Raw genomic sequence first — 70,440 nt, 5'->3', positions numbered from 1 at the left:
CCGGTGGCGGATCTACTTGGAGACCCATGACACCCAAGTTACTTATAATTCTGATATACTTTTAATATTTTATAAAAAAAAAAAAAGTTTCTTGTTGAGATTCGAACCAACATCCCCACATTGCATTCAAGCAAAATAAACTACCAGACCAATTAACATTTTGACAATTTTTTTGAAACAACTTAAAATATATTTCATAAAATTTTGGCATCCTTAACTAATTTACTCAAGATCTGCCACCATACGAAACTCCTCTCAAAGAAAAATTAAACATTAGTTTATCACGTTGTGGGAGTCGGAATCCTTCCTCTAAACCTAATATTTTTACTCAGTGATGCGTACTCTAATAGAATTTATTTTGAAGGGGCGTACTCTAATAGATGTAAATATATAAATGGAAATAGTAACGAGCGTCGTCTGTACACTTTTTCAGACGTTTAAATGATAATTTTTTTATGAAAATATGTGTAATCAATGCGGTGGAAATCATAATATTTAATTTTTTTTTATAAAATAATTCTTCTCTTAAAATCCTTAAAGAGTATTCCGATAGCACTAGTTAAAACCCATATATAAAATAGAGCCAATGATATACCATAAACCGGTTTCTCTTGTATTTGGTAAAAAACTAACTCTTCATGACTTCATGACCGACATACCAAATATACGATAAAAACACACCACAACAGCTATAATAAATTGGTCACACATTCATGCTCTTGTAATGAAAAAAAAAAATGTGTCGTAGACTTACTCCATCATAGGAGGCAAAGTGACTATGACTGGCCAAGTAACCAGGACAACAGTTGACTTCATGATAAATGTGTTGCGTACAATTGATGAAGTGGGAAGAAGAAAAGCATTTTCCGATCAACTAGAATAAATCCTATCGACTTGTGTAATTTTTGAGTCCATTTCAAATTGGCTTTGAACTCTAGAGTTTGAATCATTTTAATACGACTATTATTTTTCCCACTTTTTCATGGACTCTGTTTGGATTCTAAAATCTGAAATGTTTAACATGTTTTGGATGGTTTCATGGTTCTTTTTTTTTATCATTCAAATTATAGAATCCGAATTATATAGGACGCAGGAGAAATTAAAGAGGGTGGGAAAAGAAGGTGCCATTTAATACCAATACAAAGGGGCCACATCTCAGCCCAAATAACATTGCCCTTGATCTAATCATGGGTGATTGCTTTATAGACCCCTCAAGTTGTTCAACTTTTAAAAATAAGTTGATTTATGATTCGATCTAAAAAAATAACGATCGGGTTGTACCTCCCGATAAATTTATGTGATTAGAAGTTATAACCAAATAAATTTAAAAGGTTTTTGAACAAGTTGAGGGCCCTATAAAACAACTTCCCTAATTATAAATCAAAAGTTTTTGATGATTCGTTCCCATTTATATGAGTGTCTATTATAAACATTAAAGAATAATATGTATGATTTATTTTTTTACATACAAATATTAGTAGATTAATGGGACAAAAATATGTATTAAACTTATATGCTAAATTATACTTTTGCTCCTTTAACTCATTTTTAAGTTTAACGTTGGTCCTTTAAAAAAAATGGTTCCATTTTGTTTCCTTAATTTACAAATATTAACGTCCCTTAAATTTTTTTTAAGTTCCATCTTAATCCTTTAAGTTTTTTGTGATTCATATTTTAGTCTTTAAGCTATAACCATAAAACAATATAATCAATTAATAATAAACATTAGACACTTTAGTCTTCACTTTCAATGTCTAATATGTGTAACTTAATGAAGCAAAATTAAACGAAAAAAACAGTTCAGGGATCAATGTGTAACTTAATTAAGCAAAATTAAACGAGAAAAACAGTTCAGGGATCAAAGTGAAATCTAAAAATAACTCGAGGCATGGAAAATGTAATTTAGCTAAATTTATACAACCATTATACTACGTTATTGGGATGGCATCTCAACAATATATATGAAATTATTCTGCATACTCAATTCACCAAGTAAGCTTGCTGCTTGTAACAGCTATAATATGTATAAAATTATACAAACATTATACCACATGAGAATTACTTATTGTAATTAACATGAAAAATTCACCAAGTTGCTTCAGCCTAAAAGATCGGAACTCAGATCAGTAAAACAAGAATATTGACCTGACATTATGAGCTACTTGCTCTAAAAGGACAAATTGGAACATATCATAAAATAAATAAATAAATTATATGAATGTGTAGAAGCTTAAGCTAGCTGCATGCTCATCAGTATTCAATCATTTGTTGCAATTCATATATATATCTCATTAAGTGCAGGTGGACTTACAATTTTTCAAATATATATAAGAAATATTATCTACAACTATATAGTTACATAATACACACCATACTGCTATAACTATAAGGTTATAAAAGTAATGAATTTCATGAGTTCCAATGTAATGAAGCATGACTATGACTATGCAACAACGATTATAGCTGAGTTTGTGATTGATATTGCTTGGTTGGCATATAGCTGGACTTTAAACTATTTTAGAAGGAGGAAGAAGAATTAATAGTAGTATATATCATGAAAACATACCAATTGGATGGAAATAATAATAAACAAACTAAAAGGTTATGAATATTATGAAAAAAAAATACATGGAATTCTCGGCAATATATTTTGTCACACGTGTTTATGATATTATTGTGGATAAATTAAAGCAATTAATTGGTTATGTCCATCATATAATCATAGCCTTTGTGGAGCTTCCATGGTCACATAACATAGGGAATGCAAGAACCCTAATTTTTATTTTGAAAAATACAAATGGGCATTGGGTGACATAATCAATAGTACGGCTAAATAAAGTTTCACAATTTTTTTCTTGAAAAAAAAAAAGTTTCACTATTTTTATATATACATTACACTTAATTGATGAGATAGTGGACTAATTAAAGAAGTGGCACACTTGCATATCATAATTGCATGAATGGAATATATAAAATTAATTCCCACACAAAAAGGCAATTTTTGGAGCAGATGTATAGTACATTAGAAGTTAACATAGACCAGCACATAGGAAGCATCCAAAAACCAGGTCGTGCTTTAGGGCTTGGATTTTTTCTTTAGGTCATCGAAATTTGTTTTTTGAGTTTAACAAAAATAATAATTAAAAAGTACATATAATTTCCCTCAAAAAAAAAAGTACATATAATTAGAAAATATACATGTAGTTATATAATATGCATGCATACAAAAAAGTATATCAGCCATAATAATACACATATAAAAATTGTAACAAACAAAAAAGGAGCATAGTACTATTTTTTCAATGGAGTTCAATTTTGATAAAATATCATTGAATGTTTTTTTTACACCGTCAACTAATAACAATCAATCATGTGAACCCACTTGGATTCTTCTCCTGATGTTAGCTTGAGGATTAAAGTTTATTCATCTCAAAGTCTCAAATTTGATTATCACTGGTGTCAATTTTGGTAGATTAGTTTGACTTATAAAAAAAATGAAACAATCAAGCATGTGTTTTTAAGACGTTATGATTAAAGTCTAATGTTTTTAGTTATACAATCTATTGATAGTATAAAATGTTTACACGGAATGTAAACGAATTAAATCTTTTTTAAAGTAAAATATTCCATATTGTTAATTAGTTTTAAAAAGACTTAGCTCAAATTTTGTTTAAATTAAAAACACATTGGGTCAATCCTAATCAACAAACACAAATTGAAGGGAAAAAAAAAAGGTCATGGAGTATTTTAGTACGTATTTGTTTTTTGATTTAAGCTACAAATATTAACTTCAACGCTCTTCATATGCAGGACAAACCTAAGGGAGAGGTCAGTAAAGCTCTTGCTTTAGACCTCGCCCAAAGGGTCTATATAGAGTAGTTATTTAACTTATAATAACGTCTCACTAAACAATCACATAAAAATTTGTAGCTTAGCTGCTCGTTCATCATTCTAAATGAATTTTTATTTGTTGCAACATGTATGAGTAATTCTTTCAACAACAAAAAAAATCATGTATAAGTGTATTTAACTTTTTGTAGAGAGTATAGTTAATATAATTAATACTATTGACATACTATGTACTCCATTTATAAGATTGCACGATAATTAATTTGCCTATTTAGTTAGAGGACTATCATTAGATTCATCCTATCCTATGATTAGAAGATCATTTTCAGATTTTTCTCATTCATTATTAGATGGTTGGATGAATATAATGGCCGTCCCCTTATTTCATAAGCATTAAGGTAAATTAATTAACATGTGGACACGAATAGGCCACATTTTTTGCCTTTACAACAAATCATGGCAAAGAAATCAAGACATTAACAACAATATTTGTCCCTTTGTGTGTGAGTATATAGCTAAGCATTGTTGTATAATAAACCTAGAGGAAATTAATTTGTAGCATGCATAATAGTCAAGAGACAATTGGCTGTCATGTCTGAGTAGATTAAAGGAGCCTTGTTGGACTTTCTCTAAAGGTATTCAGATTTATATTCTTCCATGAAAACGTGTGTACTAACACGGTATAGTGATGCATGCAAATTAATTATAAGCATATGAATATACAAAATGCAACTCAACACATTCAAAGTATACTATATATATACACGTAGATCACTGCAAATTAAGTAAATAAAAATTGAAGAAAATGAAAAAGTAGGATGATAAGGGAGAAAATAGAATCTTGAAATATTAACATGCCTACTATAATCCGACCTACTAAATATTCTATATTTATCTCTCTTAAACATAATCCTAGCATGACTAGGGCAAATACTTCACCATATATTGGTTATATATCTTTTGAGAATATTCATATGCCCTCTAATTGAGATACAATTAATCCATTGTAAAATCTTTTGCCAATGTTTTGATATTATAAAATTAAAAAAAGTAATCCTATTATTAAAAAAAAATTATTTGCCAATAATTAGAGCCACGGTCTTTAACCTTTATTCACACGCTTGGATTAGAAGGATATAGCACATGTAAGAAAAACAAATTAGGATGATTAACACTAATAATTCAGTTAAAGACAGTATTCAACGGGACACATAATCAAGGTCAACACATGCTTAGATGGTTAAGTACACTTAAGTACATAAATGAAGAGTTTCATTTTCAAATATGCTTTTGTACTTTAGTATATAAATAATATATTTGGTCATGGTTTCAACTTTAAAAAGAAACAAATAAACAATAACTTAGTAGGATATGAACACTTTCTTTCTAATACTCTATTTAATACTCACTCTCATATTAGGTGAAAACCTATGAAGGTCTGATCAGATCCATTTCAAAAGCATGGTTTCCGTATAAATTTCACTCAATAAAAGAGTGTACGTTAAAAATATTGTTAAAAAGAAAGTGTTCATAATACTCCTAATAAAATTCATATAAGTATATGCAAATTTTTAAATCCAAGTTTTTACTTTCAATTTGTCATGAAATGAGGCAAGGAATCAAACTATATAATTGTAATTTTTGAAAAACTTAAAATCGCTAAATAACGTTTTAATGAATATAAATTTTATAAATTTATAGTTGGATTGAAAACTTATATCATATGATTATTTATCTAAAAAATTTTGTCCTCGTGAGTTTAACTCAGTTGGTAGGAACAATGCATAATATATGCAAAGTCTGAGGTTCAAACTCTGGCTACCATAAAAAAAAAATCATCTAAAATCTTATACAAAACTAAAACTATTTGATATGTTATTTAAACTCGTTAAGATTAAGTTCTTTTGCGCTTTCATCAAACATCCTTAACTTTGATAAGTTTTGATAATACATCATATAATGGTTTTAGATTTGTTTGAACCTTTATATTAATGATCAATATAATATAAACTTTCGATCTAACGATAAATTTCACAAAAAAATTATTGACTAAAACGTTATTGAGCCGTGTAAACATTAACCGATTGTAACACTAGTGTAATTTGATTCCTCACTCACATGTATATATCATTGAAAAAAAAACATGACAAGTGATGTTGGCTCTTCACCTTAACTTTGATTTGTCACAGCTGTTAACAATTAAGTTCATCAACACATCCCCTATCTCACGTAATTGTAGATTAATTACTAGATTCTACTTTCATATTTTTTGTTTTATTAAAATTTCATGTCGGAGAAGATCTTAATCAATTGTTCAAGCACTGTCCTTGTAAACTTCCTTGGAGACAATAAACCAATTAGTCATTTTCATAATCTGCCTCTCATGAATTTCATGGCTACTTCCATTACTTGCTGTGTCTCAATTGGAATCCAATATATAGGAAGAGAGTACTTTCTTGACATTGAGCTTCATTAGCAACATTATACTATAATATATCATCTATGGTTTTTGTTCCACCTAACACACAATTAATTAACATCAAATAACCCTAATATAATTCTTGACATAATTTTTTTAATGGCTTTATTAGTTATTGCTTTTCAAAGCAATTAATATATTAAAGTGAAGGACAAAACCAAGCTAGCTTTGCAACTTCTTATTCTTAGTGCTTTAGATAATGCCATTTTTTCTTTACACAGACAATAATCAAAATGAACTAACGACACATGTTTATGAAAACATATGAAGCAGGGACACTCCTTGGATTAAGCGTGTTTCAGTGTCAAACACGTGTCGTGTCCGATGCCGACACTTGTAATTATACTGAATTATGTGTTTTTTCTTCAAATTATTAAATATGTTGCGTGTCAGTATCCGTGTCGTATTCGGTGTCCGTATCCGTGCTTCATAGATGAAAATCAATTATCTAACAAATGTGTCACACCATATTAATCTCATAATGATAATTTATGATATGAGTCATGCATGAAGCTTATGAGGAATATTATTTTTTGTTGAACAAATAGATCAATTTGGATACATTCCAGCCAATAATGTTGGATACATATGTTAATTTTATCTAGGTAGAAAAGGGTCTAGACTCTAGCTAGTAAGAATAAGTCCACAACTAGGACTCAAAAACTCAATTATACTACTCAAAAAATATAAATAAAAATGTGGTACCATATATGGTGAGACCATTGTTTGATACTTGTCTCAACATTAGAGGTTGAAATAGCCGCACAGTCGTCATATGATCCCTTCAATCACGTTCTCTTTTATGCATTAAGATTCACCATATTAACTACAGATCTAAACTTGATCTTCTCTTGCACATGGATATAATTCAACAAAACCATATTCTTCTCATCATTGCCATTCATATATATAATTATAATTCTCCTATTATTTATTATGGATTGATATCTATGCTTAACTACTCTAGCTAGTTAGTAATTAGTAGTTGAAATCCATATAAACAACACAATCCCGACAAATATCTTAAATTCCTAACTTGTAAACTTTTTTACATATGCTTGCATACACATGTTTTTATTTTGTTGATGAACATGTCTAAATTACTTCTCTAAATAATAAAATATTTGTCTTGAAGATACTCGTTAACATTTTTCAATATTATATTATCATATAAAAATACAAAGGCTGTGTTTGGTTATAGCTTCTTGGATTAGCTTATAAGCTTGTTAGATGAAAACGTGATGTGTTTGGTAACAAGCTTTTCTCATGAGCTTATAGCGTTTTTTTAGAAGCTATTTCAAGTAGCTTTTTAGCTTATAGCTGATAGCTTTTTATATTTTCTTCCAATTTTAACCTTTTATTAATATAGTTTAATTTAATTTTAATTAAAAAAACTACCCACATTCTTATTCAATTGCCCACGTTTAAAAAAAAAACTACCCACAATCTTTTTCAAATTTTCTTGTTCACTTTCTTTTTTACATACTCTTAATTCAATAATAAATAATTTTATATAAAATTTACAATAAAAGTTTAGAGTAAAATTCATTAAAAGAAAGTTTTGTTAAATAAAAAATTTCAATTGAATTCATAAATACATTTATCATTTGGGAGATGAAAATATTTTGAAATAAATTTAAACATTTAAAAAGAAATACATTAATTAACAAAAATTGTATATATGATTTATAAAAAAAAGATTGTCCTTTTACGTCATTTTATATTTATCAGCCACTTGAACAGCTAATTTTACCAAACACTTTTTATTTTAATAAGCTAACTTTTCAGCTATAAGCTATCAGCTATCAGCCATCAGCTATCAGTTAGCTTTTCAGCTATCAGCTAGCTTATCAGCTATCAGCTAGCTTATAGCTTCTTTTTACCAAACACACCCAAATTATATACATAAGCATGTCCAAGCGTGTTATGGTAAACTCGTTAAAAAAAATTACCATAGGATAGCTCGTGTAAAATACCCAATTTAAAAAAAAAATTAAACTGAAACAATTTCCAAGCCTATATTATTTTACACTACGGATAGCTCGTTTCGAAATCCTTAGTAATTTATTTTATATTTTTGATGTTGACTTTTGCATGGAATACAATTTCTCAAATTGAAAGTTTGTGTGAAATGTGAATAATGTGCAAAGAATTATACTACTTGATTTTGCTTTAAAATAAAAGCTTTCATTTTACCAATTGCGGTTGAAAGCTACACAGATGATTAAGCATTTCACTCACATTACTCTTAATTTGGGTTTTAGTTTGGAGTTCCACAATTAATAAGTATACGTAAATTCTCAATATGGTTGTGGTTCTCTTAACTTTTTAATATTAGAAGAAAAATAGCTTTCATTTTCTTAATGATTTTTTCTTAATGATGTTATTTTGCTATTAATAGAAAGCTCTCATTGAGCCACGATATATACTCCCAATAAGAAAACGTCCCATTTTATCAATATGTATGCACCTCATAAAAAGAACTGCATTGAGGACAATGTACCAAAAATAGCAAAAATTAAACCATCCCTTTAAAGAAAGTCTTAATACTAGTGGTAATAGTCATGCAGACAGCTATTATTAATGCATATGTATAGCTGTTTGTACCAAAAATATTATGATTGTTGGTTTTGAATTCTGTATCAAACTCTTTCCTAAATCAATTTTGGGACAAATTATACTTTTTATACTTAATATAATTATAAGTCGTATTGACAGTTTAACACATCAAAAAATGTAGTTAATTTTGTATTGTAAAGAGAAATTATGAGTGATTTTACAAAATTATCTTTTATTAATGACATGAGAAAAAATATTAAAACAAAGAAGAAATGATAGTAAATAGTAAATGGCGTGATGGAAAAAAAATCATTAATGATAATGCATTGATATTATAAAACGACTTAATAAAATAATTTTTTTTAAAGTTACTTGTAATAAAATACCATTGCTTTGGACAGTTTACTCATAACTAGAGAGTTCTTGAATTTCTCTTGGTCCTTAATTAAGTTACCCCAAATAACCTTTTGTTTTCTATAATCCACTCATGATTGTTGTGTGTAAAATATTTTTAGAGTGATAATGTATATGTCAATGAATGTCGGTTCAGTTGTTAATGAGTTGATTCATGCGCAAGTTTGCAATGCTAGAACCTCTTCGGTAGATGATATATAGATACCTCGATAAACGCTTTGAGTTTTGAGGTATATGCCCTAACCCAGTGAACACCGGAGCCCAATGAAATTTTTGCGATATATATGAAAATTTCCCGATATTTTCCACTTAACAAGATGATCATTATTTAAGACCAATGATAAAAACATATAACTTTGAAATGATGAATTATGTGATATTTTCCATAGATAACTAATATATTATTGAAATAATTGTAAATTATGATTATTGTCTGTGAGATGCCTATCATTTAGTTTGATTGATCGTCCATAATTTTTTTCCGATGATAGTTAAGTCTAGTAGAATGAGTTAGTCTCCTGCAATTTCGCAAACCACAATTTGATTACTCATTATATATAGTGGCACCCATATTTAGTGTCCTATTACTACTCAAATAAGATTGCCTCTAGATTGCCTTTCATTTCATCACCAAGAAAAAAATGGTGCTCCAAATATTTAGGAAGTGCACAAGTAAATGACTAATTAGAACAAGGTGCACCACAATTAGATTAGATACAACTACAAACTTTAAAGGTCGAATTGAAGAGATTTGATGCATTAACCCTAAGAAAATATTTGATTACACCCAAAAAATATTCATATAGAAATTGATTGTATTGGATTGGAGTACTCCTTGTGCTCCTTTGTGATATAATCTTAATTTGTTCTTCAAATTAAGGAAGATGTTTTCATTAAATATCACAAAACTCATTGATCAATTTTGTTGTTTGGTATTGATGCAAAAGTGGGGTCACAAGATATCCCAAGATGTTCTCTTTTGTCATAGCTCTTCTTGCAAAATCAGAATCTTAATCTATCTTTTGGGTTACATGGTATCTTTGTCTGGTCATGAAAACTTAACTATTCCTTGCTAGAATTTTCTCCATTTTTTTCTTATATGCTAAACACCCAATTCAGATCTTAAATCATGATTTGGTTTCCACAATGGAATTTTTGGTGTTTATTTGGCATTGGATTTGATTAGTCGTAGGTTGAGAATAATTGTTTTTTGAAGAACTCAACCACTTGTAAATTTAATAAACAAGTATGAAACCATAAATTAATTAAGCCACACACAAAGTTAATAATGATAATCCTTTAAACAATCTGCTCCATTAAACCAAATTTTTTATTTTTTTTATAAAATGTTCAAGTGAGTTGGATCCGTGGAGTCGTTACGGTAAAAAAAAAAAAAAAATCAAGACTCAGGGAACACGAGAAGAGGTACTTATATATTATCTACTAATGATGTTCTCACATCAGCAGCGAACATCAAACCCAGGTCTTTGAAGAATCTGAGCGGAATCCTTATCAACTTGACCAAACTAAGTTGGTAATTTGTAAGCAAAATTAGGGAACTATAATAGCAACTTAATCAAAACATCCATCTCCAAACAACCACCATATAATTTCCGTGTGGATCTGTCACAGTTGTCACAAGTAGCAACAGATAAACTATGTGAAATTAAATTAAATTAAAGCTTAAAAGGTAAAGCTTTGATTTGCTTACACTACAAAATCAATAATTTATATTATATACATTTTATGCATTATTTATGCTGAATAAGCCAGCCAAGTTGAAAAGGGACCTTTTTTCCTTGTCTTTAAGCCTCAAAGCCTATATATAGAGAAATTCCACACAAACTTTTCATTCAACTCTCTCTCACCCATTTTCTCTCTCTACCTATCTAACTACCTTCTCTCTCTTTCTCCCTCCTTCTAAAAATAGTTAGTATGGGTATTGAGATTGAACAAGAACACCCTTGTGTTGAACTTTCAAATATTGCAACTTCTGAAACTCATGGAGAAAATTCTCCATACTTTGCTGGATGGAAAGCCTATGATGAAAACCCTTATCATGAAATAACTAACCCTTCTGGAGTTATACAAATGGGCTTGGCAGAAAATCAAGTAAGTGTATAAATATATCGAAGACGTTTTCAGTGTCTGACCTGTGTCAACGATATAAGCAAAAAAAAAGTACATGTATCTGATATAAATTTTGATCAGATATATGTACTTTAAAGAAAGGAAAAAAAATGTGACACTTAATTATTTTCATTAATTTCTAAGCTTATATTTAACTAGTTGACTAATATATTTTGTTTGAAATTCTTTAGGTATCATTTGATTTACTTGAAAAATACTTGGAAGAACACTCAGAGGCATCAACATGGGGAAAAGGTGGTTCAAGTTTTAGAGATAATGCATTATTTCAAGACTATCATGGACTTAAATCATTCAGAAAAGCAATGGCAAGTTTCATGGAAAAAATTAGAGGAAATAAAGCAAAATTTGATTATGAAAGAATTGTCCTCACTGCTGGTGCTACTGCTGCCAATGAACTCTTGACTTTCATCCTTGCAAATCCAGGAGATGCTTTACTTGTTCCAACACCATACTATCCTGGGTAAGAAATTATCTCTTTTCACACTTCAATACATTTTTATATTTTTCTCTTACCATAATTAATAATGGAACCTTCCTATACCAAAATTTTTATAATATAGTTTCAAAATGTCAAACTTTTTTTTTTCCCTTGGAACTTGCAAGCATTTAACTATTTGCTTTATGAGTATAATAAAAATATATTCTATATAATATATTTGCTTAAATGCATTTTTGGTCGTCTATTTTTACTAATTCATGATTTTAGCTCGTGTATTTCTAAATTCGAAAATATGGTCTTCATGTTTTCAAATTTAATGAGCACTAAAATCGTGAATCTATTAAAAAAATGATCAAACGAGTAATCATCTAAGCATAAAATTCGCGCGACAATATAAGTACAATAATTGGAAAATTAAACTAATGTATATATTTTTTGATTTTGCAGATTTGATAGAGATTTAAGATGGAGAACTGGTGTAAACATAGTTCCAATCCATTGTGATAGCTCAAACAATTTTCAAATCACACTTGAAGCATTAGAAACTGCATACAAAAATGCAGAATCCATGAACATGAAAGTAAAAGCAGTACTTATCACCAACCCATCAAATCCATTAGGCATATCGATTCAACGTTCAGTTCTCGAGGACATTCTCAATTTTGTGACTCGCAAGAACATACACCTTGTCTCAGACGAAATCTACTCGGGCTCAGTTTTCTCTTCACATGAATTCATAAGCATAGCCGAGATTCTTGAATCTCGTCAATACAAAGACGCGGAAAGATGTCACATTGTTTACAGTCTTTCTAAAGATCTTGGTCTACCAGGTTTCAGAGTCGGAACAATTTATTCCTACAACGATAAAGTTGTTACAACAGCCCGAAGAATGTCGAGTTTTACCTTAATATCTTCACAAACACAACATCTCTTAGCATCAATGTTGTCAGATGAAAGTTTCACTGATAATTACATCAAGGTCAATAGAGAAAGATTAAGGAAAAGATATGAAATGATCATTGAAGGTTTGAAAAGTGCTGGAATTGAATGCTTGAAAGGTAATGCAGGGTTGTTTTGTTGGATGAATATGAGTCCAATGTTGGAAAGTAATACAAGAGAAGGTGAATTGAAGCTTTGGAATGAGATTTTGAATGAAGTTAAGCTTAATATTTCACCAGGGTGTTCTTGTCATTGTTCCGAACCCGGTTGGTTTAGGGTTTGTTTTGCAAATATGAGTGAAGAAACCCTTGAACTTGCACTCAAAAGAATACGTGATTTCATGAATAACAAGGACAGAAAGGATATAGGAATATAAATTTTACCATCACTCTACCATGATTAAATAGTAATTTTTTTTAAGGTCAAATCGATCAGAAGAGCCAGAGTTCGAATCCTGACAAAAACAATCATCTGTCAAGTTTTACTTACCTCCCGAACGAATTCCGATTACCAGTTTCTTTTTCCTTGAAATGGGAGGGATAAGACCAAAACATTAGAGCCTTTGTTTATTTTATTTTTTTTCAAATGGTTGTGGCCATTTTGGTATATTCTTTTAAAAGCACATAATGTAAAGGTGAATATTCAATTGAAGTGTATCAATCCCTTGTTTGCTTGCTTAATTTACTTAAGCAAGTTTTTATTACAAATTAATCTTTTGTATTATTTTGTTTTATAATGAATGAAATTTGTTACTGTTAAATTATGAATATTATTACTACATTATTTGTATGATGAGTTAGTATAGTGTCTATGTCACCTTGAACATTTTAATTAGTTGCGTAGTAAAAAAATTAACGGGGAATTAGTCACTTTAGTCCCTGAATCGGAAGGGATTCGTCACTTTAGTCCCTGAATGCAGATAAATTGCAAAATAGTCCCTGAAGGTAGACTTTGTTAGTCAATTTAGTCCCTGAATGCAAACTTCGTTAGTCAATTTAGTCCCTGAATGTAGACTCCGTTAGTCACTTTAGTCCCTGAAATTGACCATGCAGGGACTGTTTTGCAATTTCTCTTCATCCAGGGACTAAAGTGACGAATCCTCTCCCATTCAGGGACTAAAGTGACTAATTCCCCAAAAATTAACCCTTATTGAATGAGTATTGGTCTTGAATTTATTAACATCATTTGACTTAGTAATTACTGATTTAATTTCAATTGGTATCATAGTTGACTTAAAGTTTGGAGTTTGAAATACGTAACAGCTTGCAAAACACACCAACCAGTTATAGCTTTCAGCTTCATGAAAGGGTTGGAAACTTCGTATGAATGAATAAAATATTAACATGCCTCAATCCCTACAGTACATGATGTACATATTTTTAATTCAAGTCTAATTGCCATGTTTATTGGATAATTAGTAGTATATAATATAAGTATGATTTGATTATAACATGTAATTAATTATAAGTATAATATAAGTATATACTTTGTATTAATTCCTATAGCTAGTGTCGGGAGATATTCTAGAACAAATTAAAAATGGTCCACCCCACGTGATGTACTCTGCTTGAATTTATATTTGTATATATAGCTGCTGCTCTTTGTTGTTGTTACTTGTTAGTGTTGTTGTTGTGTTGTGTGTGTGTGGAAAATGATGCTGATATTGATTGATATTGAAATTTCATAATTATACTAATTTCTTTTTTTACAAGAATAATGATACTAATCTTCTCACTTAAGAAATCTTATGTATGTTGATTTTTTTTACAAGGCTAAATTAAAAGAGAAAAGACATCGAGATATATGCAATAGATCGAGTTATCGAGTTGAGATGAAAAATGGGCATGATTTTTATTTGAAGTTAAATTAGCCAACCTAAATTAACATCGAGAAGAATCGAACATAAGATAAACTTTGAGAGGGACATGCTTCAAGGTCGCAAGTCAACTACACAAAATCAACCCAAGTGGATAATGAACATGACTTCTTGATTCGAAGTAATCGTGATTTCTTGATTAAAAGGATTATACTATTTTATTTGTTTGATAAGCAAGGATCTCTGCTATAAATTTTTATTTCATAAAAAAAATATTATTAAACGGAATCGATTACAACAATTGGTAAGCAGGCTCATCACTAAACTTAATTAAAACCAATATAGTTTCTTTTAGTTAATTCACAACAATTCATTATACTACTTGATACTTTCATTAATCAGATTTTACTTATCTCTCGATCAAGTTACCAAACATCCTTCTGCTAAGAGTTAGACGATTAAGACAAAAAGGAAAAAAAAGAATCCAACCCTCTTTGCGTATAATAATGAAGTGAAAACGAGTTGTTTACATATCGTAACACAATTTACAATGTTGATTAGACCAGACATCTTTACCTGGAGTCAAATTTGAAATCTCGCAGTTATGTGCGTGAATTTCAAATGGCAGTTACCACTTAAAAAAATGAAAAAGAGCTTTCAAAGAGCATATATAGTTGCTTAAATAAAATACTACTATATAGTTAAGCATAAGCCATAAGACACTGAATTATTAAGTATACATATTACATATGATCATGACCACCGCATATGGTGTGATTGAAAAGAAAGTATAATCGTTTCAACCTTAATTTGTAGATTGTCACTGTTACTACATGTAGAAGCTTGCTTATAAAGGTATTAATGGCCTGCTAATAATAATATTATTAATTGGAGAATGATTTGACTTTTATTAATTAATAATATATAACTTGTATATAGTTTTCAATTAGTACATTTTGGAGAATATTTATAAAAAAAAGGTTTTATTAACTAGTAATGCAGACCCGATTTACGTAGACTTTCAATCCTATGATAATAAATTAATCAATCTAAATCTCAATAAACAATTTTTATTATCCAATCAAATAGTCAACCATTTTCTTCAACTATCAAAGACTTGAGCAATTTGATAGTTTTATATATGTCAAAAAATTTGGATTATATGACCGGCAAAGTTAGTTTTTATAGTAAATGGAGGGATTGGTTAGAGGTTTTATTTCCTATGACTTGACACCCATCCTCTTAAATAAATAGAAGTCATTTGTTGGATTAGATTGGATCGAATGTGCCAAACAAAAAATAGTGGTGGGAGGTGAAGATGGAGGTTTTTGTTTGATAAGGAGACAATATGGTACAAATTGTTGAATTACTCATAATATGGTTCTTTAGAAATGCAATATTAAACATTAGTGTGTTGGAGTATAAGTTACCACATGGTCGTTCCTACGAGTTTGAATGCTCATGCGAGTTATGAATTTGATGTCCTATTTTAAATGAGTGTGTGTGTGAGAGCGTGCGAGTATCTTGATTATTTTAACACAACTTCAAATGAAATAAAATATTATGGAAGTAAGTTAGCAAATGAGAGTATATACTTGCTAACTTACTCTTCATATTTATGTGGGTGTAAGTTTGCATAAATAAACAAATATCATCATACTTCTGAAAATGCGCCAAATTGTATAGTAAAATGTTGTGACCTACATGTGAGTGTTGAGCAATGGTTCGAATCCACGATACTCTTCTCTTCACATGGTATGTGTAAGTTTCACTCACATCTCATCTGTTAAAAAAAAATTTAAAAAAAAAAATGTACTACTACTACTATACTCAAATAACTTGGAAACCATTAGAAATTAATAAGAAATGCCCTACCTAACTAGCATGCGTGGAATCAACACATTAGGTTGACTCTAAGACTTGCTAAAATTTTCTATCCGCATTGATCATTCGAATTGCTTGTAATTTAGTGTTCATGTTGACTATATGTCTTGACATTTTATAACTTCCAATAAACAAAACCGTCCCACAAGGTGTAGCAGAGGTTGTACCCCAATGGTAAAGGGTTGGTTTAAGCAAATTGAATGAGATATGGTCTAAACATGTGTTTGTAATTTGGACAATTTTTATTTGACATGTTGTTTTTGTAATGTTTAGTTAAGTTCAATCTAATTTATATAAGGCTAAAATACGGTATTGGTCCCTGCAAAATAGGCCAGTTTTGGTTTTAGTCCCTGCAATTTTTTTTATAGTTTTTGGTCCCTGCAAAAATAGGTCAGTTTTGGTTTTAGTCCCTGCAATTTTTTTTTTATAGTTTTTGGTCCCTGCAAAAATTTTGTTTTTGGAAATAGTCCCTGACCCCAGTTATGTGATGATTTGTCACTTTTATAAATTAAAAAATAATTATTGTATCTGTTTTATTATTATTTTTTAATTAAAAAATAATTATTGTTATATAAATTATAAAAAATAATATTCTTTTTATTAAGTAAGCACATATACCACATATGCACAAAAGTGACAAATCATCACATAATTGGGGTCAGGGACTATTTCCAAAAACAAAATTTTTTGCAGGGACCAAAAACTATAAAAAAAAAATTGCAGCGACTAAAACCAAAACTGGCCTATTTTTGCAGGGACCAAAAACTATAAAAAAATTTTGCAAGGACTAAAACCAAAACTGGCCTATTTTTGCAGGGACCAAAAACTATAAAAAAAATTGCAGGGACTAAAACCAAAACTGGCTTATTTTGCAGAGACCAATACCATATTTTATCCTTTATATAATAATATCAGAGTCCATCCACATATGAGTCATAAATGTGAAGAGTGTGTTAATGGTCTAATGTTAGATAAGATAAGATCAAACACATGTTTACAAGTGAAGATGGTCATCACCTTACGAACCATAAATCTAAAATAATACAAGAGTCTATCTAAATTATGTCACACTCCCGCTTTCCTGATGCTAACAAATCATTTTTCTCTAGACCCTCCGACTCATTTAACCATTAACTCAAATCAGTTGAGCAAATCGACCTCTAAGTCATTTCTCCCCTTACAACAATGAAGTAAGTATATATAATCAAAGCAGAGCCATGTGTGTGTGGGTCATGAAGATAAGAGGGTTTGACCCCAAGGGTGTAAAGTTAAGTGATTCTCTCATAGTCAACACACCCCAACTACTTGTTTGGAATTCAGCACACACATGCAGGAGCAGGACTACCAAGTTATAAGAAAAACAAACGTGCCATGAAAGCATTGATATTTCATATATGAAACATATATAGTACAAAATGTTTCCGTGATGAACGCTGCCAAAACGCCACATTGTGATCAATAATGTTTAATTATAACATTGACTTTTTTTTCAAGAAAATATATATTAATGTTTGCATTGACCAACACAACTAAAGTCTAAATAGATAAAATCATCCGAAAACACAGAAATATATGTGTAATTGATGCCTTGAAGGTTAAACCAACATTGAAATATATTTTTATCCATTTTTGAAGTGTCATCCAAGCTGCTAATAATAATAATAATAATGTATAGAAGTTGTGAACTGAAGCCACATTTTTTAGGTATTATCCACCTTGGTGTCTTGTGCAAAGTGCAAAGTTTTGTGGCGCGGTAGAGGAGTGTGAATCTTGTTTATAAACTACTACTACTTTCGATTTTAAAGTAGAGTGATGGTAAGAGGTTAAAAGGTATGTCGGTCCTCATGTGTGGTTTAGACCATTGATGATTTACATATATGACATCAATATTCCAACTTCAAGTTTGTCCAACCATTTTTCTAAGGTAGCGACTGCTTTGAATTGTGCGTAAATTGCCATCAAAATTTGTCCTTAATTTTAAGACATCTAGGAGCAACTATTTTGGAGTGGACTTTTGGGTTGGAAAATTAGGATTCCCGTCTTTGAGGCCATATTTGTCTCACATTATGACCTATTAAAATATGTCTTATTGTAGACCTTTCAAAGACTTCAACTACTCCATCCGTTTCAAAATGAGTGTCGCTTTAGCTAATTGCACACAGATTAAGGAATGCAATAATGTTGTCCAAAGGTATGATACTTTTACTAAAATAGCCTCGCTAGTTATTGGTGCATTTGTCATCATTATAAATGAAAGTATAAAATGATACTTTGGAAGTTGTGTGGATAGTAATAATTAAGGGTACCATTGGAAAAAAGTAATTAATAGTACATTGAAAAGTGAGAGTGACATTCATTTTAAAACAAATTATTTTTGCTAAAGCGACATTCATTTTAAAACGGAGGGAGTATTATACTGATTTGATCGTCAGGATATTTGTAGATACAACTTCATCATTTTACATCTCCACGATGACAATGCCACCATTTACCAAATATTTTTTCAAACCATTCAACATCATGGTGGGATCCATGATCTTTCTTGACAATATGAGTTCTGTTTTGTTTTGTATAACAGGCTTGCTATATGTCCCGAAACAAACCTTCCCGAATTTGTCCCGAAACACTAGCACCGTTGGATGTAAAAAAAGTTGCCTTCACACAATACATGGGGTAGGTGAGTAAAAAAAGCTGCCTTCACACAATACATGTCGGGCTGTATCGGGACACCGCTTTTCGAGATAAATCGCTTTTTCCTTTGTATAATATATGTTAGCAATACCTTTTTTTTAGGCATATATTAGCAATACTTTTATTTCGACGTGAAAGAGAGGGCGAATAATTCATTGGTATTTTGAAAACTTTAATAACTTTCCAAAGGTATATTGTGGAGTGAAGGTATTTTTAATTTTTTAACACCTATGACTTATTACTAGGTGCCCTAATATTTGTTTATTACCTAACTAGCCGGCCATTTATAAAGAAGACTTGATTAATTATGGATGACCAAGACTTAGGATAAATAGACCAACAAGATATCGATGCATAATAATAAATACCCTCAAAATTCTACAAGGACAAAAACTGTTATTATAATAGATCAAATTAATTCTATTGTGTTTACAAATATCTGTACGTTTTGCTCAAATAAAAACAATATTTTTATGTATGTGCTACTTGAGAGAGATCATATAACACCCGTAATAATAAAAAAAATGTTGAAAACTAGGCTTAAATAGTTTGTGTATGTAGAGAGAAAACATGTAGATCAGATGAAGGATAATTTTATCACTAAATCTAGAGGAAGACAGAAAAAATATAAAATAACTATTATAAAAGATTTAGAGATTAACAAGTTGGATCTAAATATGATTTATGATATAACATTATAACTTAATTTGATCCATTTAATTGACTCTACATGATGGGATAAGACTTGTGGTAGTGTGGTGGTGTTACAAAAAAGGAATCTCTCATGCAAATTATATTCCATTGCAATGCTTTGTATGTCATCTTTTGTTTTAATAGAAGATTGTGAATCCATTAAACCATAAAAAAATTGCAGTATTTGATCTTGTTTTCTGATGTTGAGTGTGATCTAGCGATTTTGATAGTGTTCTTTAAAGTGGATGGGAGAGGGGATAGAAGATATTTTTGAAATGAAATATTTTAAAAAGAGTGAAAAGGGTCTAAAAGTAATGAAGAGGTGCAAATAACAATTGTTGCAAATTTCGTACATTCCATGTTCTTTTTCCTTTTTATATGAAGCCGTTGCAAGCCTGCAATGTCTGGGAAAGTATAAAGAGTTGACCAAGAAGCAAAGTACTATTTATACTACATAAAACAATTAATGTGGTAGATCAATATGGTCAACATCATAAATTCTTCAACAAGCACATTGTTTTGCTGTGGTTCAAGTATTTTTCCTAGCCATTGTTTTGAAGTTTCTAAGCACTTTCCTCAAAAGCACAAAATAAAATTAAGTATCTTTTTATTGGTTTATCTGAAGATTTTCACCGTGAGAGATAATCCTATTTGAGAGACGATTGGGCATTTCTTCTTTTTCTTGTTGTGGAAGACTATAATTAATTTTAGTAAACTTAACTCTTGTTGGTAATAAAACTAAATATTCAATTGATATTCATTTTTTGTATGAAAAATGATATTTGTATAACCATTTTGTAATAACTTTTGTGATAACCTTCTTTTTCTCTTTTTTATTGATAAAAAACATTAAAAAAAGAAAAAGTTGTTAAAAGTTATCACAAGATGGTTGTATAAATGTTCATGTAAATGCATTTAGTTATATCTAACAAGTATCTCACATTATTAGATTGCTTAAAAAATGTCTCTACAATTATCTATATAAAATATGATAGGAAGCGTGTTTTTTTAACTATAGTTGAAATCGAAGTCGATATCTCAAAAATTATATTTCTTCCACACCATACATATCAACCATTTGTGTTAGACCAGATGGAACATGATTGAGCACATAACAATTAAACTCAAAAAACTTATCTATGAATTAGAGAAAAAATTCCTTTTATTGTTCTCTGAACGATATGGAACTGATAGCATAATCTTTTAAGAAGTTTGTAATTAAAAAAAATTAAAATATAATTATCAATTTTGTTTTGTTTTGTAGGTGAAGATCAAACCTTTCTCTTTAATTTATTTTTGGGTCTCTAGACCAAAATATCAAACATCACATAAAACTCATACATCCAGTTTTGAGATCCTAAGTTCGAATTCGGATGAAGGTATCAAAGACTAGCAATATCAGTATCCTTAGTTGAGTTAAGTCTTACAAACACCTTCAACAACAAATGCAAATTTTAACACCGGCTCCAAGGGTGCTACATTATCTAAATCCAACTGATGTTCCGGGTGTTGACAATCCTTACTCTAATGTTGGTTCATCTTGTTGGGATGAGCATCCTCCTTTCCGAGATGTTTTTTTTTGTGGGGGCCATTGTATTTTCTCCTTATATATAGTATGATATTATGATGATACATAGTTGGGGTGTCTTACAACCAATTGATGCATGTACATATTCTTGACTTACAAAAAAGGCTAACCATGGTGAAAACTGAAAGTGATAAGAAGTCAGAAGATAGGGCATAATTGCAGACCGAAGTTTCAAATTTAATCTGCATAATGAGACAATTCTACATACTTTAAGGTACTACATTTATATTTTACAGGTGTGGGACAATTTCAAAATTAATGTTGTAGGTACTTTTTTACTAAGAATGAAAATGAGTGAAAAACTATTTTTGGAACTGCACTTGACCATATTTGGAGTACTATAAATGAATTTATTTTTAATAAATAAGGATATCTCACACTCTCACCAATTGTTGCTCAAACCAAGTACTTGACTTAAGATATCTGCATGGAAATGGTCATTGATGTGTGCTAGGTGCATGGAAGGCCAGTGCTATAAATCAGAATTGTGGTCCATATTTTGGGGCTTGAAGATTGCAATAGATCATGGATTATTCCACTTAACATTGGAAACCGATTCAAAGTTAAGTTACTATATGGCAACTAGCTACTCATCCTTGTTTTGTCTTGATTTCGAGGATTACAAAATTTTAAAACTCTTTTGTTTTGTTAACTTTTTCTTTTTTGCCTATATAAAACAAAATTGCTGAAAAATTAGCAAAATTTGGTTTGTCTTTAGATTTGGAGCGCTTAGTTTTAATGATTTAGCTACATATCATTGTAACCCCTCTTATGTAGGACGCTAATGCTGGTTTGATAATTTTAAATATAATGAACATCATGAGAAAATCCAAATCCGAGCACATGTATAGGCATTGGCTCAATGGTCAACCCTTTTGAACACAAAATGATCTCCAAAAGATGAAAACAACAAAAGATAAATAAAATTAGCCAAACTTTTCTTTAACTCATTCTTTTACCAATACTCAAATATAAAGATGAGTTGATTCTTGATTATGGGCATCAAGTGTTTGCGTGCTAATGATATTACATATTTCCTCTGTTCTAAATTATAAGTCGTTTTAGAAAGAAGAAAAAAATAGTCCTATAATATATGTTGGTTTACAATACTAATTAAAAAGTACTTTTTCTATTATACCTTAACTGTTTATTAGTATCTATTCTTTCAATTCTTTAATTTACATTTCACATACCATTGGTGAAGAATAATTTTGTAAAATAACCCACAATTTTCCTTTCTCATACAAAATTAATTATCTTTCTTATGTTAAATAACTCAAAATGACTTATAGTTTAGGATGGAGGAAGTACATGCTAACATTAAAGTTTTGTTTGCAAGTTTGGAAGGGAAGGGATGAAGGGGTTTTGAAAAAAAGGAATAAACAAATGGAGGAAATAGATGACATTGAAAGAGGAAGACTTTGAAGGTAAATTTTTCTTCATAATACAAAATCCTTCACAATTGGAGGAACATAAAAATTGTATTGAATGAGAGTTGTTGAAGGTTTACATGAATTCTTCAAATATTTTAATACTCATTCAAAAAATGTGAATTTTTTTACCATTTCCCCTTATATTTCCAACCCTCCAAAGTCTTTCCTTTCTCTCATCTCCATACTCCCAAATAAAGCCTAAATGAAGGGCTCAACTAATAGAAAATTATCACGTAAACACAAAAACAAAAAATGCAGCGGAAACAAAATTCTTCAAAATATGATTTTGCAGTCGTAGTTTTATGATGACAAATTTGAGAAAAACAATAATAATTTTTTTTAACGCTTCTTATGATAGAGATCGGAGGAAGCTAAATAGGAGTTTTTTAATTTTCAAACAAAACAACCATTTAATGAAAGAAATAATGTTTGTACAACAATTTATGACAACTTTTAAGACAGTTTTTTCTCTCACATTTACATTGTGTTTTTACTCAATCTCTCGATTACTTTGCTTTTTGTGTCAATGCGTACATTTTTTTATTTTGATTGTCCTACACCCTGGCTCCGGAAATTGTTATTCAAATAAAACATCTCATTTATTTAAGATAATTAGGAAGTGAAAATAAAGCAATAAAACAACAGTTTTCGTGAGTACCATGAATGGACACGGAGTACCAAGAATAGCAGTTTTGGTCTCTCCTAAAAAAGAGGAAAGTATTGTATCATTCTATTCTATGAATGTAACTCCATTTTTAACATAAAAACAAATCCTAAATATAACCAAGTGACTGTGGCCCATTCAATCATAATCACGTTGCAACGATCTTTCAAGACACAAACGTTAGAAACAAACTCACCAACGATATAAGAAGAGAAGACATAATCACGTCTGTTTTGTCCCACAAAAATGGCTTCCAGCATCAATATCTCACGCGTCACCGCCACATTTGCCCTCTTCTCTCTCCTCCTCTCCACCGTAGTTGATTCCTCAGTGGCCAATTCACCGGTCGCCAATGCCCCTGTCCCCGATTCCTCATCGGTATGTATGTCTCCTCCGATCTTAAATATAAAAGATAGTCGAATATGTATTTAATTTATGAGATCCAGTCAGATATATCAATTTTTGTTTACTCAATGTCTCTTAATATACATGTGACCTGAGGATGTAGTAATTATTTTGTGGTTAATTATTATGTAAATTGGATTTAGAACAATTGAATTGAAAACATTGACAAAATAATATTGTTTTGGATTATAGGAGAATTGCAGCAGGACATGCAAGGCAGAGCTGTGTGACAGTAAGATTCATTGATTCCTATTTCATTATTATTATTATATCAACTATGAACTACGGACATTGAACACCAATGTGGACACATTGCAACATCGATAATAATTTTTAAAAAATGATATAATTCAATATAATTACATGCGTTAGTTTTGCGTGTTTAATATTGGAAACATCTTTGATGAGAAGTGTATGTACTGCATAGATTATAAGTTTTAATATATATACACATACGACTAATTGTTAATGTTAATGTCTTGATAAAAAAACGATAGCGTTGGGAATCAGATACGGGAAGTATTGCGGAGCGGGTTATTATAAGTTTCAATATATATACACATACGACTAATTGTTAATGTTAATGTCTTAATAAAAAAACGACAGCGTTGGGAATCAGATACGGGAAGTATTGCGGAGCGGGTTATTGGGGTTGTCCAGGCGAGAAACCATGTGATGATATTGATGCTTGTTGCATGGCTCATGACGATTGCGTTGACCGATTCGGTACGTTCTTTCTCTTAATTTTATTAATTTGTTTGTTTGTTTAATAGACAAATATTAGTAGCTAATGATTTTGTGTTTTCTTCAGGAATGACTCATGTGAAATGTCATGAGAGATTAAAGAACTGCCTAATTAGGGAACAAAAAGCCAATAAGGTTGGATTTTCGAAAGAGTGTCCGGCCAGTGTCGCTGTGCCTACCATGATAAGAGGCATGGACTTGGGCATCTTGTTGAGCGAATTGGGTGGCACCATTCCTAGAGTTGATTTGGGCATCTTGTAAAAATATTCTAATCCCATTTGTAAACTTTTCTTGATTTGGGAATGTTGATCTTATTGATTGAGCTTGGTAATTAATTAATTAAGCCACTGATTTAATTTGTGATGTCACAAAAATATTTAGTTATTACTAATTATTTTTAAGTTTTTTTTCAAAATTCTTGTAATTTTTTTTATTGATAGCCTACTATACTTAACAAGGAAGTACTAGTACTACGAACTGACACGAACCAAAACTATATACTCTCATACGTATCACACTCCTCAAATGTCGCGCGTACGGCATATCAAAGTGAATTGCAAATTATGTGATAGTGATTAATAAACATTTAATTCTTTTTTTAATAAATAAATATTTATTCCATTCAAAATATCATATTCCATTCTAAATAACTAAAACTCGATCATTTTAAACATTTATTCCATTCAAAATATTAGATTCCATGGGAGTCATAGAATGGTTGAGGTGTTGGGGAGGAACACAACGAGGTTAAACTCTTTCCTCCAACAAAAACAACAATTCAATGAGTTTTCCTAAAACTCAACGTGGATTCTCGCCTAACATATATGATGACTATTTAAAGGGTTGATCTTGCAAACGGGGGCTTGCCTTTAAAATGGTTTAAATGATGCGACTACAACGGAAGCAATGTGCTTTGCTCTAAGCTATTAATTTGTCCATTTCAAAATTAACAAATCAAAATTGATATTCTCTATTTTTAGCAAACACATATGACCTTTTTTTTTATGTTAACCCTCTGATATATAGGGAATGAGACCCTAATAATCCGACATTTGGCCGAATGATAAGTAGAGTTTGCTCTTAAAAAAAAGATAAGTAGAGTTCGATAAATAAAATTGCTTCAACCAATAATGAATTAACATAGTGATGCAAGCAAAAAAAAATTGTGCTTTTAAGGAAGAACAAAGGAAGAACAATTTTTTTTTTGAAAGGAAGGAAGAACAATTCTTCCCTAGCAAATCAGTTTAGAGTAGCCAAAAAACTCTTAAAGGTAGAGATATTGAGAAAATACAAATACGGCTTATGTTCGTTATTCCCAAGGTTGGGAATATTTATATTTTATAGTGCAACATATTTGAGATATATATATCCTACTTATTATGGGAATCCTAACTGATTTTGAAAATAAAATAAAATAAAAGATAAAACTGAAATAAATCCCTAAACTTACTCCTAACAGAATTTAAATTAAAAGATATTTGCAAAGTGGAAATCTAATTTAAATAAATCCTAATTATGATGTGAGGAATAAAAAACGATATGGGGAAGAAAATAAATCCTAAACTTGGTAGCTAAGAAAACTAAAATAAAAAAGATACAGGGAAAAAATAAAAGATATGGTGCTAATATAAAAATAAAAACCTAATTGAAAGCTCTATAAATACCTTTGTATTATCTTTCGAAAAAAAATACCTTGTATTAGAGTAAAAAAAAAAAAAACAGAACTTTCAGAAGAAAATTGTAGCAAAGGAAGGTACGTAATTTGTTTCTTCTTCACAAGTTCTTCCCATATGCTCCTTTATGTACATTTTTTTCTTTGTTTCTTAAGGTAGCATACCACTCATTCTTGTTTACAAATCATATATAATTGTCCCTTATGTTTATTTTCTTTCATAAGAAATCAGTTTACTTTTATTGATTGTACTATTATTTTTGTATTTTTTCCCCCCTCGTATTGCTACTAGTCATTATTTGAACCATAAACTTCAAACTACTCATATTTCTTCTCTCCATATTACTCTCCACATTATGACTGTATGAACATTTTATGCAGGTGTGTTTTTGTAATACTAGTAAAGAATAGTAGAAGACCTAGTTGCGACTCTTTCCCACAAACCCTAAATAATGACTTCTCACACAAGCAATATCCCACGCACTAGCGTCTTTGGCCTCCTCTTTCTCCTCCTCTCCGCTGTATTCCCTTCCTCCCATGCCGATTCATCCTCAGTATGTATGTCTTTCCCGGTCTTAAATATAAGAGACGAATGGTCAACAAAAATTATTCTACATGTTTATCTGGTCAACCAGATACATATGAACTTTTGTTGACCTAACTGTCTTTTATATGCGAGATGTGAGGACGTAGTAATTTATGGTTAATTATTATGTATATTTGGATTTGGAGCAATTGAATTGAAACGTTGACCAAATTATGGATCATAGGCTAATTGCAGCAGGAAATGCATTGCAGAGATGTGTGACTGTAAGATTCCTTCAATCCCATTTCATTATTATTATATCATAAGCATGGACACGGACACCATAAACGACACACATGTCGACGCCAATAATAATTTTAATAAATGACATAATTCACTATAATCACTTGAGTCGATCGGTGTCAGATACCTGCCATAAGTGTCCATGATACATAGATTATATGTTTCAATCTTAATATTCTTCTTAAAAAAAATCTTAATATATTTATTGATATATGTACAAATACATTATTAATTTGTTAATGCTACTGTGTTGATGAAAAACTACAGCGTTGTTAATCAACTACGGGAAGTATTGCGGGATAGGTTATACGGGTTGTCCAGGCGAGAAACCGTGTGATCATATTGATGCTTGTTGCATGGCTCATGACGACTGCGTTGGCAAATTTGGTACTTTTTTTTCCTTAATTTTCCTGATGTTGTTTTACATTTTCTATTACCTTTTGAGACCTATCTTGTGCTGCTTTAAACTGACTAAACATGGTTTTACAGGAATGACTAATGTGAAATGTCATAAGAAGTTCAAGTACTGCTTAGTTAGGAAGCAAAAAGCCGGGAAGGTTGGATTTTCAAAAGAGTGTCCGGTCAGTGTCGCTGTGCCTACCATGATAAGAGGCATGGACTTGGCCATCTTGTTAAAGGAATTGGGTGACACCATTAAAGATCTGTAAAAACATTCTAACCTCCTTGATACATGACATATTCCCATTATTAAACTTCTATTGTTTTGGGAATGTTGATCTTAATGATCTTATTGAGTTTGGTAATTAATAAATTATGGCATTATTTTTGTTCTAGTTACCATGTTGTGATTTAATTTTTGATGTCACAAAATAATTCCATAGTGTTGAGTTACAATGTTGTGATTTACTTTCTGATGTCATATTATATGAAGAGATTATTGACAAAACTGTTTCTCACAGAATAATGAAATCAATACACATAATATTATCATATGCATATTCATGGTTTGATCACTGAGGAAGAATGAGAGGAGAATGTATGTAGCTCTTATTGGATGCAATTACATTTCTCAACAATTTAAGGAGCCATCAGTGAAATATGTGCATGACATTCATACTACTATGCAACATATGTCATTTTGGTCATTATAACATGGATTAATGTCTAAACATGATCATACTTTTAATTTCTCTAGTTTGACCCATATGCAATCTTGGTCCACACATAATTGTTTTCTCAAACTTAATAACTAAAACTTTTGATTTCTTTTTTTAACGTTTAAAATATTTTTTTATTTCTTTTAAGAAATGTTCAAATTGAACTAATACGGTCATTTTAAACAATTATTCCATTTAAAATATCATACTCCATGGGAGTTATGAGTAGTTTGAGGGAGGAGTGATAAGGAAGTTATAAGTTTAATTCTTTGCTCAAACAAATATAACGATTCAATGGGTTACCTAAACTGAATGTGGATGTGCACCTTACCGGTAATGATCGTTAAATGAGTTGATATGCAAAATGAGTACGATGGCTTCATAGAACGGAGGGTCACCTCAAAAAGGATATATATGACGCAACCACAACTAAAGCAATAGGCGGGCTCGAATCTATTAATTAGTCTAAATCTCTGACAACGACAATATTGATGTTATTTTTTCAACAACCAGACACAACTTTTTTTAGTATTAACCCTCTTATTTTTAAGGGAGAGGACTTTAGTGATACAAAGTTCGACCATGACTTAATCTGACCAAAATTATTCTACTTATAAATCGAACTTGGATTCTCTCGAATGATTATACTTTAATGAAGTTCGTTAATCACTTGATTCATACATGACAAATGACATCCTACCTTGTTGCTACTAAAGTCAAATTGGAAATGTAACGAATGCGTGGATAAGACGAAATTACAAAAACTATTCAATTATTTTTGTTAACCCTTTGATTTGCAAAGAAGAAAAAGGGACCTAGTTCTATTGTGAAAAGAAAAAACAAAACATAGTGAAAATAAAAAACAAACCAATAGCTGTTTTTGTTGCTCCTAGAAAACAGGAAAGTAATACTAATTCCAACATTCTATGAATCTAACGCCATCCAATCACAATCGCAATCACTTGCTATTTCCTACCCAATCAAGTTGCAACAATCTGAAGGGTGCTTTGGTAATTTCACCATACACAGCAATAGTATAAGAAGAAGAAAAGACCAAATCACGACTCTTTCCCACAAATCAAAACCATGACTTCTCACAGCTGCATTATCTCACGTGCCACCACCGCATTTGCCTTCCTCTCCCTCCTCCTCTCCGCTGCATTCCTCGGCTCCCTCGCCGATTCCTCCTCGGTATGTATGTCTTATCCGGTCTTTAATATAAGAGACAGATAATCAACAAAAATTGATGTATCTGGTTTATTAGATAAACCAGATGCATGCATTTACTTTTTGTCGACTCAACTGTCTCTTATATTTATGACCGGAGTACTTAGTAATTATTTTATACTAGTTAATTATTATGTAAATTAGATTAAGAGAAATTGAATTGAAAATAATGAGTTGACCAAATAATATTGTTGTGGATCATAGGTTAATTGCAGCAGGAAATGTATTGCAGAGCTGTGTGACAGTAAGATTCATTCAATCCCATTTCATTTTTATTAGACACTAGACACTGATACTAATTCAATCACCTATGAAGCATAGACACTAGACACGAATAATAATTTGAAAAATGACATAATTCAATGTAATCACATGTGTGGGTGTCTTGTGTTGGATATCAAACACGTCTTTGATTAGAAGTGTTGGTTCTACATAGATTATATGTTTCAATCTTAATATATTTTTTGATATATTGACACACATACAAATATATGACTAATTGTTAATGTTATTGTGTTGATGAAAAACTATAGCGATGGGAATCAAATACGGAAAGTATTGTGGGGTAGGCTATTCGGGTTGTCCAGGCGAGAAACCGTGTGATGATATTGATGATTGTTGCATGACTCATGACGATTGCGTTGGCAAGTTCGGTACGTTCTTAATTTTTTTAATTTGTTTGTTTTTTTATAGACAAATGTTAGTAATCAGTGGTTATGAATGTGTACGTGTTTTGTTTTTGTTGAATCAATTCTGTAAATTGTTCAAGTATACATGTTTTGTTTTTGTTAAAGCCTATTGGTTGTTCTGTTACGATGTTAACGGAATTTTGTTGTTTGCTATAGGGTATTCTGTCATTACAATTTTCATGTTTGCTAGTTTTCTTTGTCATTGGTGGATGGTCTGATGTGAATTTCATGAATTTAGGAGAATAGTGTAGTAACACAGTCTAGAGATCTCGACCATTAGATAAAAATTGGATGACTCGTATTTAGACCTCATCAAATCAACTCAATATGAGCTAACCGGTCTTCATCTCCGTCCGAGATATGTGAATGTGTGATTGCAGAGAATCCAATTTTTGAGAATAATTACTCAAATGTTATGTCATATACTCTTTGTTCTTTGATAAAATGTGCTGCTATCTGATTTATGTTTGCTGTGGTGTCCTTTAAGTTTATCTTATCTCATACCCTATAGATATACATGCACATTTAGAGAAGTATAACACCATAGTAATATAATATGGAAACTAAGAAGTAAGAAGTTTCAAATGTCATAGAAAAAATTGAGGAATGAAAAAGATATCTTGCTACATGTAAACATGGACATGCCACATTGAAATGAAATATTTTTCCGATTCTCCTTCACATTTTCTATCACCTTTTTCAGTTGAGACCTCTCTTTAGCTTCTTTAAACTGACTAAACATGGTTTTTCCAGGAATGACTCATGTGAAATGTCATAAGAAGTTCAAGAAATGCCTTATTAGGGCACAAAAAGCCGGGAAGGTTGGCTTTTCGAAAGAGTGTCCAGTCAGTACGGCTGTTCCTACCATGATAAGAGGCATGGACTTAGCCATCATGTTGAGCGATATGGGTGACAACTTTCATGAACTGTAAAAACATTCTAACCCCCCTCATTTAGGCCATATCCCCATTATTAAACTTCTCTTGATTCGAGAATGTTGATCTGAATGATCTTATTGTGCTTGGTGATTAGTTAAGTCAATGATTTTGTTCTAGTTACCATGTTCTGATTTAAATATTAATTTTTTGAGAGAATGTTCTGATTTAATTTGTAATGTCTCAAAAGAATCCAATATTAGTTTTGCGCAAGGTTCTGCCATATTATATACATATTGTTATCATATTCATATTCATGGTTTGATTAATGTGGGAGAATCAGAATGAGAGGGGATTGGATCTATTATGCTCTATGCGCAATATGTGTCATTTTGTTCTTAATGGGTTGATATAGTTCCTGCTAATCAGATTAAAACATGAAGAACTTATTTTGATAATTTCTAAACTTGATCATACTATTAATTTCTCTTGGTTGGCCCATATGCAATTTCGGTCCACAAATAATCGTTTGCTCAAACTTAATGACTAAAAGCTTTTGAACTAATTCAATAATTTTAAACATTTATCATTCAAAATATCAAATTCCATGGGAGTCATAAGGTGGTTTGGTAGTTTGGGGGAGCGACATAGCGATATTACACAGAAAGGTTTCCTAAAACTCAACGTGGGCAGCTGGGGGTTAGGGTTGGTTCTACAAACCGAGTACAATGGCTTCATTGCAGTGGTTTACACGATGCGACCATGGCAGAAGCTTTGAATAAAATATCCTTTTTATACAGAGCATGTTGCACAGAAGCTTCAAACCAGCCAAGTGGTAAAAAAAACTTCCATCGATTTCAATTCAATTTAACACTTTCAATTTAAGCAAACACGTAGTAATCGATTTTATTGTTTTGTTTTGATTTGTGGTTTTGTTTGATGCAGCAAAACGGCATTGAAGCTTGCTGTTTCGAGGATAAAACTATTGAGGAATAAGAGAGAAGCGCAGGTTAGGCAATCGAAAAGAGGGAATTGGCTAAATTGCTTGAGAATGGTCAAGATCAAACTGCTAGTACTCAGGTATAAACAATTCTAACATCATTTTTGTTCATTAATTTTAATTAAAAAAAAAAGGAGAATTGAATGTAATGACATGTATCCGTGTTACATAGTGACACGTGTTGGACAACGGATACACTTATGATTAGAAGTGTCGGTGCTATGTAGTTTTTATCTTAGATGCCACAATTGTAACACACACGACTGGAGCATACTTTTTGTTTATTTGTGCTGCTAATTTTTAGGTTTTTGTTGTTCTTATTATATGAAGCAGGGATACCTGACACAATAGTGACATGTCGACGCCAACAATTATTTTAAAAAAAATAAATTGAAAATGATATAATTGAATGAAATCAATAACAAAATGGATTCTTCCAATGTATAAAATAAAAATTCCAATGGCTTTTGCTGCTATAACCTTCCCAACCACGATTTTTTTATTTTTTTTCTAAGTATTTAATCACATGTGTCAATGTCGGTGTCATGTCAATGTCGGATCCTAGCATGTGTCAGACACAAGACACGCTTTTGATTAGAAGTGTCGATGCTACATGGTTCTTATCTTAGGTGACATTGCCCACTAGGGGTGGGATTTTGACCTTTGTGGGGTATTTTAGTGTCGATGTAGAATAAACAAGGAGGCTATTTGGATAAAAGACTTGATCATGTGCTTATAGTATAAACATTCTGTATAAGTGTTTGAGTGTTTTTGTATAAGTTATTTCTATAACAAAAGATAAAATAAAATCAGGCTTTGTTTGATAAAAAGTTGTGCATAGCGGATATCAAATAAGCTAGCTGATAGATGTTAATCGATAAGCTAGTGGAGTGGATTTGTAGTGTTTGATACAATTAGCAGTTGAACTAGCTTATAAATATGAAATGACAAAAATTTATTTTCAATTACTATTTTTTCAATTAAGACAAGGGTAAAATTGACCGAAACACTGATAAGCAATAAGCTATAAGCTCAAATGCTACTCAAAGTAGCTTATAAATAAGGCTATGATCTAGTAAAAGAAGGCGATAAGCTCGTGAAGGAAGGTCTATTTTGGTCATATGAGCTTATACGGTATAATCTATCTGCTATAAGCTTCGAAAGAAGTCTTTCCAAACAAAGCCTTAGTATGTATTCATATAAGTTATAAGATTTTGTTGGAAATCCCGCCCCGAGCATGAAGGGGTGTGTTGGTAATCCCACCTTTAATGTGATCTGCCCTAGTTGCCTTGTGTTGGCTTTGAGGGGGTAGATTTAGTCCCACACCAGTTAGATAGGACTCTTGATAAGAGTTTATTAAGAGGAGACACTCCTCACCTTACAAGCCGGTTTTGTAAGGATGAGTTAGGCCCCAAATTCCAACATGGTATCAGAGCCTATCCAAGATCTAATCTACCGTTGGGATTCCGCATTGCCACGCTTCATGCCCATTGGGCTTGAGCGTGAGGGGGTGTGTTGGAATATAATATCTTTTTCTGCCTGTAGATTGATGTGTCTGGAACTTTATGTTCTGTAGTTTTGGCAGTACCACTGAATTTGCTTGTATATTAGTAGTATTTTCTTTAGGCATGTCATTCAAATGGTTGATCACTTTAGGAGAATTTATTATATATATACCCTAAAGAGTGAAAAGTAAATATTCAAGTTAGGTGGTTCAAGCCAAGGGCTCGATTAGAATTGTAACAAATCGCATGAAATCCCCTGAACAAAGGATCCTAGCGCCAAAATAACATTTCACTATCTAATCATTGAAATTATAATCCCATTGATCAGTAGGTTTATGTAACTTATGCCATTGCATAAAGTATTATGGAAGAATATTAAATGGTTTATGTAAAGTAGCAAAGCCCCGAGATCAAGAACCATCCTCCACTGTTTTTGTATCATGCTAGAGACACATTAAAGGTTCACTCATAATGATTTTAAGCATGACTTATGGATTTGTTTGGCATTATGTTGTTACAATCATGTTTAAACTAGTATTCTATGCCTATTGTTTGTCGACATGTAAAGACTTGCTGATGGTCCAATGATACAAAGGCTTCCCAAGACTTGCTGGTAGGCTTTGTTTCTTGATGTTTAATAGGATTACGTCGAAGATCATTTGTGCCTGTTTTTTCTAATTTAATGCTGTCTTTTCAGTCGGTTGAGAAATTGTTTGCCAAAGCACCCGATGGTCCAACGAAGATAAAAACACTGTCTGCAATACCTGAGGAGCATAATATCATATGGGAACTCAAGTCATTTGTAGATAATGATACAAAGGCTTCTCAAGACTTGTTGGTAGGATTTGTTTATTCTGCATTTTGATAAAAAAAAAAAGTTGTTACTTTAGTTTATCACTTTGACACTATTTATATGTTAAGGTTGGGCCAAGTACTCTTGAGAAGCCTGCTTATGTGGAACCTTTCAAGTCCATGTTCCACCACCTGTTCATGATGAGAAGCGTCCTCCTAATTCACGTGCTACCTCACAACCTAAACCAATGCATGATGAATATACAAGTTCATTTGAGCAGAGTGCAAATGCTGCTGCAAGAAAGGCAGTGCCAATAACTCTACAACATCAGGCATGCCTAAGACTGAAACCAGATCTTCAGGTACTTTTTTAAAGAAAGTCATTACAATTGAATATCCAAGCTTCTTTTCTGTTCATTACCTGAATATTTGAGATTCTTTTCGCAGGAGGTGGAAGTCAGAAAAAAATTATGGTTATGACGACTTACCAACTAGTAAGCCATCTTCAACAGGAAGAAACTCTACAGTGCAGTCACCTAATAATTTTGAGGATACTGAAACTTTGGAGAAATCTCGCCTAGAAAGTGGTATGGATCTACGGAACGTTGGAGGGTGGTTTTCACAATAAAGTTTATACGCGACCACCTTATATTTAGAATACATCAGATGATGTTTCAACTTTCAACTGATAGATTGCAAGCAGTGAGGACTTCAACCAGTTTTGACGCTCCTGTTCAGGACAAATATACATCCGAGAGCAGAGGAAATAGAAATGTCAGCTTGAAAGCTTGAAAGCACACAACAAATCTTCTGATTCTGATAGCTATGATCTGGTATCACAATCACAAGAGACGGCCAGTACTCATGAACCTCACATTCAGAATGAGCAGAGTGAAGTAAAAAAGAAATCAAGCTCACGAGCCTCGATTCCCTTCTTTGATAGAGATTCTGAGGATGAACTTCGTAAACAACGGGAACACTCTCTCGCGAGGCTTGTTATCATCAATAGTAATTTACTATCTAGGAGTTTTGTTTTGTTTTGTTTGAGGAATACTATTTAGGAGTTTGTTTATTTTCAAACAAAACAACCATTTAATAATTAGGAATAAATATCGATTGCAGTTCGTTAAAAAAAACCAATAGTAGTTTTTGTCTCATAAAAAACAGGAAAGTTTTTTATCATTCAAGTTTATGAATCTAACTCCATTTTTTACCTTAAGAAAAACATCCTAAATAGTAAATATAAACAAAACTGCATATGTGCAATGAAAAATGATTACTTGCTACCCAATCACGTTACAACAATCTGAAAGGTCCTTTGGTTTGAGCACTGCCTTCTCTTTCAAGACACAAACCAATGGTATAAGGAGAGGAGAATACCAAATCACCACTCTTTCCTTCCCACCTGCAAATAAAAATAAAATGAATTCCCAATTCAATATCTCATCCGCCACTGCCGCTTTTGCCCTCCTCTCTCTCCTCCTCTCCGCCGTGTTCCCCTCCTCCTTGGTATGTATTGTCATCTCCGGTCATAAATATAAGAGGCATATAGCCAACAAAAGTTTGCGTTAATCTGGTGCAACTAGATACATCAACTTTTGTTGACGGTTCTGTCTCCTGTGTTTATGAACGGAGGGAGTATATTTCATTGGATTGTTATCTAAACTGGATTTAGAGCAACTGAAAACGTTGAGTTGACCAAATTATCTTGTTGTGAATCACAGGCTAATTGCGGCAGGGATTGCATTGTAGAGCAGTGTGACTGTAAGATTAATTCATTCCCATTTCATTATTATTATACTAGAAGCACATGGACACTAACACGACACAAAAACGATAATAATTTGAAAAAATGACATAATTCAGTGTAATCATATGTGTCATGTCGGTGTTGGACATTGACAGTTTGACACGCCTTGGATAAAAAGTGTTAGTGATATAGAGATTATATGTTTCAATCTTAATGCGCACGCGCACATACACAAATACATTATTAATTGTTAATCTTATTGTGTGAAAAAAACAGCGATGACCATCAAATATGGGAGGTATTGCGGGGTGGGTTATTCGGGTTGTCCAGGCGTGAAACCATGTGATGATATCGATGCTTGTTGCATGGGTCATGACGATTGCGTTGGCAGATTCGGTACATTCTATTGTCTCCCTTCTTTCTCTTAATTATGTTAATTTGTTTGTTTTTTTATATACAAGTGTTAGTAATTAGTTGTTATGTTAGTTTCTGGTATTGCCGGAAATTGTTAGGTTCGTGCAGCTTCTTTATAAATTTTATCATTTATTTTCATTTATGTTTATGTGCATTTTCAAATTATTGCTGTCATGCCACGTTGTTGGTTTTTCTGTTTTGATGTTATCAGAATTTTGCTGATTTCTATAGGGTGTTCTATCATCAAAATTTTGTTGTGTGGTACTTTTCTTTTTCTTTGTCATATGTTAAAATGAAAGATACATTAGCTAGCTAGCTACATATGTTAAAAGGCACATGCCAAATTATCATTTTTCCGATTTTGTTTTACATTTTCAATTACATTGAGACCTATCTTTAGTTGCTTTCAACTAATTAAACATGGTTTTTACAGGAGTATTACATTGAGACCTATCTTTAGTTGCTTTCAACTAATTAAACATGGTTTTTACAGGAGTGACTCATGTGAAATGTCATAAGAGGTTAAAGAACTGTTTAGTTAGGGTACAGAGAGCTGGGAAGGTTGGTTTTTCAGAAGAGTGTCCGGTCAGTATCGCTGCGCCTACCATGATACGTGGCATGGACTTGGCCATCATGTTTAGCCCAATTGGTCAGTGGCAGGGGTGGCCCTGAAGGTGGGCAAAAGGGGCGGCAGCCCAAGACACAATTTATTTAGGGGCAGTAATTATTATTTTCACTTAGTAGTTAATACTATATAGATATATTTCTTATTAACTCGTTTTGATTACTTGTATTGAAAATATATTTTCAAATAATCTTGATCATGAATGAATTTTTTGCAACAAAAAATACCTGAAGAAATACATTCAAATAATTAAAAGGGTACAACTTTTTTTATTTGCCCAAGGCAACAAAAATCTTAGAACCGACTTTGGTCGGTGGTAGCATAGGCGGGGTGAGCAACCACCTAGGGCACACTTTTTGGAGGGCACCAATTTTGTTTTAATTTGTTTTTCTTAGGGGTATACATAAATTTGAATAAATTTTTTATATTACTTAAATTAAAATTAAATACATATATTTGCACCATATTGCAAACTTTTTAAAGCTTACCTAAAATATGATGATTGTTATGTTCTTGATGGTGAAATTTCATTTGAAGAATCAAAAGTCATTAGAAAGATTTTAAAAATTGAATCAAAATCAAGTTATACGATATTGAACTCTTTAATGACATTTAACTGTTTTTCTAATGCATACACGACGTATAGAAAAATATTAACTATTTATGTACTTATGTTATTGTTACATCTACTGGAAGAAGTTTTTCGAAACTAAAATTGTTAAAATCGTATCTATAATCTACAAAGTCAAAAAAAAAAATGAAACAATCTAGCTTTAATTTTTATTTAAAATAGTTTATTTTAATAATCTTGATAATGAAAGAATTGTGAATGATTTTACAACCCAAAATGCAAGAAGAATGATATTTGAATAGTTGCATGGATACTATTCTATTAATTCGTCCATGGCACCCAAAATCTCAAGATCGACCCTAAATTGGGTGACACCGTTCTTAATATGTAAAAACATTCTAACTCCTTTAATAAAGGTCATATCCCCATTTACAAACTTCTCTTGGTTTGGGAAGGTTCATCTCATAATCTTACTGATTGAGCTTGGTAAATAATTAAGCCAATGTTTTTGTTCTAGCTACCATGTTGTTTCTCATAGAATAATGAAAGAATCACACATAATGTTGTCATATACATGCTTATGGAGAATGAGAGGGGATTGAATGTGGCTATTTTTTCTTTAAAGTTGTTTTAAGTTTTAGCTACATGTGAGCAAGGATGAGATTACATGTCTCAAGAACTTAACGGGGCAGCTATGAAATATGTGCATGACATTCATACCAGTATGCTCATACCAGCTTTGAATCTCTTTGAATCGCTAACCTTACTTTCTAGTATATGTTTTAAATCTAATTAGATTTTAGCATTTTTTTTCCTTACATGATCTTTATCCAAAATTCATTCGGAACTTCAAATTAATTAATTAAAAAATTGAAGATTTTTGGTTTTTTAGATTAATTAAGGATGTATATGAATCTAATCAACTTTTTTACATCATTTACAATGAAGAGAAGATATATTTAAATAAATGAAAAGGAAGGGATTTAATTTGGTAATAGTATCGTTTTTAGTTGGGAAGATTGTAGATGAGAGAGGACCAACCTATTTATTTTTTATCATTTTAAGTTCTAAAGAAAAAAAAACTTATAAGTTAGAAACTATAAACTCAAATAAGTGTCATATCAAACACGCATACACTTTTTTTTTTTTTTTTTTAATAAACAAACACGCATACACTTAATAATAGATTTATGTTCGTGTCTGCAAGTAATTGCAAAAATTGCAGTAGACGTGTGTATTAAACAAACAAATAAATATAACAAGTGCGAAGACTTAGATGTGAAGTAAACCAAAAATAAATACTAGCCCTCATGGGTGATTCACTTGCTAGTGTTGCCTTCTTATGGCTGGCCATAGTTTCTTTGTTATTTACCTCTGTCCTTTACCAAAGTTATAGAAATTGTTAGGGTAAGAGACAAGGAAAGTGAGGTGAAATTTACTAAGGTTGACTCAATTAATAAATATTTGACTCATTTATAACGTTACGTATCTATTTTTATTGTCATTGTGAGAATATCTTTCGTAGATGAATTGTATGTATCTCGGTAGCAGGGGCGGACCTGAGCAGGGCAGGGTGTGGCAATAGCCACACCAGCCCAGGTCCTATTTTTTTTATAACAGCCCAGGCCCAGTATTCATTTCCTTTCCAAGACACTTTCCTTTTCTTTCCTTTCCAGAAACGCGCTTCCTTTCCTTTCTTTCTGTGACCGCGTTTTCCATTCCATCACCACCACCCACCGCGTTGTCCACCACCACCACCCACTGCGTTTTCCTTCTCTCGCGCCGGTCAGTTCAGCCCACCCCATCTCCTCTCCTCTCTCGGTCTGACTGCCGCTACTGTGTGTTGGTCTCCACTGCGTTGTTCTCCTTTGAATTCAAAGTTGAGTTATTGACTTATTGTTAATTGATTTGTTGCTGGTTGGGTACTTGAAATTTGAATTGAATTTCTTCATTCTATTGTTTATTTCAAATTTAAATTGTTTTGTTGCTTACTTTTTCAATTAAATTGATTTATTGTTGTTGGGTAATCTGAATTGAATTGAGTTATTGTCAATTTGTTGTTCCTCTATAAAAATGAAGAGTACAAAAATTGATTCTTTTTTCAATAGGAAAGAAAACTTGCATTATTAAGATAGTGGAATTGAGTCATTTTTTATTGCAGTACTGGAATTGATTTTAATTGAGTCATGATTTTAATTGATAGAGAATTTTATAATTGTTTGTTTTATAATTGTTTGTTTTATTTTATAATTGTTTGTTTTTAATTGTGTGCATATGCAGTACTTAAATTGTTTGTTTTATAATTGAATTAAGATGAAGAATTTTTTTTTCCGATTATTGCCCCACTAATATTCGAAGTCCAGATCCGCCCCTGCTCGGTAGATACTTTCTGAACTCTGAAATATGTTTGTATTGACTTCTCATCTTTCTACTGAGTCTCCAAAGTCCATGACACAACTCATTTAACATTTTTTCTTCATATAATTTAGTGGAATTTGAGATTCAAACATCAATCATTATATATCGTATTATTCCTATCAACTGAGCTATACTCTTGGAAGATCAACTAAACTTTTTTTTTGGTCAAGTAACCTAGTAGTTAGAGCTCACGGTTCAATAAAAAAATGAAAGTGATGTCCACGAATGAAATTAAAAGCGTGTATAAATTCTTAGGATTTACATGCGTCTTGCCCTCCAGAAGTAGCTTCGTGACACAGAAATTAATAGCGTGTACTATAGTTTATCTATTGGACACGATATTCATTTTGAACTTTATACTAGTTTACACTGTTTTTCTAAAAAGTCATATCACTTTTATTCATAAAGTTTTTTTTTATACTATTAGAAACAACCAAAAAGTATATGATTTATTAATTTTAATTAATTTTCATTCACTAAAAAAAAATCATATATTTTAATTAATTTTCATTTACTAAGTTAATCCAAAAATGTCATAATCAAAGATGAATTAATACTAATTAATTTCGTCACCCACCCGTAGAAAAAGGTTTTCTTACACTCGTATATGTTTGTCTTGTCACGTATACTTCGTCGAAAGTTCAATCCCAATTAAATAAATAAATAATCATTTAATAATATTCTTATTTTTATTATTCCCTCTTTCTTCGCTCGCAAGATCCAATTCTTCTTCTTCTTCTCTTCTTCTCTTCGTGTCCAAAAAAAATTCTTCTCTCTTTTCTTCTTCTTCTTCATAAAAACGAATCACTAATCAATAATTAAATTCCTTAATCCTTCTTATTCTTCTTCTTAATCTTCCCTTTCAGTTAGTTTTTTTTACAGAGCATGTTGCACAGAAGCTTCAAACCTGCAAAGTGGTACAAAAAATCTTCCATCGCTTTTAATTCAATTTCATGATTTTGATTTAAGCTAAACGTGTATTAATCGATTTTTGAATTGAAGAAGATTAATCGATTTTATTTGATTTTGTTTTGTTTTGTTTGATGCAGCAAAACGGCATTGAAACTTGCCGTTTCGAGGATAAAGCTATTGAGGAATAAGAGGCAAACACAGATTAATCAATTGAAGAGAGAATTGGCGAAATTGCTTGAGAATGGTCAAGATCAAACTGCTAGAATTCGGGTATTTACAATTTCTATAATCATCATTTTTTTTGATTAAATTTGTGTTACTAATTGTTAGGTTTGTATTGTTCAGACACCAGATGCGACCCTAACACTGACACTGACACGTCGACACTGATAATTGTTTAAAAAACTATATAATTGAATGTAATGACATGTGTCGCTGTCTAACAGTGACACATGTTGGACACCAGACGCGTTTTTTTATTGTTCAGAGGACAAGAACCTGACACTGACACATCGACACGGATTATTGTTAAAAAAATGATGTAATTGAGTGTAATGACATGTGTTGATGTCGTGTCCGTGTCGTACAATGACACTTGTTGAACACCAGACACGTTTTTTTATTAAAAGTGTTGGTGCCATGTAGTTCCTCTATCTTAGATGGCATAATTGTAACATAATATTTTTTTTTTATTAATTTTGTGTTACTAATTTTTTGGTTGGTATTGTTCTAATCTATGATGAAGCACAAACACCGAAAATGACACTGATAGTGAACATTGGAGATTGATAATTGTTTAGAAAAATGGTAGAATTGAATGTAATGACACGTGTTTGTGTTAGATAGTGACACATGTCGGACACTTGCACGCTTTAGATTAGAAGTGTTGTGTAGTTCTAATCTTAGATGCTACAATAAGGATTTTGATTTTTGTGTTGATGAAGAATAAACGGGGATATTTGGATTAAAAAAAAACGTAATCATGTGCTTATGGTATAAACGTATGTTATATAAGCGCTTGAGTGTTCATGTATAAGTTGATTTTATAACAAAAGATTAAGGTCATGTTTGGATAAACAACTTAATTTACAGCTTATACCTTAAGTGCTGATATTGTAAGCTCTTATTAATAAACTAATTCGATTACAAGATAAAATAAAGTTGAATTGTTTTCTTATAAGCTATAGGTTGTTTTATTAAGTCATCTTGAAGAACTTATAGAGTTAAGCTGAAAACAGCTCATGAACTTGTCACAAGTTGTTTTCATAAGTTCTCTTAGGTGCTTATGCTAGTGGATAAGCTCATATAAGACAACCCAAACATGCCCAAAATAAAGTCAATATATAGTATTTTCAAATAAACTATCCTAGAGAGTTTATATAAATAAGCTGAAAATAGTATATGGACATGTCGTAAGCTGTTTTTATAAGATCTCTCAAATAGTCTCACAGGTGCTTATATGAGTAGATAAGAACAAATGAGTCGATTCAAACATGCCGTAATTGTTTTTGTTTAATTTTTTGTTTTTGTTTGTCTTCAGGTTGAACATGTTGTGAGGGAGGAGAAGACGATGGCAGCATATGAGCTTGTTGAGATATACTGTGAACTGATCGCAGCTCGCTTGCCCATGATCGAATCACAGAAGTAATTTCAAATTCTCACTATTTGTTTTCTCTCTCTTTTTTTAGCATATTGTCTGTTACCTACATTACTTGCTACATTTAGTGTTTTTATGTCTCTGAGACTGTATTGCGACTGCATCATCTGTTTCTAAAGCAACTGTGATTGCGATGTGAATCCTTACATTAGTATAATCATTTATTATTTTTGGGGATTTATCGTCTTTTTTTGTCTGTTTATATGTTGATCTGTCTGGAAGTATATATCATGTAGTTTCAGCAATACCACTGAATTTACTTGTATATTAGTATTTTGTTTAGGCATGTCAGCCAAATGGTTGATAAACTTTGTATATTTATACCCTAAAGAGTGAAAAGTAAATGCACAATTTAGGTGGTTCAAGCAAAGGGCTCAATCTGAAATGTAGCTTCATGTCACATGGAATTACTTGAATAAAGAATCCATGCGCCAAAATAACATCTAATTCTTGTAAATATAATCCCATTGGTCAACGGGTTTATGTATTTTATTCCATTTTATAAAGTGTTATGGAAGAATATTAAATGGTTTATGTACAGTAGCAAAGCCCCTAGATCAATAACCATCCTCCACTGTTTTCGTATCATGCTAGGGACACCTTAACGGTTCACTCATAATGATTTCAGGCATGACCTACCAATTTTTTGAAACTTTGTTGTTAAAATCATGTTTAAATTGGTATTCTATGCCTGTCCTTCGTGTAAGTATTTACAATGCCTGAACTTTACAGTTTACAGCTTTACTGTATCTTCTACTTTGACCTTACTTGCGTCTGTCTTAAGGGATTGATGCATTTGAATTTGTCATTCTGAAATGATTGATCTTGCAGTCTATAAGTTTGTTCATTATGATTCTGCATTATCACTGTATTGATCTCATTTTCCTTTCTCTTTTTCCCTTAAAATTTTTCAGAAATTGCCCCATCGATTTGAAGGAAGCAATTGCTACTGTAATATTTGCAACTCCAAGATGTTCAGACATACCTGAGCTTGCGGATGTGAAGAAGCATATGACTTCAAAGTATGGAAAAGAATTTACCTCAGCAGCACTTGAACTACGCCCTGACTGTGGTGTAAATCGCTTGGCAAGTTTCTCTACCTACTTGATGTTGAACAGGATCATATCAAAGATCATTTTGTGCCTGTTTTTTCTAATTTAATGTTGTCTTTACAGTTGGTTGAGAAATTATCTGCCAAAGCACCCGATGGTCCAACGAAGATAAAAATACTGACTGCAATAGCTGAGGAGCATAATATCAATTGGGAACCGAAGTCATTTGGAGATAATGATACAAAGGCTTCTCATGACTTGCTGGTAGGCTTTGTTTATTCTGGATTTTCTCTAGTTTATTTTGATAAAATAAACAAGTTGTTACTGTAGTTTACTAGTTTATTTTGACACTATTTATATGTTAAGGATGGGCCAAGTACTCTTCAGAAGCCTGCTTACGAGGAACCTTTTCAAACCCATGTTCCACCACCTGTTCATGATGAAGCGCGTCCTCCTAGTTCACATGCTACCTCACAACCTAAACCAATGCATGATGCATACACAAATTCACATGAGCAGAATGCAAATGCTGCTGCTAGAAAGGCTAGTGCCAATAACTCTACAACATCAGGCATGCCTAACACTGAAACCAGATCTTCAGGTATTTTTTTGAAGAACGAATTTTAATTCAATATCTAGGCTTCTTTTCTGCCCATTACCTGAATATTTGGGATTCTTTTTGCAGGAGGTGGAAGTCAAGAAATGGATTTTAGAGATTCGTATTCTGAAAACCAAAGTTCATTTCCTACTGGTAGGCAGAATTGGAATATGGAATTCAAGGATGCTGCCTCTGCTGCACAGGCTGCTGCAGAATCGGCTGATCGTGCAACCATGGCTGCAAGAGCAGCTGCAGAATTTTCAAACCGTGAAAATATGAAAAGGCAGCATTCAAGTGGATCGCATAGCTCTCCTAGAAGGGGGTCACGAGATGAAACACCTAAAGACTCTTCTGGTTTTGTTAATAGCCCCATCCGTAAAAGCAGTTCTGGGATTCACAATGAACAAATCATTACCGGAGAACAAGATAATCTGGGTAGAAGGCCCAATGAAAATTACAGTAATAGTCATCAGAATGTGGTGAAAGATTCCCGGCCAGCTTCAACAATTGGTGGTTCTGTTGGTGATGTTAATCCATTTGCCCATGGTTCTCCAATGGCTGATACAGATCACCACGATGACTTATTTAAACAAGAGAGTAGCAACTTATATGCGATGAGTATGAAAAAGCAAGCAAGCAGAACTGAAGAAGATTTTGAGACTGAACATCATGCTGATGGTGAGATGAATACTGAAAACAATCATCACTTTGAAGATGCAAGGACAAATAGACAATCTGGACATTCTTCTTCTCCTCATCTCCTTATTCCAAGTAATGATCCCGACGATAATTTGAACTCGTATGAATGGACAACAGGGAACAAGGCCGCAGAAGACCTTTTTGTTACTGAAGTAAGCACACAGGAACCAAGTTCATACAATCATACTTCTGTTGTATTTGATGATTCCGAATCAGATGATGGTGATTATAAATTTGATGATGATAAGAAATACAATGGTGGTGGATCTGGGTTGTTGTTCTCATCTCCTAGTAGCAAATCCCAAGTTGATCCATTTGAAAATACAAATTCTTGGAGCCATGGAAAAAACACTGATGTGAAAGAAATGAGTTCTGATACACAATCGCATTTTCCCGTTGTTTCTGAAAAATTTACAACGTCTGAAGTTTCTTTTGGCAAAGACCCACTGCCTGCCACTTTTGATGATTCAGATGACCCAGGCTCAGATAGTGAGACAGATCTTGTTAAGTCCAGAGTTTCTAGGACCTTTGATGATGGAAATTCTGTCCTTGATCAGATTGCAAACCATGGGGCTCTAGGGTCCTCATCAGGAAAAGTTAAGAATCTTGGTACTGACAGAAATTCTTGGTCGCTACCATCTTCAGTTGGTTCAGATTATATGGAAGAGCATTCTGTGAAAAAGGTAGATGTCACTAATACGTCAGAAAAAAGTTATGGTTATAATGACTTGCCAACTAGTTCCAAGGCAGATATCCATACATTGCAGACACCTAATAATTTTGATGATGCTGAAACTTCGGATAAATCTCATATAGATAGTGGTATGGAATTAAGCTATGGAACGTTGAAGGGTGGTTTTCGCAATAAAGGCTATACTCGACCACCTTATATTAAAAATACATCAGATGATGTTTCAACTTCATTAGGAAACATTTCAATCAAGAATGAAAGATTGCCTGCAGTGAAGACTTCAACTAGTTTTGATGCTCCTGTTCATGACAAATATACAACCGAAAGCAGAGGAAATAGAAATGTCGGCTTGAAAGCACACAACAAATCTTCTGATTCTGATAGTTATGATCTGGTTGCAGACTCACAAGAGACCATTGGCATTCATGAACCTCGCATTAAGAATGAGCTGAGTGACACAAAAAAGAAATCAAGTTCACGGGCCTCGATTCCCTTCTTTGATTCCGATGATAGTGAATCTGAGGCTGAGCATCATAAACAGAGTTCAGCTAGTGTTGTGCGTCCTGTTAGTAGAGTATCTCGAAGAACATCAGCTTCTCCAAAAACCGGTACAGGTATAAGTTCTAACAATGCTCCTTCATCTGAAGCTCCTGTGACTCCTGGTTCAAGGCTTGGATGGAAGTCTTCAAGGGTTTCTTATGAGAGCTCTGAAAATATGGGAGGATCTAAGCCTGGATCAGCAGAAAATGAAGTTTCAAAATCAATTTCAGAACCAAATAGATCCTTGCATGAGGAAATTGTGACTTCATCTTCAAGGGTACAACCTTCCAGTTCTCTTCCTAATACAGATATACAAGATAGTGACACTACATCTAAGCAGAAAGCAGATCACGTTCATCCAAAGTTACCTGATTATGATTCCTTTGCTGCCCATTTCATGTCTCTTAAGAAAGGCCGTCCGTGAATTTCACTGGCTTTCATCTAGCAACATAGCTCCTCGTACATGTTTTTGATGGTTGAATTTTTTTATAGCCTATATCATTACATATAGATACATGATTTTAGATTCAAAATACGTGAGGAATAAAGATGTTGCATGTATTTTTTGTGTAAATTGAGTCAGAGTATAGGTTTAACTATCTATTATTTTTGTACATCTCTATTTCAGTTTCAGGACTGCTATTAATGATTGAATATTCAATTGCTTTTTATGTCCATTTATACATTTCAAAAGAATTAGTTATATCCTAGTATTTGTATTGGAGAAGTGATGCCACCGATGTCACTTTAGAGCCAATGTCTACATAATTTTCATTAATTTTTTTTTGATAAGTTTATTTATTTTTTGATAAAAAAAATAAGTGGGATGAGAAGTTGGATTGGGAACATATTATTTTCATTCAGTTTAGTTGTGGAAAGAAAATAGGAAAAATATAAGGAAGTTTCATATGAAATATAGAGAGAATACAAGGGGACTGTTTTATCCTCTTTAATAAGGTGACTGTTATTATTAAAGAATAACAGTGTTGAATTTTCTAAAGTGAGTAAAGTGTACGGTGAACAAATCAAAAATTATTTTATGTACATATAATATCTATATTTGATTTAATAATTAATGGTTGATATTATCTACTTTACATTTTAAAGTGGATTGTTCATCTTAAAGAAATTCGATCTTGTTGCATGTCCTACAAACTGGTAAATATACGTAAAAATGCATGGAGAAGTGAGAAAATCCAATACAAACGTATATCAAATATAGACTTTGTATTATTATTATTATTCTTTTTATTTTGAAATTGTGAATGTTCGTATTTATTTTTGTTAGAGGAAAAGTTGAATCTACATCTCTTTATCATTCAATCTCTATATTCCTCCTCAAACCAACTTATAATCTTTAGACTTTTCTCATTTTATGTAGCAAAATTTTGTTCTTTCTTATTTGTAATTTTCAAAGTTCAACTCAACTCTATTGTTTTCATACCAGTCATTAATTTCGGTAATGGAGGGTCTTTATAAGCCGCCACCATTGACAAGAAGAAAATTGTTGACTATATAGTTTTTGTATCACACCCCTCTCCCATTAAAAAGCAGTGATATTATGTCCATAACAAGGCTATACTGAGACTTGTTGAACTCAACTACACATCTATTCTTAGCTCTCATAATTAAGGTATTCAATATGCATGTCTCTCTTAAGCATATTTTTCTACTAATGATCATTGCATGACCAAATCCAAACTAAACAATTATTAATTTTGTTACTTTCTCCAATTCATATTTAATTTACTCTCTCACTTTTCCTTATTTTTTTCTTTGGTTTTGGACTTTGAAAGAACTTACAAATTGTAGTTTTGTTGTTGATTGATTGTAGAGAAATGGAACATGTTAAAGATCCATCAATCTACAAAAATCCTGTCATATTGCAGAGTGAGGACTTAACAAAGGTTAGTATACAAATTTATCTTGAAAATCTAATTCCATTTTTTTTTCTTACTATCTTGAAAATTCATTTATGACTCATTGATGAACAATTGTGTGGCAGTATATATTGGATACTGCTGTTTACCCTAGAGAGCCTGAGCCTCTCAAAGAGCTGAGGAATGCCACTGAGAATCATCCTTGGTAATTATTCTATCTTCTGCAATGTTTTGAAATTCGGATCAAAGATCGAATCAGTGAGACTTCAAGATTATGATTTAATTGGTTCAATCAGTTCACTCCGGTTAAACTGGATGACAGATAGATAAATAAAACAATAGTAACAAAGTAAAAATAAACGTTAAAAATATAAACTAGCTAGTTGAACTAGCCACGATTCAACCATAGTTTAACAGGTTCAACCCGATTCAATACGGTTCAACCAGACTGCAATACAACAAAGAACAAACCAACTGACGAGTTGGTCGGTTCTCTGTTCAACTGGTTGAACCGATCTGTTCAATTTTAAAACGTTAGTATATTGTGATGGTTAACTTGGTTTTCATATTCATTCAGGGGTTTCATAGCAACTTTACCTGAGGCTGGTCAACTAATCACTCTACTTTTGAAGCTATTGAATCCCAAAAAGACAATTGAAGTGGGGGTGTTTACTGGATACTCTCTTCTCCTTACTGCACTCAACATTCCCGACGATGGAAAGGTTTGCATACTTAAATTTCCATAGATATAATTCGATATTGTCCTCGATACTAGAGGTAGTTTCTTACAAGAAAAGTTCGTTGATGTTGCAGATTACAGCCATAGATATTGACAGGAAAACTTATGAAATTGGACTACCTGTCATAAGAAAGGCTGGAGTGGAGCACAAGATTGATTACATAGAGTCTCCAGCTCTACCAATTTTGGATAAACTGCTAGAAGATGTAAGCATGTTTTTTCTTAGTTTATTATCTGTTTGGATTGACTTATTTGAGCTTATCTCTCAGCATAAACACTTTTGTGAGAACTTATGAAAACAACCTATGACATGAATGAATTTTTTTTAACTTTATTCTCTCTTTTGTTTTAGAAATAGCTTATAGATAAGCATGTGTCTAATAAGAGCTTAATCATGAAGTTTGTCCTAACAGGGCCTAAATCTATTTCCATTTAAAGTTCACATTTCTTGTAGCGAATCACTGCTTTTAACGAACATACAAATTAGTCTTTGAAATTAGCGAACAGCCAAACTGATCTTTTAAATCAAAAACTCCTCGATAATATTGGCTATTGTTTTGAGAAGTAAATTTGCCGATCTGAAAAGGACTAATTAACCGATGATTTTCAATTTGTGTTAGTTCTAGTAGATCTTTTGTTAAGTTAATAAGTTAGGCCTGTTCAGCTTTTTGGACAAGTTAGTCGGTGTTTCGGTTATAACTAACTTCGTAACTACTTTGTGATAGGAGTGGTATATTAGCCGATGTATCCTTGTAAAACGAGAGAATGAGAGACATATCATTGAATTATTGATCAAGAGAAAAAATAGAACGTTCAAGTGAGCGGCTTATGATTTTCTTTCTAGAAAGTTTTGTAACATTAACACTGCAACCTTCAACATGATCATAGTTGATGAGATCAACCTCAGCGAAGATGTAGGATTCAAATTTGATCCGAACCTCGATAAATCTTGTGTGTACATCTTTCCATTTTCTACAATCTTTTATTCTGCGTGCGCGTTTAAGTTTCAACTTGGTTCTCAAGAATCTTATTGTTGTGTCCAATTTCAACCTACGTAACATTAAAAATCATTTTAAATTCATTTAATTTCGTAAACTAAATTGGTAACTAATTTCATTATTTTTTGACAATTTTTGTGTGGAATGTTATGATGCAGCCTACAAATGAAGGAACATTTGACTTTGCTTTCATTGATGCTGACAAAGAGAACTATTTGAACTACCATGAAAGACTGATAAAACTGGTCAAAGTTGGTGGATTACTTATATATGACAACATTTTATGGGGTGGACGTGTTGCATGGCCTGAAGAGAATGTTCCAGTGCATTCTAGACCACAGAGACTAGCAGCAATTGAATTCAACAAAAAAATCACAGATGATTCTCGTGTTGAATTTGCTCTCACTTCTGTTGGTGATGGACTCAGTATTTGTAGACGCATTGCTTAAAGTTTTGTCCTAAAGTTATTTGATTATCAGTAATTTATCTACGTTTTTTCATGTACTGTGTACTCTATATTTATTGCAATCAATGTTGTCTACCTATGAATATAAAAGTTTCATTTTGTGCTTCTAATACAAATTTGTCTTATATTACATTTTTACTTATTTCATGCATTGAAGTGGTTAAATTAATATAGATCGAATAGGTAAAATTGGTATTCGAAATTGAAAACATTCATTTTTGAAAATTGGCGAATAATCATCAAATTTTAAATAACATTGAAAACAATCATCACTTTGGTAATTTATAAGATTAGAGGTTATGATATGACACATTAATTAGACATGTCACAATGCATGTTGATCTCAAATCAATTCCAACTTATTATGAACTAATTTGTGTATGAAATATAGATTTTAGCTCAGGGACAAATGTATTAGTAGCCAAAATTGTGCATGAACTAGTTACCGCAAAATTAGTATAAGAAAGAACGGAGTTTCATAAACAAAGTAGTCCATGGTGTGGTCGCATTGATGTAGAATCAAGGTGGAGGGACTGCATTTTCAGTTGTATTTACTTTAAGCGACATTTTACTGTTTTAGAGATGTATTTACCAGTTTGCAAAAATTAAAGGCAATTTTTACCAATACTGTTAATTTGTCTATGCACTCAACTGATACATGGCTAGCAACCTTTTCTTAAAATTAGGAAATTTGCTGTACAAAATAGAACAAAGAACAAGTTACTTAATCAAATGGTCTACTTAGAGGGAGAGGTGTTTGACTTTGACTAGGACGATTCTTTTTACATTTCTTTTGAAGTATGACCAAGAAACACAAAATGTGTATGCAAGAAATGTGTGGCTTTTGTGTTGGCTATTGAGAAAGTCACAACTCACATTTAAGTGAAAGCTACAAGAGAGTAGCTTTTATCCAAACAATGATGGTGGCATTTAGCCTGCACAAGCAAAAGAGTTGTGCACATGCACAAGGGAAGAAATTATGGACAGCTGGCGGTAAAAAAGTGCTTTTTTACCTGCTGGAATATTTTAATGAAACATATTATATTATAACCTATTCCATTTATTGTTTCTGCTGCTCACACCCCCTAAAAAACCAACACTTATTAGCAATTACTTGTATACCCCCTAAAATTGAAATATGGAGAGTAGTAATTTCTTCCCCTGCTCTCTCTCAATTACTACATTTCTTCCCCTGCTCTCTCTCTCTCAGTTACTACATTTCTTCCCCAATAACCACCAACAATACCGTTAATTTAAGCACTATAATTCCAATTCCAATTAAACTAAACTAATTTGCTATATTAGAAAAAGTTGTTGCTTCCTCAAAATTGCTATATTAGAAAAAGTTGTTGCTTCCTCAAAATCAAAAGTAGAGGAATAAAAATCCAGAAAATCAAAGTTGTTTCCTCCATGTTTTTTCTCTGGGCGAAAATTTAAGACAGAACAGTGGTGAAAGGAAGGCTGGTGGTTGCAGAACGGCGGCGCGCGGCGGACGAGAGTCGTGGAAGCGGATGAGAGGCCGATGGTTACAGAGTAAAATTGAACATTAACGTTCTAAATGTGTTCTGAAAGTAGTAAAATACTAACATCACTTATCAAAAAGACAAAATCCATTACAGCTACAAAAATTAAGGATTATAGACTTAACAAAAATTAGAATCCTTTGGTTCATGGTTCTACAATTAAAATTATTTTACGAGTATTTAAAATCTTCTAAACCAAATGGAGAGAGTAGATGGTTGGAATTTTTTTCACAGAAGATTTTAACCATATTTGTTTTTGCAAGAACCTTAAAAAAATTAACTGTGATTGGCTTGTGGAATTTCAAAATATGTATGTGCTTTCTCTTTGTCATTCAAATCCGATAAATCCGATTAAAACTACATAAAAATCGTTGAATTTCACTGTGTGTTGAGCGAGATCCGGTCGGGTCAGAACATGGGTCGAACAACCCGTTTTAAACTCGCGGGCGAAGAAGATGAGTAATAAAAATTGGCAAAAATAAAATAAAATTGGACTAACCAAGATTTGAACCAGCGGCCCATGACTTATTACACAATTGAATATCACCTATCAAGCATGCACTTATAAATCTCAAGGATTTTAATTTTATTTAATTGTTGTTACCAGTTTTGAATAATAGACAATTAATCAATGATTTAATTCATTTTATATGGGTTAACACAAGCCTACCATTTTATTATTTAATTGACACAAGCCTAAATAAAATTTATATTGACACAGATTTAATTTTTGTATGTGTCCAATTTTTTTGATTTGTAGTTGTGTCCAATTAAAATTTTCTCTTCAATGTAATTAATTTAACCGTAACCTAACCAGACTAAGGACGAAATACGAACTCGATTTTCGACGATCCGAAATTTTGTTATAAATCAATCGCACAAACTATCCAATAATCAGAACGATTTTGTTTCCTACCGTTTATCATCTGGAGATGTTTTCTGAAAAACAAAACAGATCAATCAATGTTAATTGAAATTAAAATGCTTAAGAAGCCTAAACAATGATATAACTCTAGTTTGCCTTTGTAATATGAGTCAGTGTACAATTTGATTTCAAGCGACTCAATTTTTTGCATAAAAATGAATACTTTAAGTATCAATTCTTTTTTTTTTTTTTGAAATAAAGTATCAATTCTTAAATAATGAAAGAAGTGAAAGGTTTTGGTTGCTCAAATTAAATAAGTATGAAACAAAAATGAAAAGATACACACTGTCAGTAAAAAATATAGTAAATGAAAGGACTTAAATCACATAAAGTGACAATAGTTTCATGTAGAATGTCTTAAAAATGACACTCTTTATGATTTTATAACAGCAGAACGTAGTTGAGCTCTGCCTCTTATTTTGCTTGAAACTAACATGATAGCAGTTTACAACTTTGCTTCAGAAAAATTATTCACTCAGGTATTCGAAGCCAAAGCAGTAACGAACAATGATTCATATTCTGTACTCAATCATTAACATAATAGTTTTATATGTCAAACAATTAAACTTAAATTCAATTACTTGCTATTCTCTTAGAAATCTAAAATGTTGGAATCGACCCCCCAGTGTGGAGTGGAGCATCAGAAGATTTTCTGCTTTCGCTGTTAATTTATGCCTTCCTTTTCCATTCATTCTCACTCCATTTTTCATCCAATTTCGTACACATTTCAATAGGAATCCAACTACCATCCCGGTTTTTTTTTCTTCAGCCTTTAGTTCTCCATACTTTGTCCAACATCCAGTAAACTTTCGCTGGATAATTTTTATTATCGCACGTGTAGGCGCAATAGCAGGGTTAAACCTATAAAAACAATATTGAAGAAATTATAAGATACGAGTATGATATATTTTAAAATTAAAGGACAAGAGGTAATAAAAGCTTACGTGTTCTCTTGTCCTGGACGAATCCAAATACGGTCATCAAGAGGGTCCTCAATGTTTGGAGATGAATCCATATCATTTGATGATACATGTGGATCAGCATCAGATGCATTAGTTGATGGTGTTTGAGAAATAGGTGGGCTAGGAGTAGAGTGGGGAAGTTGTGTATTTGTTGTTGTATGAGATGTGGAAGGATTTGATGCTTGCCCAACAATGGAGTGTGATGGAGTAGTGGCAGCCATACCTCTCACAGATGAAAGTGTAGTACCCCTAACTCTCCTACCTCTACTGATACCTCTACTAGTACCTCTTCCTACACCCGTCGGAGTATCATTTCCTGCCATCTATATGTACATATAAAAAAACATATTTGATTAAAATTGGAATGACAATGTATCACTTTGTTTACCTTATCCACATCTTGTTATATAAACTAGGTTTTTAAACTACAATTGTGGTCGTACAACAATATTTGATATCTAGAATTGTAGTTAGATATAGTTGATGCAAATGCAATGGTGGATTTGATGTAGTTGTTGAGATCTTGAAAAGCATCAAGTTGTAGCCACAATTATGGTTCTGGTTCTTGTGGAAAGCAACTTGAAAATCATGATACTAAAATAATGAACATAACTCTTTATGTCATGCTCTGTTCCTTGCTACTTTATGTCCCGAATTCTATCTAGTTAGCATGGTCTTACTAGTTGTGCCTGAGAAGTAGTTGAGCAGATAATATAACATATGTTTCAGCTATAGTCTATTTTGCACTAAATCATTAAAAAAGGGTCATTAAAATGTTTACAAGTACAGTTACATTATTTTTTTCAAACAATTTTGAAGGGTTGAAAGGTGGTTTTGATAGAAGCAAAGCAACTCCATATAACATTTGGTTTGAGTGGATGAAATTCAAACATAGGTCATTTTACTTCAAATATGCTCGTAACCAAATCAAATCTACAAGCCACATTTAAACCATATTCATAAAGGAAATCATAAGCAAAGATACATCTAAAATAGCACAGCAACTGAGCATGTAAAATAGCACAGCAACAGAGCATGTAAACAAGAGTAAGCAAAAACTAACATCCTAGTTCAGTGGCCCTAATGTGAGTGTGAGGCTCCCTGTCAATTATGCTAAACTATAATTTTAGAGTGAGTCATCTCAGGTGACACCATTATTTTTTGAAACTCTAAAGTGTAACTTTTGTAAAAACACACAGTGATTCAGTCAAAATCACGGATAAGCAAGTATAAATTTTGTACTTTTACATAAACTATGTTGTAGATACACAAATAAGATGAATACCAATACATGTGTTTACAAACAAAATCAACCAACTATAATCATTAGATGCACACCATACTAAAATATTTAATTTATCACTTGCTAGGCTTGCCAATAATAACTGCAAACAACTTTATAAAGAGTAGGCTTCTTTCAAAAATAAGATATGTGAGACCAAATACAAATTTGACGATTTCTTCAAATTAAATTGCCTAGATCATGTACAGCACCCTGCTCTAAATTGTATCAACACCATATCACATAACAGCAAAATTCGAACCCAAAATCCAAGTGTCACTTCAAGTAAGGTCATGATGAAAATAACAGTTAATATATAAATTAAAACAACATCAGAAATACAAGTATCACCAACATCAACTTCACTAAAGAGAAAAACTATAAAAAAAAAAAACTATTAAAAATAAAATAAATAATAAATAAATTCTGAGATTGAGAGAGAGGTTACCGTGAGTTTGAGATTCACTGAAGATTTGATAAAGGATTTTGGGAGAAGGAAGAAGATTCGATTTTGGGAGTGAGATTCAGTGAAGATCTGTGCTGTGAGAGCATGAGAACAGTAAATTAGGGTTCAAATTCAGCTTCAGATTTTGGGAGAAATTCAGCTTCAAATTCAGAAGAATCTACAAATTAAACACATAAATTAGTAAAGAATGAGAAGAAATTTCAATTAACAAAGAAGAAATCTGAAACTGACCGATTCCAACTGAGAAGAGATTGCGATTCCAAATGAGAAGGAAATAGCAATTCCAACTGAGAAGATGAGACAGGTTGAGAGAGCGATTCAGGGACTGAGAAGGAAAGATCGATTCAGGAACTGAGAATGAAAGAGCTATCCAGTGAAGCTTGCGATTCCGAGAGACTGTGAAGTTTTGAAGATGAGAAGCTTGGGACTGAGTATTGAAGATGAGAAGGTGGGGGAAGGAGGCGTTGGAGGTGAAATTGAAGGTGGGGTGGTGAATGGATTTAGGGTTTAGATAGTGTTAAAGTGAAAAGAGAATAAAGTAAAACAAAATTTGTGAATCTAAGAGAGGGAAAAGTTAAGAGGGAAATGAAAAGTGAAAAGCCAAAAATGAGCGCTCAAATGCTATTCTCTTTGTTAGAGCGAAATTATTAATTCTGAAATTTTTGGGAAGAGGAAAACGAAAATATGAAAATTATAAGGGGGAATGTTGGAGCCATGTTAGAGTGCTGAAATCATATTTTGGAGTTTTCTCTTTTGTTTTAAATTTAATTTAATTTTAAAAAATTAAATAAATTTGATATGTTAGAGACAAAAACGTGAGAAGGGAAAAAATAAGGAGGGAGATAAAACTTGAATGTTTTGGGAGAAGAGGGAAAGTGAAATAATTCCACCAAAAAAAATTGGTTAAAATGGAATTGAGTTTTTTAATTATTTTGAGCGAAAATTCAATTCATTATCTTAGAGCATCCACATCCATGACACAATATGAGTGATATAAATTGACTCTACCTAATATATTATATTACTTCACACTTCTTAATTATTGAAACCACTCAACTGAATTTTCTAAATATACATACCACTCATCCAAAACTTTCAAATAGGCCTCACTAATTTTATAATATATTCTACATTAATAATTATCAGCTTTTTAAAATATTCAATTGAATTATTCTCTCATAATATACATATCACTCATCCAAAACTTTCAAATAGGCCTCATTAATTTTATAATATATTCTACATTAATAATTATCAGCTTTTTAAAATATTCAATTGAATTATTCTCTCATAATATACATATCACTCATCCAAAACTTTCAAATAGGCCTCATTAATTTTATAATATATTCTACATTAATAATTGTCAGCTTTTCAAATTATTCAATTGAATTATTCTCTCATATATTTAGAAAAATGACGAATTTGAAAAGGAAGATCTAATAAAATCCAATCCAATAAGAAGGAATAAAATTGTGAATAGAAAAATGATGACTTTAAAAAGGAAGATCAAATAAAGTCCAACCCTAATATAAGGAAATAAAGTCCAACCCTAATAGAAGGAACAAGATTGTGAAATTTAAAAAAAATGATGAATTTAAAAAAGAAGATTAAATAAAGTCTAACTCTAACTCCATATCTATCCCTTCAAGATTTTCATCTTAAAATATAGGCTAAATTGCATTTTCGGTCCCTTAACTATTTAGGCAGTATCACCCTAATGATAAGATTCTTAGACCTAAACTACTTCCAAGATGTCATAATGACTAGTGAAACTCACAACTCTTACCCTAACTAAAAGAATCTTGTAGTCAAAGTACTTAGACGAATGTTCAATGACTAATCAAATTTTTCACCGACTAATCAAGCTTATAACAATCACCTTAATGACAAGATTCTTCGACCTAAACTACTTCCAAGATAAAATAACGACCAGTCAAACTCACAACTCTTACCCTAACTGGAAGAATCTTGGAGTCAAAGTATTTGGATGAACGTTCAATGATTAATCAAAATATTGTTATAGACTAACCAAGCTTACAACTCCAACCCTAATGAAAACTATAACCCTAATGACAAGATTCTTCGACCTAAACTACTTCCAAGATTTCAAAACGACTGATCAAATTCACAACTCTTACCCTAACTGAAAGAATCTTGAAGTCAAAGTACTTGGATGAATGTTCAATGACTAATCAAATTCTTGTTATCAACTAACCAAGCTTACAACTGCAACCCTAATGAAAACTATAACCCTAATTACAAGACTCTTTGAACTAAACTACTTCCAAGATTTCAAAACGACAATACTTCGACCTAAACTTCTTGGAAGACTGCTAATAGTTAGATGAAGAGGTCGCAACGACTAATCAAACCCACATAACTTACCCTAACAACAATAATCTTATACGGAAAGCACTTGGATAAATTTTAACTGATTAATCAAGATATTCACTACGTGGGCTGTATTTAATTATTTTTTTCATTATTATTATAAAACAAATTTATAAATTCAATATAGATAACAAATTACATTTTATTTTTTAAACACATTGAAATGAAAATAACATAATAATACATTAATTAAATAAACTCTAACCCTAATGACAATATTCTTCACCTAAACTACTTTCAAAACTTCAGAACAACTGATGAAACTCACAACTCTTACCCTAACTAAAAGAATCTCGGAGTCAAAGTACTTCGATGAACGTTCATTGACTAACAAAATCCATGTTATCGACTAACCAAGCTTATAACTCTAACCCCAACGACAACTATAACCCTAATGATAAGATTCTTTCAGCTAAACTACTTCTAAGATTTAAGAACGACTGATGAAACTCACAACTCTTACCCTAACTGCAGGAATCTTGGAGTCAAAGTACTTGGATGAACGTTTAATGACTAATCATTATCGACTAACCAAGCTTACAACTCTCACCCTAATGACAACTCTAACCGTAATGACAAGATTCTTTGACCTAAACTACTACAAAGACTTCTTAACGAATAATGAAACTCAAAATTCTTACCCTAACTGAAAGAATCTTGGTGTCAAAGTACTTGGATGAACGTTCGCTGACTAATCAAACTCATTTTATCGACTAATCAACCTTACAACTCTCACCCTAATGGCTAGTTTCTTAGACCTAAACTATTACAAAGAGTTCAAAACGATTGATCAAACCCACGACTCTTACCCTAACTGAAAGAATCTTGGAGTGAAGGTACTTGGATCAACGTTCAATGACTAATCAAACTCTTTACCGACTAATCAGGCTTGTAACTCTCACCCTAATGACAATTTTCTTAGACCTACACATCTACAAAGATTTCAGAACGATTGATCAAACTCAAAACTCTTACACTAACTAAAAGAATCTTGCAGCGAAAGTACTTGAATAACTGTTCAATGATTAATCAAGATATTTACCGACTAATCAAGCTTGTAACTCTCACAGTAATGACAATTCACTTTTACCTAAACTACTTCATCGATGTCCAAACGACTGATCAAACTCGCAACTCTTACCCTAACAAGTAGAATAATATACGATAAGTATTTCGATGAATGTTTAATGTCTAATCAAACTATTCACTAACTTATCTTGCCTACAACTTTAACCCTAACGACAATAGTGTTCGAATTAAACTACTTGGAAGACTACTAATAGTTAGATCAATTGATCACAACGACTAATCAAACCCACAACTCTTACCCTAACAACAAAATCTTATACGGAAAGTACTTGGATAAATGTTAATTGATTAATCAAGATATTCACTACGTGATTTGTATTTTATTTATTTTATCGTTATTATTAAAAAACTAATTTATAAATTCAATATAGATAACAAATTACAACTATTTTTTAAACACATTGAAATGAAAATAACATAATACTACTTTAATTAAATAAACTCAAGAATAAAAATATAAAAAAAATTCTTAAAAATACAAAAACTCAAACTTGCTAATGAGTAAATGTTTTGCTTATTTTTTATGTCCATTTACCTTGACCCATTCAACAATAATGTACACACTTTGGTCACCAAAATAACCAAAACTTGACATTTTTTTATTTATTCAATAATTAATCTATGTGGTCATAAATATACATCACATACACTATTTATTAAATAAACCTAACATGTTATATTTTGCTTACAATAGCGACTAAACTGTCTATTTATTACCAAATTTATTCATATTCTAAATTTTCGAAGAAAATAAAAAAGCCAATTACTAAATTTCTGTCCAATTATCGAAATTTTCGAAAAAAAATTCTAATTACAATTTTTTTATCCAATTAGTAAATATTCTAAATTTTCAGAAAAAAATCCAATTCTCTAAATTTTCTTAATTTACTTCAACAACTTACACTAAATTTTTATTCTTTTTCGATTTAATGTATCTTTAATTTATAATTATTACTTATTGTGTATTTAATTTATAAATATGATTTAGTATATTTAATTTATATCATGATTTACGGAAAGGGAATTCATTTGGTATATTTAATTTATATTATTCTAAATTTTTATTCTTATAAAAACTACAATAAAACAAAAAAATTGAATAAATAAACAACAAAAGAATTAAATTAAAGAAAAGAATTTACGGAATGGGCCTCATTTTTTAATACAACACAAGCATCAGGTGGGACCCACGTGTACTGTTCCAACAAAGCATCAGCAGGTCACCCATATCTTTATCTCTCCAGATCTCAACCGTCGGCATTAAAATAATAATATATAAACGGTCCAGATTTGATTTGGGCCCACCATTTGCACAAATTTGTGTTGTGCACAACTCTTTTGCTTGTGCATTGTAAATCCCACCATGATTTAAGGAATTTCAATGAAAAACAAAATGTCAAATTTTTCTACTTGTCATCATTTGTAAGTTCAAATTTTATAAGGATAATAAAGAAGTGATGTGAAACGTTTAATAGTTAACCATCATTTTCTACTTAATCATTCTATTTAAGCATAGGGTTAATATTGATAATAATTGTTAAAAAAAAAGGACCAATCTTAAGTGTTTTCCGAATATGTGTGTTGTTTATGTTGTTCACTAATTACGACGCCACATGAATTAAGTTTTTCATATAAGTTTTTTTTTTTAAACAACCAAATGTTAGTATTCTTAATTTTTTCTTTTTTATGTATGATGTAGATCGAACTCTCAACCTTCTTATTACTCTATTTTTTTAACTCTTTCACATTTGCCACTAAGTCATCTTTATTCACAATTTTAAACAATCAAAGTTCTCATCGGTGTTTCGAATTGGATTATTTGATTGGGGTATTAGTGGATGGATTATTTTGGATGAGAAGACTTTGAGGAGTAACTTTATACTTTGGTAAATATTTGAGATTTTAAAAAAATTGAGAGAATTTTTTTTTTTTAGAGAATAACATAATATATGAACTAAAAAAAACATTATAGATGATGTATAACATTTCAACAAAACAAAATATTTTATAGTTTTTACATATGGAAAAGAAAAATAAATCATTTGCTCTCCTCCTCTCCAAAATTCTCCTGCCAAACACTCCCTTAAAATGTTGGGATACCTTACCATTTATCTCAATATACTCTCATGTCCAATCCTGTCGTAAGAAGAGACCAATGATTGCTCATATCCCATCCTAAAATGAGTTTTGACAGATTTGAGTATATAAGAGTAGAGATAAAGAATAACAAAAAAGATTAAAGACCAAACGTAGGCCCTCGTAATTTGAACGATGACTAAGGGTGCTACAATTTCATTCCATAGAAGAAAAACTTGGGGAGTTATAATCAAATGTCATTGTAAAATATTTTTTACACTAATTGTGCATATTCATTGCACTCAATTGATAATGTGTTCAATTTTCATTTACCGTTAGTGTAAAAAGTTTTATATTGTCTTCACGTCACAACCAATCTTGCATGTGACTATAGAAATAGTTATGATAATGTTTAAACCTAAACATAACTATCATGTTAGCCAAAATAAGCAAACGAGCGATTACACTACAAGAAATATGCTGATTTGCCAAGGATTTTGACAGGGGCATGAAACCCCTGGCAAATTTCCCAGGGCCTAAGCCAAGGAGAACCCCTGGCAAATTTGACAGGGGTGAGCCCGTCACAAATTGCCATGACCCCTGGCTCTAAACAACCTTGAAATTTGAAATCAAAAGCGCTGACCATGCCTCAGCTTTTTAGGAAAAAATACAGGGAAAATACCAGGGATTGGCCCTCACAAATGGCTTGCAGCAGGGAATCTCTGATTTTTGCAGTTACTTGTCTTGTCAACTGCACAAAAGTTGCCTGCCAGCTGACAACACAGGGGTAGGCCGTTGTATATCTCCTGGTATTTTTTGTTCCTTTATATTTGCAGTCCGGTTTCATTTATCAGTGTTAGAGACTTACACAAAAATTATTCCTCCATTTTCTCCACACACTCTACTATTCAACATCAATAAATTTCTCTAATTTGGTAAAAATCTCTTCACTTATTATATTTTTGTGTTCTGATTTTTTGCTAGTTATTAACATAAATATTTTCATGCATTTTCATGCATCAGTGTCTAAGTTTATTTGCCTCCTCCTGTGGTTCTTTGCTAAGCTTGGTTTTTGGATTTGTTCTTCATCAAGCTTCAACAGGTTAGTGATTTTTCTATTTCTAAATACTATTGATATAGATGAAATTTTGGAATTTAATAGCAGTTTGAAATATATGATGTTATAATTTTTCATGATCTGTTTTAATTTTGTGCAAATATATTTCAATTTTTTTATAATAAAACTGTTAAAGAAAATAATATTAGGATAAAATATTAAAAACTAGATGAAAAAATTGTACAATAAAACTGTTAATTTTTTCTTCAAAATTTAAATAAATAAATGTTATATAAAATGATATATATATATATATATATATATATATATATATATATATATATATGTTGATGATGTTTGATGTTATTATTTACATGATATTTCAAATTATTTATGAAATATATGCATGTTGTTGAATATTCAATTTTTTATGGAATATATGCATGTTTTTTATTTGTGTGACAAAATGGATTAGATGCATGTTGTTGAATATATGCTTTTTAGGTAGATTTGATCATATACTACTTAAAACAGTTGTAATTAAAACAGTTTAATTATTTACTAAGTAAAACAGTTTTTTTACTAATTAATAAATTGTTTACGTAGGTAGAAAACAGTTTATTTACTAATTAAAACAATATTTTTAAGTAGAAAACTGTTTACATATATACTAATTAAAATATTTTTGTAAAACTTTTTTTTTAATATATGGAAATTTGTTTTTAAAATTTCTGTAGTAAAAAATATGATATATTTGACTATTTGTTAAACTAAATCTGTTTTGAAAAAAATTAAAATTTTGGTTTTTAAATAAAAATACTTCATAAAAAAATGATATACTAAAAATTTTTATTGTTGAAAAACAGTTTGTAAAAATTATTTGAAAAAATTGATTTTTTTAATTAATTTAAATATATTTTATTAATTAAAATTATTTTTAAAACATTTAATTATTTATTAAAAAACCGGTTTAATAAATAAAACATTTTAAAAAATAATAATCTACCATTTCTCAGGGGTTAAACCCCTCGCATAGCCCCTGGTATAAATCTGAACTGATTTGACCTTCCATCAGATCAACAGTCAGTCAGTGCATTCTGTACAGTTTCAGAAAAAAGTGAGGGAATATGTCAGGGGTTAAGACAAGGAAAAAGCCAGGACATATGCCAGGGGTTTAGCCCCTCGTTTTTTTCCCAGGGGTGCAACCCCTCGCAAAGGGTTAGCGACGAGCGCTTTTGTGAGTGCTTGTGCCCCTGGGAAATTCCCTCACAAACGTCCAGTTTGCCAGGGATTCTGCCCTTTTGCCAGGGATTTTGCCCCAGGCAAAATGTAATGTTTCTTGTAGTGTTAAAGGTTAGATGAGTTTCTCCCGCTAAAAGAAGATTAGGCAAATGTTATGTTAACCGAAAGAGAGATATATGGCTTTTTCTTGAGTCTATTGACTAGTAGGTGAGTTTTGAATGTATCAGATTAAGTTTAAACATAATAGAACTGGACAATGAGTCACAACCACGCTCATTGTTTATAGCGCCACTAATTGCAATGAGTGATGGGTAAGGAGACACCTTTTAAGAAGGACCTACGCACTATGGACCTTGCCATCATATTATGCCGCAAAGTGGTAGGTTGACAACTGATCATGGGACATCATGAACTCCTCGACAGGGGAAAACAAACTTCCTACTTGCATAAATAGTCGAGCGAGGATAGACATCCTAGACATTATATGCAATGAAGGTCTGCCCAGTAGGAATAGTTTTTCCTATAAATACCTACTTTGTACAATATATTAAAAACACAACCAATCAAATATAAATTATTTGTATCCCTTTATCATTGTGCATTTATCTTTATCTACATGCATTTCTTGGTTTAGTAGCAAAAATTCAAAAATAACCACACTTAATACTATATTGGAGTATTTAAGAAATCCACAATTAAAAAACGAAATACCTTCTCCAACGTTAATTATTTTGAATAAAGAAAATTACAGTTGAGAACATCAATCGATACCTCAGTTAATCTCTAGCTCCATCAACAAATAAAAATCAATCATTATTAATAATTGTTTTAATGATTCCATTTTTAATAATCTAATGATTCTGATTAGTTGACAATGTAAGAATTACGTGGATATGAATAAAATCCTATTACTCAATTTGAGGCATAAAACCGTAAAACATTTTTCTTTAAATGAAAAAAAATCTTTTAATGAGAGTTTCTTATCCCATCCTACAAGCTTCTTACACACCTACAATATTTCGGATAATATAATTATAAATGTATAAAAACATGTTAAACACATCCTATAACGTCCAACAACCTTCCAGATTATATAATCCGAAGAAGCCGTTGTCGAGGGTGAGAAAAGAAATAAACTTTTTGTTATGCCTTGTATGAGTAGAGTGGGCTTATACTCAACCCATTATAATTTGATTGGGCCCAAATCCTTATTACCCAAACCCGCAAAAAATTAGGGTTTCTTTATATTTCATTCTCCTCTCTCATTTTTTGCTTCACTGCCGAAAACCTTGCACACACTCTTAAGGTAAAACCTAGTTCCCAATTTTCCTCTAAAATCGAAAATTTCTTTCAATTGAAGTGTTTAATTCACGCATCAACGCATCATAATCATAAATTTCGCAGCTTTTGATTAAAAAAATTGAATTTTTCGGTTTTTTTTTAGGGTTTAGGTTAATCTCAGAAGCTGAAAATGGTGGAGAAGGGTGCAGCAGGTAGAAAAGAAGAGGTGGTTACACGGGAGTATACCATCAATCTCCACAAGCGTCTCCATGGATGGTAATTTCAATCTTTCGATTATTTGCTTCTCATGATTCAACTCTGTTTTTCATTGCAAATATTGATTCATCATTTTTGTTGTTAATTTCATGATTTAACTGCTAATCAGTAATTTTCTCACTTGCCCATGATTTTAATTTTAATTAAAGTTCAATTTCTATAGATCTAGACCCTGTATGGATAAATAACTTAGTTTGCAGCTTATATTGTAAAGTTAAATTGTTCTTATAAGCGCTTAGTTGTAAGCTATTTTTATGACGAGATAAAAATAAAGGTTAATTGTTTTTTGTTAGTTATAAGCTATTTTTATAAGCTAAGGGCCTGTTTAGATTGGCTTATTTTTGAGCTTATGAATGCTAATAAGTAAGCTTTTATGTTAATTTAATAAGCTATACACTGTGTTTATTAGATAATTTTGGAGAGTTTATGAAAAATAGTTGAAAACAACTTGTGCAATAGATGCTCAAATAAGCTTGTTATTCAGTAATTTTCTCACCTTCCCCCATAATTGTTGTGTTACATAAGCGTTTCAAATTTGTTGATCTAGGATCTGTTTGGATAAATAGGCTAATTTGCAGTGTTTACTGTAAGTACTTATCATGATAAATGCTACTTTTGTTAAACTATGTTAGATAACATATGAAAAGAAGCTGATAACACGTAATAACATGTCACGAGTAATTTTGACTTTTGTGATTCAGTTTTCTGTGTTTACATTGGAAATTACAACTTATCAGTAATTTTCTCACTTTCCTGTAATATTGTTTTAGTTGGCATTTCAATTTTGTAGATCTACTAGGGTGTTAGGATCGGTTTGGATCGACTTATTTATGCTTATCTATTTGCATAAGCTCCTGTTGGACTGTTTGGGAGACCTTATTGAAACAGTTGATGACATTTTCATAACCTGTATTCAGCTTATTTTCATAATCTCTCCATGATGTTTTTTTAAAACAGCTTATAACTACTAATCAGTTATTTTCTCACTTTTCCATAATCATCAATTTCATCACTTTAATTGTTAATTTCATGATCTAACTACATTAGGCCCTGTTTTGATTAACAGTTTAATTTGCCGCTTATAATATTATAAGTGCTTAGTTATAAGCTATTTTTATAACAAAAGATAAAATAAATTTAAATTGTTTTTTATAAGCGACTCTTGGAGAGCTTATGGAAATAAGCTGAAACAACTTATGCACAAAGTCATAAGCTGTTTTAATAAGCTCTTACAGTCATTCCAATGTTATGCCATTAGAGAATCTCAAATAAGCTATTTCAAAAGGCTCTAAGTATTTATGCTGTTCATTTGATGTTAATGAGTAAATTATTATAGTTTGTGAACAATGTCATTAGCTGTTTGTGTATGTTATCTGCGAGAACTTATAAAATAGCTGAAAGCAGCTTATGAACAATGCCATAAGCTGTTTTTGAATTCATATATGTTTTTCCAAACAGCCAGCAACTTAAGAACAATGACAAAATTTATGTGAGTAAATAAGCTCAAATAAGCCTATCCAAACAAACCCTAAATATGTATGCTGTTCATTTGGTGAGTAAATTAATAGTTTGTGGTTTTAATATGAATTGAGTTGAGTTGGAATGCATCTGAATCGCACTGTTTTGTGTGTTGTGGACTCTCAGTTTTTTAGTCATATTGATTTTTGACTTGTTTCTTTTTTACTGTGTATCTTATTATTCATGATTTGAAAAATCGGTATGCCAATTCACAATATGAATATCAATATAAGCTCTGTTTCGTTGCTTTGAGATCAAGTTATTTTTTGTAGATGATTCATGCTATGTGTAATTGCATAATTGGATCTGTTTATAGTTTCTGTAATTGTATAACTAGATCTCTTGCTAATTTCTGTTTATGTTTGGGATTTTTTTGTATGTAAAAAAACAGCACCTTCAAGAAGAAGGCACCAAAAGCTATCAAGGAGATCAGAAAATTTGCTCAAAAAGCCATGGGCACTAACGATGTTAGAGTTGATGTCAAGCTGAACAAGGCTATCTGGAGCCAGGGAATCAGAAGTGTACCAAGGAGGATCAGGGTACGCATTGCTCGCAAGAGGAATGACGACGAAGATGCCAAGGAAGAGTTATACTCCCTTGTCACTGTCGTTGAAATTCCTAAAGAAGAGTTAAAAGGATTGGGCACCAAGGTCATTGATGATGAAGATTGATCTATCATATATCTGTTTTGAATTGAAGCCCAGAGAAACATATATCTAGTTTTTTGCTTTCTTGAATTGAGTCTTGTCTTTAGATTGTTAAACTAGTAAATTTTGTTGGGACTTGGGGTGGTTTTATCTATCACCTGTTTTTGTGTTTCCATTAACATGGTTGGTAAAAGAATTATTCATTTTGGCCTCATTTTGTCTAATCTTCTGCATTGTTTGTGTTTGTTAATTTGAATTTAATTGTTATAGTAAAAAAACATAAAATAATTCACTTGGTGGTAAACACCAATGCACTGTAAAACTCTATGTTGGATTAGAAAGTGACACAAATGGCAGCATATTTGTTTGCTTCAACTTAACAACATTCACAACTCTTTAGTTCTAATCATGATGAATAACAGGTTTGATATTATGATCTCTCCTCCATCTGGGAAAGTGTATCTGTTGTTCTTGAACTCATCATCAGAAGCACAATTTCTTTTCATTTGATTGCTTAATAATAGCTTCTTTCTCATTAACAAAAAAAAAAAAGTGATTAATGTTTTTGCCTTCTAAATTTTGCAACTTCAAAACACCTCTCACAAACTTCACCAAATGCTCCTACAAAGCAAGGTGTATATAACTTTTTTCTATGCCTGTTGCTTGTGCAACTTAATATTTTACTAGGTTTTTGTAAGCTCTCTAATATATTAATACACACGCTTTCCATTTCATTATACCACCTAATATAATTGTTTGGATATGTACTTGGTTGGTATACTTTATTTCAATTGAGCTTCTTGCAGTATAAAACTTGTTAAGGACAACCCCAATCACTAGTGTAGGGCATGCTTCCATACCTGCATAGAAAATTTGCATTCAGTAAATAGAAGTTCATATCCTTGGTGCTCAATAACAAAAAATGTATACTTGATCAAAAGCTCAAAAATGTATACCAGATGTAGTTATGTATTCAACTGGCTGCTAGTGTTGCATAAATTTCGTGTTATATCCTATTGTCTCATATTTAATTTGTACTTTAATTTTAATTTTTTTAAGAAAGACTAAGCAAACAAAAAAAAAAAAAATTAAGCATTCATGATATAGAAACAACAAAGTCTTTTACCACGTAAAATTTACTCCCTTCATCCCAAATTGTACGTCACTTTAAGAAGAAAAAAATTGTTCCAGGTTATATGTGACTTTACAACATCAATTAAACATTAATGTTAATTTTTTTTATTATATCCTTAACTATTTTATTATTTTCTCTTATTTCAATTCTTTAATTTATTTATTTCATATCATTTATTAAAAACAATTTTGTAAAACAACTCATAATATATGTTTTCCAAATAAAATCAAATTATATTTATAAGACCATCTACGATGGTAGGTGTTTCATCTATTCACTCTTTCCCTTCGCCACATAGTACTCACACCACACCACCGCCACCGCCTTCACCACCAGTCATCACGCCATCACGCCTCCAAATCAAATCGATGCATAAATCTACGATGAATCCGTCACTGGCGGTCCTCTCCGAGGATCTCATCGCTGAGGTACTTTCGTATCTTCCAGTGAAATCTCTTGTCCGATTCAGGTGTGTGAATAAGTCATGGAAAACCCTAATTTCCGATCCCATTTTTGTGAAATTAAACCTCCAAAAATCACAATCACAGAACTCTTCACTATTCACACTAACCATGAATCATGGAAACCGTATCCCAGGAAATGATGAAGAATTTGAGGAGGAATTCAGCGTAGTTAGATACCCTATCAATCGTATGTTCGAAAACCCTTCCTTCACAATTGTTCACAATCCTAATTATAATCATCTTATCAACAAAGAGTCTCTAACACACTCTTGTCTAGTTGGTTCATGTAATGGATTGATTCTTTTGTCGGGTTTGTCTCAACAAGAAGAGTACTGGTTCCGTATTTGGAACCCAGCCACCGGGACTGCATCTGAAAAAATTGGGTGTTTTCGCCATTCTGACATTTTCCTCTTTGCCATTGGATGTGATGATTCAACTTCAACCGAAACTTATAAAGTGGTGGCGTACTGTACTGAAGAGACAACATCAGAGGTGAGAGTTCTCAATTTGGGTGATGATGTTTGGAGAAATATTGACACTTTTCATGTTCTTCCTTATTTTGGCAAACTTCGTTCCAACGCTGTGAATTTGAGTGGCACTCTGAACTGGTTGGCTATTCACAACAAGACTGTTGGACAATTTACTATTGTTTCTCTTGATTTGGGGACGGAGACATACAATCAATACATGGTGCCTTGTGGTGTTGATGAAATGTTGCATAACTCGCCAACTATTGGTGTGCTGGGAGGCTGCCTCTGTTTTTCTTATTCGCACAAGGAAACTGATCTTGTCATATCTCAAATGAAGAAATTCGGGGTTGAAGATTCTTGGACTCAGTTACTTAAAATTAGTTACAATGATCTTCTAATAGATTATGACCACTTTAGTGACTTTGACAGACAGTATTTTCAATTGGTACCATTATTTCTTTCTGACGATGGTGATTCACTGATACTTAAGAACAATCTAGAATCCCAAACAATTCTTTATAATAGGAGAGATAATAGAGCAAAGCGAACAAATTTTTTTGCAAGTACAACTACTGCCGATGGTAGAACTGCTGGTTATGCATTCTGGTACTTTGCCAAAGATTATGTTGAAAGCTTAGTTCCAATATTTTGAATTTATGTTCATCTGTATATATTTTTTATAGTAATCAAATGTGTGAATATTCTATTTATTTTTATTTTGGCAGTTACACCATCATGAGGGGTCCAGGGTTTTTCTTCCTATCGTGGAAAATGTCTTTTCGAGATTTCAAGGTTTTTATATATCAACCTCTCTTTAAGAAAGAAAGAAATGGGCTAAGGAGAGGGTTTATGGTAGTGAAGTGTAATTTCACTGATTGGTACCATTACCAACAACATCAGATGAGAGGAGACAACTAGACTATGATATACATACATACCATCTCAACATTTAAGTTTTGTATAGTAGATTTTTTTTATTCAAGGTCTTTAGGATATTACCTTTTATATACACATAGGATTTCAGATCACCATGGAAGATGCTTTAGGATTTCGCTGCATAATTTCGTATTTGCAGTTATGCTTCTCCCCATAAAGGCAGGGAGCCTGAAATTGAAGATTCAGTTTAATATGAAAAGAAAATCCTAATATCTTGCTAGTTTTTTGATAA

The 70,440-nt window shown here is 31.7% G+C and overlaps 10 protein-coding genes across 12 annotated transcripts; 9 read left to right on the top strand and 1 right to left on the bottom strand.

Annotated features, from left to right (window-relative positions):
• The first annotated feature begins 11,132 nt into the window (after positions 1-11,132).
• LOC146918668 (1-aminocyclopropane-1-carboxylate synthase 7-like) lies at positions 11,133-13,593 on the top strand. Its single transcript, XM_085720289.1, has 3 exons — positions 11,133-11,413; positions 11,623-11,912; positions 12,339-13,593. Exons 1-3 carry the CDS (start codon positions 11,237-11,239, stop codon positions 13,204-13,206), a joined length of 1,335 nt encoding a protein of 444 aa, XP_085576415.1. The 5' UTR covers positions 11,133-11,236; the 3' UTR covers positions 13,207-13,593.
• A 10,164-nt stretch (positions 13,594-23,757) lies between these two features.
• LOC146918667 (putative phospholipase A2 homolog 1) lies at positions 23,758-25,122 on the top strand. Its single transcript, XM_085720288.1, has 4 exons — positions 23,758-23,977; positions 24,197-24,236; positions 24,611-24,730; positions 24,816-25,122. Exons 1-4 carry the CDS (start codon positions 23,846-23,848, stop codon positions 25,007-25,009), a joined length of 486 nt encoding a protein of 161 aa, XP_085576414.1. The 5' UTR covers positions 23,758-23,845; the 3' UTR covers positions 25,010-25,122.
• Positions 25,123-26,548: 1,426 nt separating this feature from the next.
• On the top strand, positions 26,549-28,047 carry LOC146918666 (putative phospholipase A2 homolog 1). Its single transcript, XM_085720287.1, has 4 exons — positions 26,549-26,974; positions 27,191-27,230; positions 27,517-27,636; positions 27,739-28,047. Exons 1-4 carry the CDS (start codon positions 26,873-26,875, stop codon positions 27,915-27,917), a joined length of 441 nt encoding a protein of 146 aa, XP_085576413.1. The 5' UTR covers positions 26,549-26,872; the 3' UTR covers positions 27,918-28,047.
• Positions 28,048-29,213: 1,166 nt separating this feature from the next.
• Positions 29,214-31,450, top strand: LOC146918665 (putative phospholipase A2 homolog 1). Its single transcript, XM_085720286.1, has 4 exons — positions 29,214-29,558; positions 29,799-29,838; positions 30,128-30,247; positions 31,037-31,450. The coding sequence occupies exons 1-4, from the start codon at positions 29,454-29,456 to the stop codon at positions 31,213-31,215; spliced, it is 444 nt and encodes a 147-aa protein (XP_085576412.1). The 5' UTR covers positions 29,214-29,453; the 3' UTR covers positions 31,216-31,450.
• A 229-nt stretch (positions 31,451-31,679) lies between these two features.
• LOC146918664 (putative phospholipase A2 homolog 1) lies at positions 31,680-37,337 on the top strand. Its single transcript, XM_085720285.1, has 9 exons — positions 31,680-31,993; positions 32,104-32,238; positions 34,232-34,276; positions 34,361-34,501; positions 34,585-34,817; positions 34,903-35,964; positions 36,180-36,219; positions 36,482-36,601; positions 37,113-37,337. The coding sequence occupies exons 6-9, from the start codon at positions 35,728-35,730 to the stop codon at positions 37,289-37,291; spliced, it is 576 nt and encodes a 191-aa protein (XP_085576411.1). The 5' UTR covers positions 31,680-31,993; positions 32,104-32,238; positions 34,232-34,276; positions 34,361-34,501; positions 34,585-34,817; positions 34,903-35,727; the 3' UTR covers positions 37,292-37,337.
• Positions 37,338-40,948: 3,611 nt separating this feature from the next.
• Positions 40,949-47,059, top strand: LOC146918663 (uncharacterized). 2 transcript variants are annotated; one of them, XM_085720284.1, is made up of 7 exons: positions 40,949-41,147; positions 41,283-41,415; positions 42,686-42,789; positions 43,717-43,888; positions 43,978-44,118; positions 44,221-44,455; positions 44,540-47,059. In XM_085720284.1, exons 1-7 carry the CDS (start codon positions 41,119-41,121, stop codon positions 46,804-46,806), a joined length of 3,081 nt encoding a protein of 1,026 aa, XP_085576410.1. In that variant the 5' UTR covers positions 40,949-41,118; the 3' UTR covers positions 46,807-47,059. The 2 variants fall into 2 exon arrangements, with proteins under 2 accessions (XP_085576410.1, XP_085576409.1); XM_085720283.1 differs by having other exon boundaries at positions 40,949-41,150.
• Positions 47,060-47,929: 870 nt separating this feature from the next.
• Positions 47,930-50,581, top strand: LOC146918662 (putative caffeoyl-CoA O-methyltransferase At4g26220). The gene is made up of 6 exons (XM_085720282.1): positions 47,930-48,015; positions 48,217-48,289; positions 48,388-48,467; positions 48,840-48,984; positions 49,076-49,207; positions 50,158-50,581. Exons 2-6 carry the CDS (start codon positions 48,221-48,223, stop codon positions 50,446-50,448), a joined length of 717 nt encoding a protein of 238 aa, XP_085576408.1. The 5' UTR covers positions 47,930-48,015; positions 48,217-48,220; the 3' UTR covers positions 50,449-50,581.
• A 2,618-nt stretch (positions 50,582-53,199) lies between these two features.
• Positions 53,200-56,350, bottom strand: LOC146918661 (uncharacterized). Of its 2 annotated transcripts, none has more exons than XM_085720281.1 (4): positions 55,855-56,350; positions 55,606-55,780; positions 53,858-54,564; positions 53,200-53,774 (listed from the first exon to the last, which is right to left on the bottom strand). In XM_085720281.1, exons 3-4 carry the CDS (start codon positions 54,196-54,198, stop codon positions 53,498-53,500), a joined length of 618 nt encoding a protein of 205 aa, XP_085576407.1. In that variant the 5' UTR covers positions 54,199-54,564; positions 55,606-55,780; positions 55,855-56,350; the 3' UTR covers positions 53,200-53,497. The 2 variants fall into 2 exon arrangements, with proteins under 2 accessions (XP_085576407.1, XP_085576406.1); XM_085720280.1 differs by having other exon boundaries at positions 53,858-54,198.
• An 8,407-nt stretch (positions 56,351-64,757) lies between these two features.
• Positions 64,758-67,417, top strand: LOC146918660 (large ribosomal subunit protein eL31). Its single transcript, XM_085720279.1, has 3 exons — positions 64,758-64,787; positions 64,926-65,038; positions 66,948-67,417. The coding sequence occupies exons 2-3, from the start codon at positions 64,953-64,955 to the stop codon at positions 67,225-67,227; spliced, it is 366 nt and encodes a 121-aa protein (XP_085576405.1). The 5' UTR covers positions 64,758-64,787; positions 64,926-64,952; the 3' UTR covers positions 67,228-67,417.
• A 1,183-nt stretch (positions 67,418-68,600) lies between these two features.
• On the top strand, positions 68,601-69,925 carry LOC146918659 (F-box/kelch-repeat protein At3g23880-like). The gene has a single exon (XM_085720278.1). It carries the CDS (start codon positions 68,707-68,709, stop codon positions 69,922-69,924), a length of 1,218 nt encoding a protein of 405 aa, XP_085576404.1. The 5' UTR covers positions 68,601-68,706; the 3' UTR covers position 69,925.
• The last annotated feature ends 515 nt before the right edge of the window (positions 69,926-70,440 follow it).

Source organism: Medicago sativa, chromosome 6 (assembly GCF_051527215.1).
Source record: "Medicago sativa cultivar Bolivia chromosome 6, Bolivia_mono, whole genome shotgun sequence".
Taxonomy (NCBI): Eukaryota; Viridiplantae; Streptophyta; class Magnoliopsida; order Fabales; family Fabaceae; genus Medicago; species Medicago sativa.
This window is presented reverse-complemented; position numbering and strand designations above follow the sequence as displayed.

Coding starts and splice junctions, on each gene's coding strand:
- LOC146918668 (XM_085720289.1), top strand. CDS start 11,237: ATGGGTATTGAGATTGAACAAGAACACCCTTGTGTTGAACTTTCAAAT. Junction 11,414..11,622: donor TGGGCTTGGCAGAAAATCAA/GTAAGTGTATAA, acceptor GAAATTCTTTAG/GTATCATTTGATTTACTTGA. Junction 11,913..12,338: donor CCAACACCATACTATCCTGG/GTAAGAAATTAT, acceptor TTGATTTTGCAG/ATTTGATAGAGATTTAAGAT.
- LOC146918667 (XM_085720288.1), top strand. CDS start 23,846: ATGGCTTCCAGCATCAATATCTCACGCGTCACCGCCACATTTGCCCTC. Junction 24,237..24,610: donor CAAGGCAGAGCTGTGTGACA/GTAAGATTCATT, acceptor AAAAAACGACAG/CGTTGGGAATCAGATACGGG. Junction 24,731..24,815: donor CGATTGCGTTGACCGATTCG/GTACGTTCTTTC, acceptor TGTTTTCTTCAG/GAATGACTCATGTGAAATGT.
- LOC146918666 (XM_085720287.1), top strand. CDS start 26,873: ATGACTTCTCACACAAGCAATATCCCACGCACTAGCGTCTTTGGCCTC. Junction 26,975..27,190: donor CCCATGCCGATTCATCCTCA/GTATGTATGTCT, acceptor TATGGATCATAG/GCTAATTGCAGCAGGAAATG. Junction 27,231..27,516: donor CATTGCAGAGATGTGTGACT/GTAAGATTCCTT, acceptor GAAAAACTACAG/CGTTGTTAATCAACTACGGG.
- LOC146918665 (XM_085720286.1), top strand. CDS start 29,454: ATGACTTCTCACAGCTGCATTATCTCACGTGCCACCACCGCATTTGCC. Junction 29,839..30,127: donor TATTGCAGAGCTGTGTGACA/GTAAGATTCATT, acceptor GAAAAACTATAG/CGATGGGAATCAAATACGGA. Junction 30,248..31,036: donor CGATTGCGTTGGCAAGTTCG/GTACGTTCTTAA, acceptor TGGTTTTTCCAG/GAATGACTCATGTGAAATGT.
- LOC146918664 (XM_085720285.1), top strand. CDS start 35,728: ATGATTACTTGCTACCCAATCACGTTACAACAATCTGAAAGGTCCTTT. Junction 36,220..36,481: donor CATTGTAGAGCAGTGTGACT/GTAAGATTAATT, acceptor TGAAAAAAACAG/CGATGACCATCAAATATGGG. Junction 36,602..37,112: donor CGATTGCGTTGGCAGATTCG/GTACATTCTATT, acceptor TGGTTTTTACAG/GAGTGACTCATGTGAAATGT.
- LOC146918663 (XM_085720283.1), top strand. CDS start 41,119: ATGTTGCACAGAAGCTTCAAACCTGCAAAGTG. Junction 41,416..42,685: donor ATCAAACTGCTAGAATTCGG/GTATTTACAATT, acceptor GTTTGTCTTCAG/GTTGAACATGTTGTGAGGGA. Junction 44,119..44,220: donor AGGCTTCTCATGACTTGCTG/GTAGGCTTTGTT, acceptor TTATATGTTAAG/GATGGGCCAAGTACTCTTCA.
- LOC146918662 (XM_085720282.1), top strand. CDS start 48,221: ATGGAACATGTTAAAGATCCATCAATCTACAAAAATCCTGTCATATTG. Junction 48,290..48,387: donor AGAGTGAGGACTTAACAAAG/GTTAGTATACAA, acceptor ATTGTGTGGCAG/TATATATTGGATACTGCTGT. Junction 49,208..50,157: donor TGGATAAACTGCTAGAAGAT/GTAAGCATGTTT, acceptor GTTATGATGCAG/CCTACAAATGAAGGAACATT.
- LOC146918661 (XM_085720281.1), bottom strand. CDS start 54,198: ATGGCAGGAAATGATACTCCGACGGGTGTAGGAAGAGGTACTAGTAGA. Junction 53,775..53,857: donor CGTCCAGGACAAGAGAACAC/GTAAGCTTTTAT, acceptor TTGTTTTTATAG/GTTTAACCCTGCTATTGCGC.
- LOC146918660 (XM_085720279.1), top strand. CDS start 64,953: ATGGTGGAGAAGGGTGCAGCAGGTAGAAAAGAAGAGGTGGTTACACGG. Junction 65,039..66,947: donor CACAAGCGTCTCCATGGATG/GTAATTTCAATC, acceptor GTAAAAAAACAG/CACCTTCAAGAAGAAGGCAC.
- LOC146918659 (XM_085720278.1), top strand. CDS start 68,707: ATGCATAAATCTACGATGAATCCGTCACTGGCGGTCCTCTCCGAGGAT.